This window comes from Onychomys torridus, chromosome 9, assembly GCF_903995425.1.
Source record: "Onychomys torridus chromosome 9, mOncTor1.1, whole genome shotgun sequence".
NCBI classification, from domain to species: domain Eukaryota; kingdom Metazoa; phylum Chordata; class Mammalia; order Rodentia; family Cricetidae; genus Onychomys; species Onychomys torridus.
In genome coordinates, this window is record NC_050451.1 from 57,005,594 (window position 1) to 57,077,682 (window position 72,089).

The following is a 72,089-nucleotide window of genomic DNA, read 5'->3' on the forward strand; positions in this document are numbered from 1 at the left end:
CTCTAGTAATCTTGGAGAACTTTATTTTATCATGAAGTTTAAATTATCATTGATGTCTTATATCCTAAAAAAAAAAAAAAGAGAGAGAGAGAGAGAGAGAGAAGGAGAGAAAATTGAGGCTCAAGTTGACTTGCTTTAAATCACACAAGGCCAGGAGCAAAGGTAGGGTCTAGACTCATACTTTCTGGTTATATAATCAACACTTCTGTGTAGGGTCTTAGATTCAGCAGAAGATAGTTACATATCATTACAGACCGATAATTCAGTACAAGCCATAGATATCATCAGGGGCAGCCAGGTACAGGCCAGAGACACAGCTCCACACTGCCACCTGCAGCTGGAGTTCATTCCGGAGGCCCCCCACCCAGTGGAAGCCAGGGGTCCCAGATTTGCCACAGAGAGGAATTTCAGGAAAAGCCAGTATATAGCAGCATTGGAATTTATCAAAAGGAGTTTATACTTGTAGAAGGGGACAAATAAACACATGAACTATGAACCAATATCTGAGGAGCCCCCAACTGGATCAGGCCCTCTGGATAAGTGAGACAGTTGATTAGCTTGAACTGTTTGGGAGGCACCCAGGCAGTGGGACCTGGACCTGTCCTTAGTGCATGAGCTGGCTGTTTGGAACCTGGGGCTTTTGCAGGGACACTTCGCTCAGCCTGGGAGGAGGGGACTGGACTGGCCTGGACTGAATCTACCAGGTTGAGCTGAATCTCCAGGGGAGTCTTTGCCCTGGAGGAGATGGGAATGGGGGGAGGAGATGGGGGGAAGGCATGGGTGGGAGTGGAAGGGGGGAGGACAAAGGAACCATGGCTGATATGTAAAATTAAATTAAATTATAAAAGAAAAGAAAAGAAAAGAAGGGGACCAATAAAAATATAGGTAGTCAGAAAGGATGAGACCAATCAAAGTGTGCACATGGACTTCTCTAAGAAGTGTAACCCTTGATTGTCCGGACAATAGCCACTTATATGACTTGGGTGATTGTGAGGTTATATCTTCAAAGAGTTGCTAAGAAACCTAAATGACCTCATAGGCTGGGTTTTGAAGTGCACTAGACAGGATAATTGCAGCTGATGAGCTAAAAACCCCCAATCCTAAGAATAGCACAGGAAGTTAAGATTCTCACTGTAAACAAAAAATTAATAGTCCTTTTTGTGAAATTTCTAGAAAATATCTGAGAAAGGAGGAATGTCATACTCAAGGTCTTATTGCTCAGCCCACAAGCACTCATTGTACCTGAACATTCCTTAGAAGATATTTCTACATTAAATGAGTATTGTTTCTGCATCAGCAATCTTCACAGCAAATACTAATTGTGCTACAATTTTTGACTCTTAGCAGGCAAGTTTGGAGTGAGGAGCCCCTGTAGCAGGAATCTTAAAGAGTCTTATTAATAAAATCAAACCTAAGGCCAGTTATTGGGGTGAATACTGGAAGATCAGAGAAGCAGAACAAGCCACAGCTTCCCCACCTTGCCAATTCCCCAGCTGATCTTGTTTCCTCAGACTGGAAGCTTCTGTGTCCTCATCCCAATGGCTCTCAGCTGAACTGCTTAAATTTACTTCTACTTTCTGGTCTTCACGCCTATGTATCTTTCTGCATTCTGCCATCACTCCCTGGGATTAAAGGCTCAATTTCTGGGATTATAGGTGTGAGTCACCATGCTTGACTGTATCCTTAAACTGTAGGATTTCTGCCTCTGGAATGCTAGGATTAAAGGCCTGTGCTACCACTGTCTATCCTCATGGATAATATTGTGGCTGTTCTGTCTCTGAACCCAGATAAGTTTATTAGGCTGCACAATATTTTGGGGAACACAATACCACTACAAGCCCCCCTTCTCTTTCCCTGTTCCTTCACTTTCCCCCATCCTTCTATTCTGCCTCCACAGTGGTAAATGAAGCAATGAAGGAGAGAGACATTATATCAGGGAGGTGTGAGGAAAATAATTCATGAAAAAGGTGGCATTTTAATTGGAAACTGTAGAATAAACGTAATTAAGACTCTGGAGTTAAATATGTCTTTAGAAGAGGAAAGATTATAATTACATGAAACAAGAGTATTTGATAGTAAGATGATGCAGAGAGAATTGACAAAGCCAGTCAAGTATGAGACCAAGAATAGTGAAAGAAGGTTGGGTAGGTAGCAAAGGGGATAGTTAGGATGCTATAAAAGGTAGGTCCAATGGCTTTGATTGTTCTTAGCAAGCCCCTGAGTGATGTCAACAACTTTAATGATGGAGTGGCATCACTGAATGTGGTGACTTAACCAAATTGTATTTATACTGTATATACAATGTAGTTGCTACAGAGACAGTTTATATAGCTACTGTCATTGTCCAGGAAAAGGCATGATGTGTCAAGGAGAAGGAAGGCTGTTGGGAAAAAGGACTCAAGATGTTAGAGGCAGAAAGCATAGAATCGTGGAATGGGACTGTCCAACGTGATCATCATGTGCAGGAGGCCAGATGAAGTAGGGTGAAGACACCAGGGATGTAGCCATGGGTTTTGACATCATCTATCCACAAGAGAACATTTCTTGAGTGGAGGTAGATTAATGTTCAAGATAAATAATGTCTTCTTTATGAACCTATAGCACCCAAATGAAGTAGCAGGGTTCTGAATTATAGGGGACTATGATTTTAATCATGTTTTAATTAGAATGTAATATACATTCAGGAAGGTACACCGACCTCAAATCAGAAAGTATCCTCTTAGAGAAAGATGACATTATAGCATGATATTATCTTATGTTATATTTCATGTACTGCTCAACTATTTGAAATATATATATATAGTTTTTTGAGACAGGGTTTCTCTGTGTAGCTTTGCGCCTTTCCTGGATCTCGCTTTGTAGACCAGGCTGGCCTCGAACTCACAGAGATCTGCCTGGCTCTGCCTCCCGAGTGCTGGGGTTAAAGGCATTTGACACCACCGCCCGGCATGGTTTGAAATTTAAAGCAACACTGCTATGACCTTCTTGTATCTTTAGTGGCACAAAGGTAGGCATTTACATCTGTAATAGCACTGAGAGTCTACAAACATGCATATAAATGTGTGCTTCTAAAGTGAAGGAGGTACAACAGCCTCTGGTGTGAAGTGTGATGGGTCACAGTGAACCACTTATAGCTGCTCACAGAGGAGCTGAACAAGCAGATGCAGGTCAGGCTAGAACACAGACACAAAGTAGAAAGATAACGTCTGAGGCCATGAGCTGGAGTGTAGCTCAGAGGCAGAGTGCTCACCTAGCTTCTGAGACTGTAAACAAATATTAATGGGAGTATCTATAAGTAACATTAGTTAATTATTGATCTTGGCTGTCATTTCCATATAAGGACACTTGATGTAATAGTGGTTCAAAATCAATAGGGACTTCTGTCATGTGGAGATGCCTTATCCAGGGAAATCCATGGTCCAGATGTTACATTTTGCTTAAAGCAAAATATAAATCAATGCAGGTGGTAGAAAAAATAGGTCCACTCACCAAGACATATGCCAATGGAGTTACATTGAAATTGATGAGATTGCTCATATCTGTTTCTTCTTGATTTCAGCTTCAAGCCCCTATGCCATCAGGAAACTTCAGTAAACACCAACCAAAGCCAAAGACTGTGGTCTAGGAACTCATGATCAAAACTAATGCCAGACTGCAGCTCAGCCTTCAATCTAGTGACCTTGATTGGCCGCAGAACAAATTCAGGACTGGTTGAAGCAAGATCAGTCACTGACACCATCCAAGCATGCAAGTCAGTTTCCTTGCTGTCTTCTTTGGTTCAATATAAAATGGTTCAGCCCTAAGTTGGGGAGTTGATTTTTCTTAAGGGTTTGGCTTCTGGTAGGTGGAACACACTCCAGTGGATCACTGCACATCTGAGGGTATATAGACAGCACTAATTAAAGGAGACAGGTTTAAAGATAATGAGGGCATAAAGCTGGTTGGTACAGAATGGCAGGATAGATCTGGAGGGGTTGATTGATGTGGGAAGGCCCACTTGACTGTGGATACGATTATTCCACAGAGGGGTGGGTAAATTGAACTGAGTACTAGCCTTCATGACTCTCTGCTTCCTGATTGCAGATGCGATGTGACCAGCTCTCCTAAGCACCCGTTGCCATGACATCCCACCATGCTGACTCTATATCTTCAACTTTGGGTTGAAGTCATCTCTTTAGCCTTTGAGTTCCTTTTGTCAGGATATTTTATCTCTGCAATAGCGAAAGTAACTAAGTTGGTTTCACAGTTGCCAAAACACGCCTTTGTTCTCCAACTTCTGAGTAAACAATACCTTGTGTCTTAAGGTGTAGCCTCCTGAAAATGCTTTGATTTGTTTGCTCTAGACATGACAGCATCTTGGAGGAGCTGAGAATGTGATTTTTTTTGCCTCTTTGATTATGCATTTTTGCCTTCAATGTCTCCTGCTCTGCACTAGACATTTTCAGGATTCATAGAATTCTTTAACAAAATGTCACCAGAGAGTAAAAATTGGAAAGTATGGAGTTAGAGTGATAATATTTACTAAACTGTTGTGCCGGGCTCTAGCATAACTGCTAAGAGATTGTCCAGTGGCTAAGGGTGCTTGTTGCCAAGCCTCACAACCTGAGTTCAATCCCCAAGGTCCTACTGGTTAGAAGGAGAGAATTGACTCTTGCAAGATGTCCTCTGACCTCCACACACACATCATGGCGTCCAGAGACTCATATACCTGTGCATGTGCTTGGACACATATGTACATATGCTCAAAAATAAATAAATACCTTAATAAAAAATGGTAATTGTCAGCAATTTAGGACATGTGTCCTAGTATTACAATTTAATTCCGAGGAAACAGAAGCACTGAGAACTTACTGAGCTTGATATTAAAATATTTAAAGAGTGTGGCTGAAAGTCATTGATGGGCTTTCTCAGCCCAAGCTACCCACTGAGCTATCTCACTACTGCCTCCAATGACCTATAAATAATATAGATAATAAAATATCCCAGTTTCTTCATTAAACCTCAACTTTGGCAACTTCTATAAATTATATGTTCCTCTGCACTAGTTGTGATACAACTAAGTGGAAGTAAGTATCCAAGCATAAATATCCAAGAATACAGAGTTGGTGTGGAAGGAGGAGCGTGCTCACATTCCCCTACCACGCAGCCCAGAGGGGCTGCACTGTTCTGCACATACATTATTACTGCAACTTTCCCCAACTTGTTTCAGGGCCTTTGTTGCTACTCCGTGTCTCATTTTATTCTGCTCATAGTCTAAGGAGATCCCACAACCTATCTGTTTCTGTAGCTGGAGGTGGATGAGAAGACTGACTCCCACATTCTAGATGAACCTGCCGAATCTCATTTTGCTTTCATATACCATCCCCCCAAATTCAGTCCAGGGAGGTCTGAAGCTGGAGTAGCTGGAAAATAGATGGTGCTAACCCAGAGTCCATCAGTACAAACTAGAAGGATAGCACACAGTGTTCATGCCAATGCAGGCACACAATCAATAAAACCAAAGGAAATAAAAGAGAAGCAGGCATTGTGTTAAAGTACAGGAAAATCGCCTGCTTCCCACCCAAGGGGATTTTTACTACACTAAGTAATACCAGGTGGCTTGGGGCGGAAGGTCCATTAGCCTATGTGAATACATTTCATCATAGTGATGCAAATGGTACTTCACAATTCACAAGCATTAGTTTCTAGGACTCCCAGGCCTGCCACTGTAATTGTTTTCATTTTGATTTCTAGCATGTAGAATAGTTCTCCACGACAATGGCAATTCTGGAGTCAGGTAGCTGTTTACCAATCTAGGACATTAATATTGCTCAGAAAAACTTTAATATTTGGTGTCTATCCCTGCTTCTGAAGCTAGAGAGTAGTCCTTCCTCCCTGATACACATTTAAAAAACGACAATGACTTGCAAAATCACTTAGTGATTTCCTCCATGAGCAAGAAATAACACGGAATTCAAACCATCTGACCAACGCAGGGCACGATGGCAACTCAGACAGGGATCTGCTAATTGGAAGCCACAAAATATGCACATTTTATTTTCCTGTACAGAAACAAGTTTTGTTTGATTTAGTAACAGAGTTGGTGCATGTGATGAGTGGCCTTGTGTGGGATCGAGTTTGGATTCTGACACCGGGGATTATTTTCAGCTTTGTCACTTATTAGGTAAGTGACCTAGAGTGATGACCTCTCCTCTTGGAGCCTCAGTTTCCTATGTTATACAATGAAGATACTTCCCCCTCCCCCTACACACGGTCTCTTCTCCTTTTCTCCTCTTGTGGATGGGCTTGTGAGGGCTGAATAAGATCATCGAAGTGTCCAGTGAAATGTCTATCCGACTGTTTTCCTAAGTTTCTTAGGTAAATTGCTCGGAGAGCCTTGTTTGATGTAAGAAACAGATAACTGGTCCATAAAAGTTCCACACAGGGGAAGCAAATTGTTGTCTTTGGTGCTGGTCTTCTCATCTGGCTCCTGGGTTTAGAATGGAATGCACCTAGAACAGTCTTGAGTGCATCAGTGAGACTCTGAAACTTGATTCAAAACGGGTCATTGTACACTCACAGTAAGGGAGATACAACCGGAGCAAGCATGATGAGAAACATGTTGTAATGGAGGCAACACAGGGCAATTATCAGCTATTTGGGGGCTGAGCTCTGTTTGCTCTCTAGCAAATCATGGGACTTCTCCCAGTATTTGTTTCCTTGTCTGCAAAATGAGGTAGATGGCTCAATGACTTTCCCAGCTGCATCCACTGTTTGGCTAGGAAGCCATATTCCTGCACAGAAGAGGGATTTCTGTAGCTCTGTAGATGAGCCTGCTGCTCTGGGAAGAGTTATAAGCTTTTACAAGAGGTGGCCACTCACGCTACCATTTCTAAGTGAGTATTTAGCTTAGGCAGTTTCTTGGGATCCCATGCCAGTGGTGACATGGTAGAGGAAAGCTCAGTTGGTCATTTACAAATAGAGAGTATTCCACATAGCCAGCTCTGTTTTTCTTACAGTATTGTTAATGTTCAAGTCCTTGTGGCTTTTAGAATAGTCATGATTTGAAGCGGTTTACTCAGTACATTTGCACACTGATAATCTATTTCACAATACATTTTAAAATCTCTCTTTTCAACCTGTGAATCCAAATGTGTTAACAAATGAGTGGGGGTTTCTTTTCATCCAGTGGCATATTCATGGTGTTCCTTTAGGATCCAGGTTGAGTGGTTCCTAGAAGGCTCCAGCTATTGGTCAATATGATAACAAAGACCGTTTGCAGCATGGATGTGTGCATTAGCAGACAATCTGTCAAGGGAATCTACAAGGTACAGAGGAGCTCTGCAAGGCCTAGTTATATCAGGGAAGTGAGTTTCCTCCCTCTGCATTTCAGCAATCTCCTCTTCAAGAGAGGCAAGTGAGAGGGTGAGAATAGGTAATTTAAAAGACAATTTTCAGCTCTAAATTCTGTATTTTTAGCCAGTTTGTATATTGGTATTATACATAACCTCAAAGATGTGCCTGAGAACTACACAGATTTAAGAGACATTAAACTGCTTCTCTGTTCAAATATAGAAAATGAATTCCTAATCGCTAGATACATCTCAGTCTCCTTAAATCTTATGTTTAAATCCTTCACAACATGTAACTTAACACTTTCAAAATGACACATTCTGTGGTCCCTTTTGAAATATGATATTAAATACATGGTGCAGAACTTCAAAAGATTATTAAAATTTTCTTGTCACAAGTATCTATGGTTAGCCTGGGCCCATTGTCTGTAGTCTCAACACTCTAGAAATGGAGACAAGAAAACTGTCCTGAGTTCAAGGCCAGCCTAGGTGTGATGGCTAGCTGTTCTTGGTTGTCAACTCGACTACATCTGGAATTCATTAAAACCCAAGCAAAATATCTTTGAGGAATTTTTCTTGATTGAGCTATTTGAAGCAGGAAGATCCATCCTAAGTCCAGATATTTTGAGGTGGGAAGAGCCACCTTCAGTCTGGGTTACACCTTCTGGGGGAAGCATAGATAAAGGATGTAGAAGAAGGAAATGTTTATTCTTTTTTTGGTTGCCTTCTTTCTTGCGCCACTGGTATTAGAGCCCACATCCTCAGGATTCCAATATGTACTGAAGACTAGCTAAGTCATCTAGCCTCGTGAATTGAACATATTGTATTCTTAGACTTTTCTTTGGTAGACAGCCATTGTTTGGACTAGTTGGATCACAGCTTTTAAGCCACTCTAATAAATATCCTTTCTATATGTATATATCGTATCATTTTTATTACTCTGGAGTATCCTGACCAATATAGCAGGCTACATAGTAAGAACTAGTGTGGGGATATACTGTGTCCCCCAATATATTGTGCACCCTAATAAACTTATCTGGGGTCAGAGGACAGAACAGTCACTATATAGACATAGAGGCCAGAAAATGGTGGCACACACGCCTTTAATCCTATCACTTGGGAGGCAGAGATCCATTTGGATCTCTGTGAGTTTAAAGTCACACTGGAAACAGCCAGGCATGGTGACTCACACCTTTAATCCCAGGAAGTGATGACAGAAAGCAGAAAGGTACATGAGGACCAGGAACTAGAGTTGGTTAAGCATTTAGGCTTTTGAGCAGCACAGTTCAGATGAGAGGCATCCAGTCTGAGAAAACAGGATCAGCTGAGGAATTGGCAAGGTGAGGTAGCTGTTGCTTGTTCTGCTTTTCTGATCTTCAAGCATTCACCCTAATACCTGGCTCCAGGTTTGTTTTTATTAATAAAGACCTTTTAAGATTCGTGCAGCAACCTAGTCCTGAAAATACACACAATTGTCTATTTTGACACTTTATTTTATGTGTGTGTCTTTTTCAATTGGTTTACTCTTTTATTTTTAAGAATTTCATGCAGATACACAACCAAGTATGAGCATATCTACTTGCCATTCCCTGCCTTCAGTTCTCCCTGTATGTATCCCAGGATGCCCTCCTCCCATCTAGATGTCTGCTTTGGTGGTGGAGAGAACTGACTCAGTCCAACAGCTTGACCTGTCAGGCATCTTCCCATTAGCTGCTACTCCCAGTAAGGTAAAGCTTCTCTGCACAAGGATGAGAGCAGCCCAGGCCCATGGGTATAAACATAAACATTCAGAAGGCAAGTTGACAGTATGATCATTTAGCAAAACAACCATGGCAGCTCTACCCTATGACATATGGCATCTTGGGCCATGGGCTTTTGGTCAGGATTACAGTACCAGGAATCCTGTGAAATACAGTCCTGTGAAGCAGACCTCAGAGTCACTTAGAAAGTAGTTATTTACCCCCGTAGCCTTCATGTCACTGTTGCACCAGTAAGCACATCCTGCCGGGCAGGTTGGTGTTGTAACATGCAGGGTCCATCACTGGGAAGACAATTGATGTGTTTTTTCCCCCAGAATCCTGTGCAGCACTATAAAAGCTAGCCAGCATGGAGGAAGTTTCTGACTTTGTTTGGGATCACTTCTCTACACCCTGCAGCCGAAGTGTTCTCACCTTATTTCAGGCACCATACATAAAATACCATAGCTTTTCTTTCAGTTTGCATCAATGTGTTAAATAGAACAGATGCCAAACTACATGAAAATTTAAGTGGAAAATTATACAAAATCCTATTTTCTTTGAAATACACACACCAAAAGAGTTTTCAAAACCAATGAAAGAGTTAGGAAGGGACATGAGGTGGGGTCCTTTCACTCAGGACTAAATTTAGAGCAGAGAGCTAGAACACTGATTGCATGTGAGCAGAAGTTTAGCTTCAAAAAGTCTTAGATGAAAGCTCAGGTGTTTTAGGTCAGACGTTCTTAGACTGTGTCCCCAGAGGCTTATGTGCTAAAGCACAGCCCTTAGTGTGTCAGTGTTGAGACTGTAGAACTCCTAAGAGGTAGGGATTAGTAGAAATGGATGAGGTCATTGGAGTGTATGCACAAAGATGAGATGGATGTGATCTGCTTGGACCCTGGTTAATATTCTTGAAAGCAAGTTTATGTGAAAAGAACAAGCTTGTCCCTTTTTAAACTAAGGATTTCTACCTCTCCTATCTGTGTTTCACCCATGAAACACACCATCTGACATATATATATATATATATATATATATATATATATATATATATATTATCTAGATGGACCTCTCCAAAGCTGAGATGATGCTGGCTCCCTGTTCTTTAATGTGTAAAACTGTGATTTAAACAATCCTTGTTTCCTCTGTTCAGACTGCCATATTTTGTTACATTCATAGAAAACAGATTAATAGTGATAAAGTTGTACAGAATGTAGAAGACATAAATTATGAAAGAGTGAGTGTCCTGATTTAAAACTTATTTATGTAACCCTAAGCACTTATGGTCTTAACAGTTATTGTTAAATGAGGAAATGTATTATGGGATATTTGATTACACTGTGAACCCCAAGTTTGTGTTAATTAAATAAAACTTTGGGTCAGGAGGCAGAGCCAGCAGGAAGTAGCCATAGGGAGTTGGAGGTAGTCCAGAAAATGGATAGAGAAATGCACAGGAAGTGGTAGGGAGGGACTTGGAGTTTGGCAGTCTTTTTTGGTTGGAGATGGAGGAATTCAGGTGATTGCTTCTCTGCTTTTCTGAGCTAGCAGGTTTTCACCCCAGCATCTGACTCCCGAGGCTTTATTGGTAAAATAGAATGATGGAGACTTAGTAAAAAACTACATTGGCTGCAGAGGCAGAGACGGTTCTGGTAGGACATAGAGTCAGCAGGAAAGTGATTTTAGAGCCACAGTCAGTAGCTGAAACAGAAGTGGATTCAGGTGCAGCTACTGTGCTGATGATAAAAAACGCACAGAAAATAGCATAGACCTTGTCCCTTTATAGAACTCGCAACCTGTTAAGTTTCTTTTCCTCTAAATATTTGATAATTTGTGCCCTCCTCTATGTGGAGATAAAAGTATTACCTGCATTCAGTTTAATATTTAGAAGGCAGCTTAGAAAACCACTCTGCAACCTCTAATCTTATTGGAGCCCATGTCAGGTAGAATTTCTGTGCAGCCATTTCTGATGATTTTCATCTCTTTATCCCCCTTTATGTGCTTCTTTTAGACTAAAAATCAAATAATGCATCATTACCAAGAATTATTATCCTCTCAATTTTCAAGAAACAAAAATTAGGAAACTATTTTTCAAGGCAGCCTCTTTGGGTTGAGTTTCTGAACACATTGGTAGATTTGTGGTTTCCAAGTGCAGGATATGTTCAAGGCCTACTCATCAGTCATCTCTCCTCTACCCAGCAAAATGCCATAAAAACATCATAATTCTTGTAGGGCTCCTTTAAATAAAGATTTAAAGATCTCCACATGTGTTATTGTGGAAGAGTTGGCCTGGGTCCTGTTGACTCTACATCATCCTGAAAGTTCAATTTTGGCCTTCTGAGAGAGAACTTGCAAGGTACCAAGGTCATGCTAAATTAACCAAAATTGCCAGAGCAGAATTTCTGGCAGAGGCTTATCACTAGTCTTCTCTGGTTGATTTTAGAACTCAGTGTTTTCTAACTGTGAACTACACAGAATCTAGATATTTCTGAGTGACATTTAAGACCTTGAAAGAAGTGGCTCCCTCTCCTCGTTCAGCCTTATCTCTCCATGTCCCCCATATCTGTTCTTCATAATAATCATGACCTCTCTGGCTGTCTTTACACAAATATGAGTCTTTCCTATGATAGCCCCAAACTCTCTCATCTTTCTAATCTGCCAAGGTTCTAGCATTCTCATCTTATCCATGATCTCTTTTCTGATTTTTCCAACCTTTGTAAATTACAGGTTTCTTGTTCTCTTTCACATTGATTACCAGAACTGGCAATATGCTGCTTGGATGTGCAAATGCCTTCAAGTAGGATATTATACTCCCCTGTCACAACAGCTGCCAATCCTGAGATATGCTGGGCATATATGAGAATCCATGCAGGCCTACCAGAAACAAAAAGGGTGGAATTTAGACAAAGCATAATGTCCCTAAGTGCCATATATGAGAAGACCCCAAAAGAATACATAATGATCAAAAATATTTCAGCAGTTCATCTCAGAGTCAGAAGTCTCACTTGCTTGGTTGAGGGGGCAGGCACATGATTCTCCTGAGGAGTCTGGAGTTCTAACAGTTCCACGATCCTTCCTACCTCTAATCTGAAGTTGCAGTAAGTGGGTACTTGGAGCATCTGGATTATATGACTTTTGTTCTGTAGGTTTTCCTCTGGATTGAAACTCTCTTTCCTGGAGGGAGAAAAGAGCTTCATAAGATGCCAGAAGTAAATGAAATTCACACAGCTCAGGAAGACCTGAAAATCACAAAATTCACAGGGCATCTCCACAAAATTATAAAAGGAGTAAAACGTTGTTGAGGGAGGCAACCCTTTGATCCGTTGAGCTGCCTGCAAGATACACAGGGATCACCAGAGACCCAGCCTTTGTCAGTTGTCACCAATGCCTGGTAAACATTTTGGTAATGCAGGTGCCTTGGAGTTACCCATGTTCCTGTTATAATCCTTCACTATATCATTGTAAATAACCCCAATATATCCACTGATTCACCAATCTAGATATGAGTGGATTTAATTATTTGGAATGCTATTGGAGCCCTACCTGAAGTGAATAGATGTTTATTCATGTCCCACCAAGAAAAAAATCATGCAATAGCACTTTACATTTCGTGACCTCCTATCCAGTCTTGAATGGCATAGTTCTTGTGTACATCTTGTTTTCATGGTCTAAATAGAAGGCTAAGAACTGCTTTTTCTTTTTATAGACATGAGGTGAGTTTTAGAGGTTAACATCTTGGCAAAAATAGGTATCAATTAAATATTTATTGACAACTTTCAAAACTGGAATTTGAGGGTTAGAGAGGTAACTCAGCGGTTAAGTTCATACTGCACCTGCAGAGGATCCAAGTATGGCTCCCAGCACCCATGTTTGGCAGCATACAACTGCCTGTAACTCCAGTGCTAGAGGATCTGAAATCCCCTTTAGGCCTCTTAGGTACCTACACACATACACCCATACATACATACCTACAATAAAATTTAAAAATAAACTAGATTTTTATAAAACTGGCTTGGGCTGTTTACCCATGCATATCTTCTAATGACTGACATGCAAAGATGACAGTGGACATGGCTGCTGGGAGCTGATTACTATGTGATTACTTCAGTTTCTAAGTAGCCACATATTCAACATTGGTCAGCACAGCCCTAACTTCACACATTCTGTGTCTGGAGAACATTCTCACTGGTGGGGATGCTAGCATTCTGCCAACACAAGTGGGATTATTTTGATAGTTTTGTGCAAAATGATTCTCGATCATCCTTACAAATGCACATGTCTACCTATGAACGGATGCACTGGTAGCCTCTATAAATGAGCATCTACAGATAGTCTAGTAGCAGTAATTAGGCTGCTATCATTCAGAGTTGGATGATAAGGACCAGAGAAAATATATCAGCTTCAAACTGCACCCCAACAAGGTGTGGAAACCACTCTAGTACACTTGGTGCTCCCTCACACTTCCCTTCAGACTAGGTTTTCTGTCTCACATGGTTCTGACTGCAGGGCCATATTTCTAAAACCAGAGTCAGATGTATTCTTCTGTGAACCTCCTTTCCAGTAACCCAGGTGTGTTGGGAACCTTGCAGCTTTCTATATAAAAGAGCATTGTTCTGTGGGGCTGAAACACATCTGATGCACCCGCCTTGGCATCAAATGGGGTGAGTAGGTGAAGCTCATTTGCTGCACTTCTGACCATTTGAGGTCCTCCAATAACAGTCTCAAAATGGTCAAATATCACTGATTTTTCTGTCTTGGAAAATTTCACACTTACTTTAAGTTGCAAAAAAGAGTTCAACTAAATTATTGTCAACTTATAAAATGAAAATTTAAAACATCTTTAAAAATTACATTTGCTTATGTGTGTTGGGGGTCGGGGGCGGAAGTCAGAGGACCACTCACAAGAGTCAAGTCTCTGCTCCCACCATGTGGGTCCTGGGGAGTCAGGCTTGGTGGCAAGTACCTTTACTCACTGAACCATCTCGCCACCCCAAGATGGAATTTAAATAATCCTCATGTTTTGTTGATTTTTCTCTTCCTTGTTGGAAGCAGTATCAAACAGTCATGAGGCTCATCCTGTTTAGATTCAAGTGCAGGAGAAACATAGATCGCTCTGCATTCCTAGTCTACATCAGTAGAGCATGTACATGCATCGCCTGGGCTACTTGTTTTTCTCTTTTCCTGGTAAGTCTTTAACCCCTAGTTGGTAGGAGTGCTGTGAGGACAAGGATGGACTTGAACATCTTCTCTGTTTCCCTTCACAAGCCAAACAGAACTCAGGCAGCACCAAGGTCATCTGTCATCTCCAACCACACTTTGGTAACCCGCAGGAAATACTGAAATATCATTTGATATCATTTGCTTTATATATGAAAAAAAAAAAAAAAAGAAACAGTACTCAGCATGGTGGCACATACTTGTAATTCTAGCACTTGAGAGGCCTGAGGACAGTGGAGTTAGAGGTCAGCTAGGGTTACAGGGCAGGAATCCATTTCAAAACAAAACAAATCTCCCTCCCCCCTCCCTCCCTACCTCCCTTACTCCTTCCCTCCTCCTGTCTCTCTTTCTCTCTCCCTCCCTCTCCTCCTTTCTCTCCATGTCCCTCCCCCTCCCTCCCCCTCCCCTCTCTCTGTCTCCCTTACACACTTTCTTTTTCCCCAACACACAGACACACAGACATAGACATACAGACACACAGACACACACACAGACACACACACACACACACACACACACACACACACACACACACACACACACACACACCAAAACAAAAGCTTTCATTACTTCTATTTCTAATAGCTTGCCAAATGCAGCTGCTTTAAGGAATAATTTTATACCTCTTGTAACTGAGGATAAAAAGTAACACATGAGCTGGCTGTTTGGAACCTTGGGCTTACACAGGGACACTTGGCTCAGCCTGGAAGGAGGGGACTGGACCTGCCTGTACTGAATCCACCAGGCTGAATTGAATCCCCAGGGGAGTCTTGGCCCTGGAGGAGATGGGAATAGAGGGGAGGGGCAGGGGGGAAGGTGGGGGTGGGGGCAGGAGAGGGGAGGACAGGGGAACCCATGGCTGATGTGTAAAATTAAAACACAAATATAATAAATAAAAAAGGGAGAAAAAAGTAACACATGTAGCATATGTATCCTTGAGAAGTTATATTATAAATAAAGATTTTTAAGCAAACGGAAGTGTTAGATGATTAGCTTAGAATGTTTTTAGTTTTCATTTTAACATAATCATTCTAAAAAAAAGTCTGACTTCTCTTATACATGATGACATCCTTGGAATACACTAAAAATATTAAGATATCAGTGAATAAAGCAAAACTGCAAGTCATTATCTAGTACTATGATGTAGTCCAAGATAAAATCCTAAGAATCGTGTCTAATTAAAAGAGTAAATCATTTTAGAGAATCCTGGTGTTATTGTGGAAGCCTTGGCTCTAACAGCCTACTGTTAGCAGATAAATGCCCCCTGATAGATTAGAGCTCTCTTACACCCCATTTCCTAAAGCTGGATGGACTTACACATGCAAATAAATATACATGAAAAAGCCACACAAGCAAGCGGGTTCAGTGGACATTGGCTCCCACCTCGGTAACAGCTCACGACTGCTTCCTAGTCATTCCACATGCTTTAGTCAATTCGTTTCAAATTGCCTAGCTGCGCATTTCCAACTGATTTTCAGCTTTCGGGTCTTGGGTCTTGATGTTCCCTACATCACAGTTTTAAGGCCTCACGCTGCCCTGGCTTCTCTCACTCAGGCTCTGCTTTGTTTCAGTAGGATCTTCCATGGGCCTCTGGCACCACACAGTGTTGAGAATGTCTAAAGGCCTGCCATGGCATCAAGGACACAGCCTCTCAGCCTGTTCTCCTGCATTCTCCGCTAGAAAAAGCCAACTATGAATAATAGGAAAATTGTTTTTAACGAGGGATGGAAATACTGCCTCTTCTGTTGTTTCAATCAGAAAATAAAGACAGCAAGGTTATATCCAATTGATTATTAATTACTCATTTGTATGAACTAGAACTGCAATTTCTCAAATGACTTACTGGGTCTCATTACTTACCACACTAAAAAATGTTTTATATAAATTATACATAATTTAAAATATCAAATAATAGCAAAGCATTTCTAACAAAACACATGAACCTCTGCCCTATATGTTCCTAGTCTTGGTCCCCCTTGTTATCTGATGCACATTCAAAATTTTAAAGTTTTCTTTTTTTTTCCATTTTCAGCTGAACCCATATTCCTAAACAAGCTGCTAATGTGTCCACCTCTACTCCTGACAATTTTAGGAATTATTTATTAACTTTCAGCTAAGAAAAAGATTCTCCCTTTCGTATCCTTGCACCCTCTTTCCAAAACTGTTTAACATATCTGGAAAGTTGATAGCAAAGATTATCAATGAAGAAAAAGTAAGTAGAAAAAAAAGTCCTAAAAAACCAAAACAAAACAACAAAAAGTTGGGCGGTGGTGGCACATGCCTTTAATCCCAGAACTTGAGTGGCAGAACTAGGTGAATCTCTGTGAGTTCGAGGCCAGCCTGGTCTACAGAGCAAGATACAGGACAGGCACCAAAACTATACAGAGAGACCTTTCTCAAAAAAAAAAAAAAAAAACAGGAAAAAAAGGCCTGTAAGCACATATGCACATACACAATGCAATGAAAACATGAGCAACCTACAAACACTTTATTCTGTGTGTGGACATGTGTCTGTGTGTGCACATGTGTGCAGGTACCCACAGAGGCCAAAAGAGGGCATCAGATCCTCTAAAGCTGGAGTTATTGGTGGTTGTGAACCACCATGTGCATGTTGGGAACTCCCTTGGGTCCTCTGGAAGAACAGCAAGTGCTCTTAACTGCTGAGCCATCTCTCTGGCTCCATGAGCAATATTTAAAATTCATGTTATAATTTATATCCAAATATATCACTATATATCTCTATCTCTACATCTGTCTGTCTGTCTGTCTGTCTATCTATAATGTCTATAAAAAAAAAACCTCAAAAGAAAATCTAGTCAAAATCAACTCAAAATGACTACAATGTTTGAATGTGCAGGTTGGTATTTATCATCAGACATTATAGCAATATAAGATAGATTGAAGTATTTCTGTAGAGACACAGAAGAGTTAAGTGCAATTCAGGGTTTGCACTAGATCAGTGGCTCCAGACAGGGAGAAATGGAAGACTTTGTTAGATAGAATTAGATGAGAATATTCTTGCCTTCTACAACAAAATGTCCTTATCCCTTTAGTGACCCCTTATGCGGCTCAGAATAAGAGTCATAGTGGGGCCTAATGGAAGAGAGACTGCGGCTTGGGACATTTCTGGAACAACATTGTTAATCTGCTTTGTCCTGGTCATTCTTTGAGGATGAGCAGAGAATGTGCACTGTTTGAGGAGTCAAGGGAACTGCACCCTGTTTCCGAGATTATGAATATTTAGTTATTTTCTACTTATTTATTGTCATGTTTTGTTTTCATTGCTTATCAAAGAAACACATTTCATTGACATCTAAACCAATATTAATACATCTATGCTAAGTTCCTGGTATGAGGTTTTGGATAGTCAGCTATTAGCAGAGCATCTGAGTAAGGACTGTATATATATTCACATACACACATACATATATAATGTATATTCATATATGTTAGAATTTTTAAAATCTAACATATACTTGTATTTTTTAACAAATATACATATGTATATATACTAAAACTTATTTGCTTTTATTTTTAATTATGTTTATCTGTGTGTCTGGGAGTAGGGAGAGTGCCCAAAGAGACCAAAACAGAAGAGTGTTAGATTTCCTGGAGCTGAAGGCCCAGCCTCCTGCTGGGACTTGAAGGAGAGTCCTCTGTCATAGAAGTAGAACTGCCACGCCAATTTTTAAATCATGTAATGTTTGCTGATCTCTATTTATTATCAGTCATCATAATAGTTCCCTACTGTGTTAAATACCTCAGACTTAATCTACTTATCACCTCTGGTCCAACTTTGTCCTTCAACATTTCTTTCCTCAGTGAAGTGACCCATGAAGCCACAGGGATGCATGTCCGGAGTCTAGAAGGCCGATGACCCCTCACTCTCCCTACCCCGCTCTCCACCCTCTTCTGTTTCTGCCATTTTTGTCTCTGTGAGGCTTGGTACCATTGTACTACAGTGGACATTCCCCTCAAAATTGTCCCCCTTTCCTACAATACAAATTAAACCATGTTATCATTTAAGTCATTTAATAATCCCTTTGCCTGAAGACAACCATAGCAACAATGTGCCTCTGTACCCACTCTCCTATATGCAGAGCTTCATACAACAGTACATCTCCATGTCCTATGAATAAAGTCAAATGCAACCCTTAGTACAACAGGAACACGGGTGCAAACACACAAGTTTACAATAAGTGTGGGCTGAAAGGCATGAGTTAATATAAATGAAAACTAACTGGAGATAATTCATTTGATCACCTGTTTTAATTACTTTTAATCTCATATTTCCCCACACAAATCTACAGTCACTCTGGAACTACATCTCTCTTTTGGTTTGGTGGTTTTAGAAGAGAACCAACCTTAGGTATCCTGGTAAAGAAGATGGCAGTTTTGGCTCTTGAGATGCAGAATGTGGTACCTTGTAATTTTACCACATTACCATCTTTCCTTCTGAACCCACATGTTCTCCCACTTGTTGGGTTAATGTTCAATTTAGGTAACTTCTGGAACAGAGCATTCTTCTTACCATTTGGTTTGGGATTTGTGTTGGTGGTAGCATTAGGGTCAGGGTTAAGGACAAGAATAATGTTAGGGTTCATTTTAGGGTTAGGGCTAGAGTTAAGGTTGAGGTTAGGTTATTTCCACAACTTGTCAATGTCTCCTTCATAGTGACATTTCAGAAGATTGAATTAATCTCCAGGAACTTTTTCTGGTGAACCTGATGTTCTACAGACCTGAGTCAGGACTTCCAAGGGAAAGCAACCCCAGGCTCAGGATGTGACCTGTGTGTTTCCTTCCCATCCTTAGCTTTGACATCAAGATGCTAGGGCTGATGACATGAGGAAAGTTCTTTAAATATAGAGGACAATAGGACTCACCTCAATTCATTCACATTTTTCCAGAAGGTGAGCAATGACATTTTTTTTTCTGCATCCTTGCCAGAATGACAGTTGACCTTTGAAATTTATCTCCCCTAGAGGCTCGACTAGTGGAAATTTGAAGATGAACTTAATATCTTGCTGCTTTGTGGAGAAATCAAGTGGAGGAAGGGAAAGCTGCTGTCTGCTTTCCTCCCAACAGTCCTTTTCAGGATCAAGCTTCTTTCCAAGATGCCACTCCCAGGGCATTCAATTGCCCAGATGAACCAATGGTCACATCAATCAGCTCAGGACTGGGGCAGGTAATGGTTGCAATCATGACTTTGGTTTGAGTTCTGTTCAGATTTCTGTTTTTCTGTTTGCCAGCTGTGAGCTGGCATTTCACATCCGGGATCCCAGAGGTGTTAAAGCATCTCACAGATGCTCTTTTGTATCAAAGTGACCACTCATCTGGCACGATTTTGTTTTATTGAAATAAGGAGGACTCGGTGAGAAGCCTCTGTCTCTTTGTTGAGCTATGCCACCCTGAGCCCACACACTCTACTGCAGCGTCAATTCTATCGCCTTCCTTCTTTGCATAGTGATAGTGGCAGCCATGGAGGACTTCCCAGGCACAGGAAGCTAAATGAAGACACCACACAGGAAGAGTCCATTCTGCAGGGAAAGTATACTCCAGAATATGAGGTCTTTGAAACAGAAGGGTTTTTAGAATCACAAAAGACCTGCTAAGGAGTGGCCTAGAAAACAGTAAAAGCTATCAAGATCACAAATGGGGCAGTACCTTGAACATCCACATCAGCTATGGTCTGCTGCTTATCTCTGCTTTTTCCTTCTCCAGACATGAACCCACATATCCCCACTGATGTGGCTATGAGGACTGAGAAGTTTGGTGGCTGGAAAATGAAATTGAGAATGACACATATTAATTTCACTTGCACAAGTCTGAGTGTGTGAGTGTATACATGTGCATATGCACTGTGTTTTTGCTTCATCAAAAATGTATTTCACCATCATAGGCAAAGCATGCTCTTTAGAGTTAGACCTCTTAGTTGGAGAAGTCAATTGCACTACTGATTAGTAATCTCTTGGCACACCATTTGACTTGTTTTGATGTCAGTTTTCTTAAGGTATCAATTGAAAAAAATGGCTAACTCATAGAGTTGCTTTATGTTACACAAAATTGTAGTTGGAATCTTAAAAGGTCTTATTAATGAAATCAAGCCCGAGGCCAGTTATTGGGGTGAATGCTGGAAGATCAGAGAAGCAGAACAAGCCACAGCTATCTCACCTTGCTAGTTCCTCAGGTGATCCTGTTTCCTCAGGCTGGAAGCTTCTGAGTCCTCCTCCACATGAATCTCAGCTGAACTGTGCTGCTTCAAAGCCTGAATGCTAAACCAGCCAAATGCTTAACTAACTTAGTTCCTTGTCCTCAAGCCTTATATACCTTTCTGCTTTCTGCTATCACTCCCTGGGATTAAAGGCGTGTGTCACCATGCCTAGCTGTTTCTAAAGTGGCCTTGAACACACAGAGATCCACCTGGCTCTGCCTCCCAAGTGCTGGGATTAAAGGCGTCCATCTAGCTTCTGCTATTGCTTGCTCTGACCCATTTTCTAGCCACCATTTTTGGTTCTGTATCTAGTGGCTGTTCTGTTCTCTGACCCCAGATAAATTTATTAGGGTGCACAATATTTTGGGGAACACAATACCATCACACAAAATAATGTAGGTCAGGTGTTTAGAATAATGTTCTACACATAGCATGTGCTCAGTGGATGTGTTTGTTCTCAAGGCAAATATCTGATATCCTTAAGTAAGCAGCTCTGGCTTCTGAATTCACGGTGTAAGATTCTCTAAGATTGTTCTTCCACAGTCTCTTCCTAGCTAGCATCCCTGTGTTCCTCTTCTATACCATTTGTCCCTGAAGACCCCTGAAGCCTAAATGTTATCTCTATCTGCTTTTCTTAGCAATCAATATCCATTACACACAGTTTAGGATTACAGATGTCCCGGTGAAAAGCATTAATGCAGCCTGTCAAGCCACACAGTACAGCCATTTCCTCATAGAGCAGGGTTTGAGTCTTCTAAAAGCCTGACCTTCAGTTAGAAAGTGATCAGGAAGCTTCAAATAAGACCAAGAATCTGATCAATATTTTTCACTCTTCGACTGTGATTAGCAAAGGGACATCAGTTGTCACCAATAGCCTACCACAAAGTCAGATACATCACCCAAGTGTCCAGCTTTTCTTCACATGGACCATTCATTATCTATCCTTGGGATGAAGGTCGAAGGGCTCTTCAGGTTTCCATGGCAGCAGGGGGCTATGCGAACTTGCTGACCTTTGTAAAAACAAGTGAGTGGATAAAACCTAGTAAAAACAAATAAACAAATTTCATCTCCCTTTAGCTTTCAGAAGTCTGGGTTACTGGTGTCTGCTGTGTTCGTGTCAAGAACTTCAGAGCTGAAAGAGCCCTTTGCCTTTCTGGTTAGAAGTCTCCATTCAAAGGTCCAGACTGCCATCTACTTCTCCTTTTGTTTGATTCCCGTGTATGTCTTCCCTTGGGCCCATGATCTTGGCAATGCAGAAAATGAGAGAGGGGAATTGTGCACCAATTTCCATTTCTGAGAACTGAGAGTGAAGTTAGCAAATTTCTTAGTAAGCTTATTTCAACCCATCACTTTGCATGTCTGACGACGTCTGTCTGGATAGACTCATTCACCTGAAATTTAGCTAGCTATGTCGCCACCTTGTGTTCCTTCTGTGAACTTCATTGCCGGAAACAGTTTTCTCTCTTGAGAAGGTAGCTCTCCAATCTCAGTACATCTAAAGTGAGTTTTGAATTCTGTAGTCATTGCCGGGGTAGATCGCTTGAGAATATGGGAGAGAGGTACACTTAATATATTTTTGGGATCCCAGTGGGGACCGCAAAAAGTGGGATTTTGTTGTGCTTTGAGTCATCAAGAGTATCTTCATGTATCACTTCTATTGTTCATTTTATAGCACCATAGCTTCATTTCCTGACAAAGCTGACATAAAAATGGATTTGAGATCCCTTGACACCACAGCCTTTGGAATACATCACAAGGTAGATTCTGCTTTATATGTCGAGTGTTTGAGAGGTGATTAGCCACTCTTCACAGACCCCTCTGATGTTTCTGGTCATGTTTCAACTATTAGATACCATCCAGATTTTCGGTGAGTTGCACATGCCTGGGTAGTTTATTGTAGGTCAGTGATTTGGGCAGTAGTTTTACCTAAACCCTAGGAACCAATGATCTGCATGTAAGCTGCAGATCGTGGTCACTCTTCAGCTGGTTTTCAGTCCTCACTCTATGTTCTAGCTCTGGTTTCAAACCCCACACTGAGGGGTATATGGATGGATGAAGGATGGACACTTGGATTCACTCTCAGAGATCCTCTCCAGCCAATGATCTCAGGCTGCTCCATTCCCGGCCTCAATGGCAACCTACAAGCTCAGTTTCACTGAAGTACATCTCTGTTCTGTTTTCCTGCTACAGGTTTTGACATGCCTGCAATGTAAAGATCTTGCTTTCATCCTACAACTCATCAAAGGCCAATTAAAAGTTGTAGGGCAAGAGGTGAAGATTGACAGTAGAAAGTGTGTGTTTTTCATACACCAAGACCGAGTTCGATGCCCAGTTGAGAGGGAAAACACAGAAAAAAACACAGAGACAAGATTAGCTGAAAGATAATACTGGGACACTGCAAGATGTCAAGCTCATGGTAGAACCAGAAGTTGTAGCTTCCTCTACTGTCTGATACACGTGCCTTTTCTAGGGACAAATGGGCTATGATTCAGCAGCAGACTAGCTTGGGCAAGCTTGGAGAGCTATCGGTAAAATCTAAAGGGGTTTTTCTAGGAGAAGGCTCCGGGATTATCTGAAGAAAGCATAACAGGTCAGAACTCTGAAGAGATTGCCTAGTGGGAAATCGTGAGGCTGGAGCTTGGGGAAAGGTCAGACATAGTTATAATTACAGAAAGAAGAAATTTGGGAAACAAATAACCAGAAGTTAGTAGTCAATTGAATGTGGAGACCGAGGCAGAAGAAGAAACAATTGTGCTAAACATTTTAGAAGAGATGTTGGATAGACACCAAAGAAAAACAGAAATATCAAGAGGGTGATCCTTTTGTAAGGGATTTAGATGATACCAAAATGTGTGTGCTCTTCACCAACACTGGACATGTCCAGGAGAATCTGAAAGTATGGTTTTCCCTTAATGTTGCATGTTAAGTTATTGTCTGGTGTAGTGGGACTGAGGTGACTAGGCTCAGCCTATCCTGAGTTACTGTGTGCTCTAGGCAATATCAGCTGGGGTTGTGCCCAGTCTGATTGACTCCATTTTATGAATTCACAGGCTTTACCAGTGTTACCCCATTTTGAGTGTAAGAAAGAGTCAAGAAGAAGTGAGTCTACATTCTGCTTACAGATATAATGACCAGCCATACCAGCACGCCTGGGGGCACAGACTGGACATTTGTGCCAGGCATGAAGGACACCTGAAAATGTAGAAGATATTATGATGAACACTGGACCATGCACAGGACATGAAGGGAGCACCCCAAGACCAAAGCATGGCAAGCAAGCTGACTGGTTACTCGGTCACTTGTCATCAACCTCATTCAGGAAAAAATGAGATAGAAAAGGACTCTGGCCTCTGCCCCTAAGCTTGAGCTCAGTTTCTTCTGCCCATGACATTTGGCCCACTTCAAGCTGACCCTTGTGGCCATCGGTCAGCGCCTACATTTGACATCTGATCAAACAGCTCTGTACTCGTGCTTGGATGAGATCTCCATGGGTAAACTGGGGATGAGGGTGGGCAGTGGAGGGTAGGGGATAGGGGATGGGAATTGTTAAGCTGGAACAGGGATGGAGGGGAAAAGCAATGAAAGAGATATCATCTGGATAGAGAGATACCCAGTGCGAGGAAAGTTGCCAGGAATCCTCAAGGATGACCCCAGCTTAGACTACTAGAAATAGTGGAGAGGGTGCCTGAACTTACCCCAGTGATCAGACTGGTGAATACCCTAACTGTCATCACAGAGCTTCTTTCCAATGACTGATGGAGGCAGATGCAGAGATCCACAGTCAATCACCAAACAGAGCTCCAGGAGTCCAGTTGGAGGGGGAGGGATTCTATGAGCAAGTGCATCAGGATCATAATGGGGAAACCTGCAGAGACGACCAAACTAAACTAGTGGGAACTCATGGAAGTTGGATCAATGGCTGTGGAATCTGCATGGGACTGGACTAGATCCTCTGCATGGTGAGACAGTTGTGTAGTTTGATCTGCTTGGGGGGCCCCCTTGTGTAGGATCAAAATCCATCTCTGGTGCATGAGGGAGCTTTTTGGAGCCCATTACCTATGACAGAACACCTCATGTAGCCTTGGACTTGCCTCTACTAGATGTGCCTCCCCATGGGAAGCCTTGCCTTCTTGTGGTGGGGGGTAGGGGTGGCTGTGGGGGAGGGAGGAGGGAAGAGGGGGATCTTTGGTATGTAAAATGAATGAAAAATCTGGCCTCTATGGACTGTTCCTGGACACCTGCATCAGCTCTCTGTCTCTGTGAGGACAGCACCTCTGTTCTCTGCAGGCTCATTATCCCCTTCTTAGTCATTCTGTAAGATACATAGCAGTATATTATTGAGTATGATCTACAAGTTAATATTAGTAATTATAATAAAATGATAGAATCTGTGACTGTCAATAGCCAGGCCAGCTATCCAGCAAAATCACAGCTGATGAAACTAAAGTAGCCCTTGAAGTGGCTGCTATTCGATACAATCTGACATTATAGAAAGATACAAATACGTTTCTACTTTTCCCACAGCACACTTGAAGCAGGATTTCTCACTGAATAATGGAGTATCCCTTTTATCCCTCATAGATTTACATATATTTTAGTGTCTTCAGGTGTAAAAACATTACCCGCGTACCATTTTTTTTTCTCACAGTGCAGAGATGGACCTCAGAGGTTTCAGTGGTGAGCTCTACCACTGATCTACATCAACAGCCCACACTTTTTCAAGACTGAGGGTCCCTATGTACTTGAAACAGCCTTGAGCTTACTAGGCTGGCTTCAAACTTTTTAGCTCCTTGCCTCTTTCTCCCAAGTGCCAGAATCGCCTTTCTCCTCCCCTCTTTCTCCTCCTTTCTGTCTCCTCCCCTTCCACTTCCTCCCTTCTTCCTCTTCTCCCTCCCATCCCTCTTCTCCCTGACCTGACCTATACTCTCCCTCCTCTAGTCCCTCCCTTCTCTCCCCACTCCCATATAAGCTACATCCCCAGCCCAATATTCTTTCTTAAAACAGCAACTTTGGTTAAATCCATTGATGAGATGCTCTGGAGAGCTGATGTGTGATGTGCTGAGTCACGAAGGTTCTCAGGGGCTCCTCCAGGAGAATAAACTGCAGCAGCGCAGCAGCACAAACATCACCAAGGACAGGACACTCTGTTCTTTTCCAGCTTTTATTTCATTGAATCACAAAAATTTCATTTAGCATCTGAGATCTTTATTTCAGGATAGGGGAAAAATAGCAACATCTTCAGTAGGCTTAACAGTTTCCAACAAGTAAAGAGAGACTGTGAGAGAGTGCTCCCACCCACAGGTATCTGTATAAAGAAACAACCCCCCACAAAACATGAACCCATGGGCCGTCAGAGATCTGCAGGATGGAAACCGCACATTAAGCACTCATCCGTGTATTCTGGGCCCTCAGAGACCCAGCATGCACACAAGGAGGGGGAGGGAACTTTTTAAAATCCCTAACATCTACAGAGCTTCTTATAACACTAGAAAGGCAGAGCTAGGAAACCAGAGTTTCTAGGAGCCACTGTACCCCAGGTTGTAGATTGTGTGCTATATGACTATTCTATAGTCAATGAGGCCAATCTTTAGTTCCCTCCTCTTTTAGCCAACTAGTATAACTCACTACCCTGACCTGATCTCCCTGGTACTTCTATAGGAGACAATTTTATTTAAACCAGATTTCAATGATATAGCTTGAAAATCAAAATATGAACTCTTTTTGTTAGTTTTGATCTTTCTGTTTTTTGTTTGTTTGGTTTTTTATTTTTATTTTTATTTTTTTAGTTTTAGTTCTAGGCGTTGAACCTAGGGTGTCCTCCACTCTGCTGTACCACTGAGCTCATTCCTAATGTCCCTAGTCCATTTTAAATCTTATGCTTTTGTTAAGAAATTCTCTTCAAGTCACCCAGTCTTGACTTGAGCTCTCTTTGCAGGCCACATAGACCCTGAACCTGAGATCATCCTGCCTCAGCCTCCAGGGATCCCAGGCCTGGGCCACCACACCTGACCTGAAAGTAAGTGTTGTTATGACCTTAACAAAGTAACCATTCAATCACCAGCCTTGTTTGTTCCCTATACATGAGACTCTAAATGATCCAAGTTTTAATTCTTATAAAAGCAACAAGATTAATATTGTGTAGGCAATTACTAGAGTAGAGAGACTTCCTATTTGGACATTCAGTTAAAGCCCATTGGAAAATTCATACACAAATTTTCTGGAGCTTATAGTCTGTGCTATTGGCTGTGAGTTCTATGACTAAATATTAACAGAAACAAGTTGTTTCTCTTGAAAATTTTCTATCCAGATAAAGAAAATTTGGGGAAACCATCAAAATCTGTTCAGCAGACATCATGGCTGGGGTGATCTGCAGGGAGGCTCTTCACCCCAGTCTTGCACAGCCATTTTGGATATCCAGTTTCAAGTTCTAAAAAGAAGCAGATGGTGAAAATGAGTTGTTTTCTGTAAAATCTGTAAACATGTGTTTCAGTCCCTCTTTTACATCTACAAATTGGGATGAGTTTCATGGATTCTGTTTTACTAATTTAAAATAATTTGAAATTATTATTATTATTATTATTTGTGTGTGTGTGTGTGTGTGTGTGTGTGAGAGAGAGAGAGAGAGAGAGAGAGAGAGAGAGAGAGGAGAGACAGAGACAGAGAGAGACAGAGAGAGACAGAGAGAGACAGAGAGAGACAGAGAGAGAGAGAACATAGTACAGCTGTGGAGACCAGAGGACAACTTTAGGGAGCTGGCTCTCTCCTCCACGATAGCGTCCTGAGATGGAACTCAGGAGGCTAGGTCAGCAAGCATCTCTCCTGATGAACTTCTCACTGGCCTATTATTCTGCTTTTATGCACACCCCTTAGAAAGTTGTCATGGTTACTTATGCTCTAAAATGAATGGGCCAATCACAAGAGAGACGGTAAAAGAGAAAGGCAGAAGTTCAGAAATACAGGAAAGAAATGCTTGTTCTGTTTCTTTGATTAAAAAAAATACTTAATTTTTTCCAATACAGATATAGATATAGACATTCAAATGTGCCCAACACTCACAGTCATCAGTTGACTTGGTAAGAAAAGTCTTTGATAATGGAGCAAATTAATAAATAGTGTTCCCTTGCCACAGTAACCAGCCCATCATACCCTTTAAAGTATATCAGGGAACTCCAAGTCATGAGTATGGCCAGTGAAATCTGAGCGAAAACTCATGTTTGTTATTTCTAGAACATCTTGTTAGTCTGACCCTGTTTATTTCTAGCTCGGTCCTTCCGTGTATCTTAAAAGTAAACATGCATTGTAGTGCGAGTGTCTGTGAACACAATTTCAACCGTCTTGTCATCTGGTAAGTGCAGACAATAGCTCTAGTCAGTGAATGGGTAGGTAAGGGACACCTACCAGAATGCTGAAGAATGCCAGCATTTGAATTTTAAATAGGGATGTACTTCCCGTCACAGGAACCTACCATGTTATCACCTTGCTTGGCATCTGCAATTCCTCTTGAGTCATTGCTGATGGATTTCTATAACATATAACATATGCTTTGTCAGGAAATGAATCAGCTATTGCAAGCATCACACACATACACATGCATGCTCATGGCACTCACACAGGGTAGACTTCTTCTTGTTAGCAGCACACACATGCATATGCATGCACATGAGCACACACACAGGGCAGTCCGCTTCTTGCTCCATGAAAACAACAACAACAACAACAACACACCTAAGGTAGTTCATAAATCATTAATGGAAGGGGAGGCTGAGGAATTTCTGCTTAGGGAAGGTCTCATGAGAAGGCACGTAGTTCTAGTAAAGTGTGTGAATCTCTAAGAATATGTATTATAAGAGGCTTTTCAAGCATGTCTACTAAAACCCACTAGAGCCATCTTTGATATGGACCACATAGGTTCTGCAGGGAATGCAGTTGGAAATTTTTGCTCACAGCTTCCGTTAGGCACAATACGAGATCCTTTCTGTGATACTGAATGCTCCCAGACAGAACTACTCTGATCACAGCCTCTTGGTCATCCACTTAGAAAATAGCTGGTTTTAAACTGCAGATTTGAGAATCTTGATGTACATACATCTCCTAGCTCCAAGTGTGAGGAACCTTCCTGTGAGACTTTGAAGATGCAGGGTTTGGGTCATTACTGGAAAATCTGTAATGATTTTTTGTTTTCAACATCTTGGTTAACTGAGAATTTAGAGCCCTAGAGCTAATGAAGGCCTCAGTGAAAACCACCACTGTGTTTCTGTCCCTCAAAACTGGGACCAGGATGGGGGTGATTAATAAGATATTCATTTAAAAGCAGAACTTAAATAGCAAAAACAAACTCAATATTTACAGTGACTAATACCAGCTAGACCACTTCTGCACACACACACCCCCAAGGGACTCTAAACTCTAGCAGGGAGGTTCTCTGACATCCATTGTAATGCTGCACTATTTACAATAAGAAAGCAGAACCAGTCTACGTGTCCTTCAACGGATAAATGAGGGAAGAGAAACAGTCATGTACACAATGGAATTGTATTCAGTCACAGAGAAAAATAAAATCATGAAACTGGAAAGAAGGTGGATGGATCTGGGAATTACTCCAGTAAGTGAATCAACCCACACTCAGAAGGATAAATATGTCTCACGTGTCTCTCCAAACTTGCCCTTGGCTTTTAATTTTGCATTTGGGTGTGGCTATAGATCACACAACTAGAAAGAGGACTTGAGATGGGGAAAGTGGATTTTAAGGAAAGAGGTGGGAGGAAATGGTAATGAGTACATATGACACAAAGTAGAAAGGGATTAGGAGGAGTGAAGGGGTACAGGCTGGGAGTGTGGGTGAGAAGTGGAGGAGGAAGACAAACAAAAACAAAGTGTGTATGAAGAAGGTCACACAGAAACCCACAACTATGCATTTTAACTAAACACAGATTTTTAAATCACAGTTAATAAACAAGAGACCAGTTATGATCATTGTAAACAAAGTGTGTCCTGGGAGTGCAGGCTCATTTTATTCTCTTCTGCTCAGCCCCACCCTGCTAAGCGTATGTTCATACTAGAGTGAGTTAGTCATATTCCAGGCCAATATCTGGGTGGTGTTACTGGATCTTTTCAGGAAACTAATAGTAGTTAAGTGACAAGCAAATGGTCAATGAGATGTACACAAATGAGCACAACCAACCAAGAGAAGGTACACACCAGTGTGATGTAGTGAGGACTTGAAAAGCTGGATGGAAGGCTTTCCAATGACTCCACAGTACTCTGTTGATGAAAAGATGTTATTAACCTGCAATTAGTACTCAAAGAAGGACCACACTTTCCAAGACCACAGAATGTATTTTCTACCCTGGGCATAGACCCAGGAGATGTACAGGTAAGAAAAGGTGTAGAAACAGTAATCTTCCCTAGATTGCTGTCTTACAAATGAGTATATCTAAGATCTGTTCTATAAAGAACACCCATGGGAGAAGATGGGATCTTCTTAGTATGCTATGGCGTGAGTAGCACCAGATAGGTCTGCTAGTCTCCAAATCTCAAAAGTTCTGTCGGCATTCTGAAAGGCCACAGCCACTCACACTGTTATGGACCTGGAAGTTCTTTGAGTGCTCCCAAACTGCCTGTGAATATACAGATGTCTTGACTGAGGTGCCCCTTTTTAATTTACTTTCTGTTAACTCCCCAGGAGACAATGAAACAACTAGAAGGCATGGCCCAGCAGAAGCAAGACCTTGACAGGCACTCCTTTCCAAAGAGAAAAATCCAGGCATCATTCACACACACACACACACACACACACACACACACACACACACACACACACACATTATATATGTATGACTAGAGATGTCTTCTCTAAACCACTATTTTGATGAGGATTGGCCTTCCATGTAGAGTTAATATGTCAAAAACAATTATTCAAACCATTATTATTTATATAATTCTATGATAAATAATATTAAACTCTCAAGATGAGATTTCAGATCCCGCAGGTTCCTATAAAGTCCATAAAACTCTATCATTGTGCTTGCATCATCAATGTTAAGGTGAATCATTCTGACACTCAACAAATTTCTCTTTGAGTATTCTACTTAACCAAAAATGACAAAAAGCCATTAAGGAGCTTGTAATCTTGTTTTGTTATTGAGACAGGGTCTCTTATAGCTGAGGCTAGCTTTGAACTCTAGATTCTCCTGCCTGCATTTCTCAAGAGATGAGATCACAGGCATGTACAACTGGACCCAACTTAAATTTGCAGCCTTGACAAGTAACAAATGTGTCCGAGCTCTACTTAAACCCTGGGCTGGCTTCTGAGACTGACAGTTACCCCACACCCTGCGGTTTAGAGAACTTCAACTTGACTCTTGGTTCATGAAATGCACCTAATTTACACACATTAATTTAAGGAAACTCTAATTAGGAAAGCAGCTGCAAAGCTTGTAAGACATAATAGATAATTCACAAATAGTGAGCACTAAATGCACACCAGACATTTTACAAAGTATATCGACATTTTTGTTTAAACCCTGGGGGCAACTATGTAAGATTGATACTAGCATCATATATTTTCACGTCAGAAAATTCTCCATGTGCAATTAAGATTTGTATTTAACCATCTCAGCATTAACAATGCCATAGTAAAAAGCAGAAATTGTTAAGGAGATGATAAACTATCATCTAGTATGAGTAAGATGAATTATTCATGCCTAAATATTCCAATAGAGTTCAGAAATTTGTTTTGTTTGTTTTGTTTTGTTTTCACAGTGCCCTGTGAGCATCATGATGGTGGGGAGCAGATATTCTGCAAATATTAGACAAAACCCAGAATTTTTAGAAAGAAAGCATCTGGCCAAATGCTTCAAAATGTCTTTAATTGTACCATCAGACTTGCATCAAAACCCTCAGACTTCTGAATTTTAAAATACTGGTGTCATAGGCTGAAGCAATGGTTTAGTGCTTAGAAGCACTTGCTGCTATTGCAGAGGGCTTGGGTTTGGTTTCTAGAACCCACATGGTCACCCACAACTGTACATAACTCCAGTTTCAGGGGCTTTAATGCCTTCTTCTGGCCTGTAAGGCACCAGCACACACATGGTGCATATACATATCTGCAGGCAAAACACACTAAGAAAATAAAAACACAACTTTAAAAAAATTATCATTCTATTTTTATTGACAGTGTATCTAGAATCAGTTGACTGATAACAACAATACAAAAAAAAATTTTTTTTCTCTCTCTATCCTTTCCTCAAGATTTGGGTCCTAACAGGCATTTTGTCATTTTGTTATGGCTGTTTTGTCAAGAATGGCATCAGTTACTTATATTAAAACACAAAATGCCTGGCAAGATATAACGGTGGCACATGGTTATAATTCCAGCACTCAGGAGGCTGAGGAAGGAGGGCAGCCTTCAGTTTGAAGCTAGCCTAGGCTGTTTTTGATTTAATGTGGGAGTTCCTTAGAGTTTCTTAATGAAGTTTCAATTGAGAATTTTTTCTAGTCTCTGCTTTTTATTTGTAATACAATATTATTTTGAGAACATAGTTTATATGTTGTCTAAATTCTTCTGAATTTAATTCCATTTGTTTTATACCTTAGAATATGATTTACAATTGTAAAATTTTCCATTAGTACACAAGGTAATATTTTATGTGGTAAGTGCTTTCTGTTCTGAAACAAGTCTTGGTTATTGTACAATATCTGTTTGATTCTGCCTTCCTCCCTGCCCTCATTTACTTACACAGTGAAAGCTTCACTTGTATAGCACACCTCATTAGATGACTTCCAAGTCTCTCCCAATTCATTTAGCTTATGGTGAATTCCACACTGAAAACACATACTTGTCAGAGAGACAGGGTCCCTGAGATGGCTCAGCTTGCTAATATGCTTAGGCTTACACAACCCTAAGTACTTAAATTTGATCCCCAAAACCTACTTAAAAGTGAAAGGAAAGAACTGGCTCCAGAAAGTTTTCTTCTGATCTCTCTTTACACAGATGGATGGCAAGCAAGTAGGCCGGCAGACACACATACACACACATACACACATATATAGTCAGGCACACAGGCAGACATATATACACAGACCATACACATATGTGTATAAATTAATAATAATAAATTAATCACCTCAATAATAAAAAACATATGAACATACATGTGACAGTTCATAGGCTGTCACAAGTGAAAGTATCTCACATGTAGGGGATGGATGTCTGTCAGAATTGGTTCACTCCTTGTATGGTGCTCATCAGGAAAGTATCCTTTATTCTCTACTCCCTGCATTTCTCTAGGAGAGCTGAAAAGGGGGAAATGGAACATTGACACAAGCTATTAGAATAGACAAGTGATTATAATTAAATCACTCACGATACATTAAGTGATGTGTAGCTTGTACCTTGTAACAATTCAATTACAACAGCTCAGAGAGAAACCAACATTTGTATTTTATGAAAGAGCTGAACAGATTTTCAATACATAATGAAGTCTGAGAACCATAGGGATAAGTATTTGGACATGAACAGGCATGTAAAAGTTTGATTTGGTATTCTCACCTGGTCTCCAGTACTAGATTCAGACCACCCCACACTGATATGTTATGTGGCCACAAAACTAGTATGTATTTAGTGATGACCTCCATTGACACAAAATATGTAGACCTACTTTTGAACTTGCTTTATCTTGATGCATTTGTGGTGACGAACTAATAATATGACAAGTCCAACACCAATAACAACCATGACAAGCACAATGACCATGATAGAGACACCTACAACATAAACACAAATAACACATTTTCAGCTGGACTTTAGGACAGTAGAACTTACAAGCTCACTTCTTCCCAAAAGGGCTTTAGCTCTCTGTCTTCCCATATGACACAAATTACAATCTCTATTAACAATTAACAATTCACTCCAAGATTCCAGGATGCTTAAGGAAAGCCACAGTCAGCAAGAAAACTTCTGCTTGTTAGTTGTGAACCACCTAAAGAAAAGGCATTGTGTTTTGGGTTTCAGAAGTCATAAGTGACAGTTGGCTAGAAGATGCATTAATTTTCAAAGGCCAGTGTAATAAATTTAGTTTGGGTCTCCAAACATGCAAAAGGGTAAGACAGGACCATAAAAACCTGTGGAGAAACACAACAAATACATGGCAGATGAGACACAGCTTTCTTGGAGGGAGACTCTGAACATATGTGAGAATTATATTCCTTACTAGTAAGGTTTAAGGTTTCTCCCCAGTCAGCAATTATTGGTCCCTCCTCACACTGGCACTCATGTTCGTGGTCCTCCACCTGGAAGAGCAGACAATCATGTATTATTATTGTTATGGAGTGGCTGAGAAAAGCTTTGTTTTGCACCTCATTTACATTAATGGTAGTTTTACATCAGGACCACACATACATATATACATACCTATAGGTATTTAGTACTTGAAAGGATATCTCTTACATATCTTAATAAGTTTTAATCTATAACTGGGTGTAGGGATGATGTTTCACCCAGATATAAACCAACAGCATTGAGCAGTGTTGAGCTGAAAACAAATTTAGAATTTGTGTGTTTTTACAAAAGCTTTGGGCTGATGTTGATACTGCTGTAATTTAACTCTAAGTGATATTAGGAAAAATTAAAATTTAAACTTCATGTTTAAGCTTTATATGTATGTACATAAATAAGTTTTTAAATTACCAATATAGATAATAAATTATTTGCCTGTAACATTGGCAATGTCTATATTTAATAATATCTGGGTTGACTCTTTGTACTGATTTTATTGATCATACATAAAATATAAATAAACGATATAGCTCTTTAAAAGAATAGATATAACTCTAACACAGGCTCAAGAGTGAAGACTAAGGGAAGAAAAGAAAGTTTGCTATGACACTGCTTTAAGAGGCAATGAAATCTTACAGCATTATCATCACACTGGGAGGGGCAGCTGGTCGAGTTGTAGGCCTTTTCCATTTGGACACATTCGCCATCGATACAAACCTAGAGAGGAAGTAACTGGCATGAATTAGAGTGATGGAACTTATGAGACATGTCATTTTACATAATGACAAATCGAATTATACATTCCCTCTTATGTGGCTTAATTGCATGTTGGAAGCAGCACTAGGCAGGTTGCTTTCGCATCTATGGCACCCATGTCAACCCCCCCCCCCCCCCCCCCCCCCCCCCCCCCGTGAAGATCATAAGCTCAACTAAGTTTTAATACTGAGAAATGTCTTGCTTTGGTTTGGCCATCTTTGGGTGTTTAGTCAAGGATAATTGCAAAGGCAGTTTTACAGTGCTCCTATGCCAATGGACAGAACAACCGATCTCCTTTCCTATTCTTTTATTCTTCCGGTCTTCCACTGTTCCTCTCTGCCCTCCTCTTCTCTTGTGCCTCATTTTCTTTTCCTGTTAGCACTGTACTCTCACCAAGCAGATGAGAACCAAGGAGCCCTGTGTTGTGTTTATGTGGGAATTTCTTTCTACAAAAGACTTTTCTGTACTCTCATGTTTTTAAAGAATTATTCATACTAATGAAGATAGTGACTCAACCTGAGTACCTACCAATAGATGGATGGACAAAAAGTGTGACAAACTTATACAGTTGCAAAATGAATAACAGTTCATCATTTGTGGCATCTTGAGTAAGTGTGAGAGGCAGATTATGTGAGATAAGCCAGGCACAGGTTGGGAATTTCTCATGTGAGACAGATTGGGAATTCTCAATCACACACAAAAGGTACAAACATTGATCTTAAGGAAGCAGAGAACTGTATTGTGGCTTCCAGAGACTGGTGGGGTGGCCAGGAGAAGGAAAAAGGAGATTCCAGTTAATAGGTTTAAATTTTCAATTAACCAGGAAGAACAATTTCTAGTGGTTCACATAGCAGAGTGATCGTAATCAATAATACTTTACTGTATATTTTAACATAATTAGAAGAAAGGAATTTGGATGTTTTCAACATAAAGAAATGGTCAGCTATTAATGTAGTTCTATCCTAATTTACTCAAATTTGGTTATTACTCATTCTACATATGTACTGAAACATTATACTGTACCTAAGAAATATTCATAATAATTAACTATGGGTCATAATAATTGCTAAAATCAAGTCTATAGAGTAAAAAGCCTTTCTTTTTTTCTCTCTGAAAAAAAAAAAAAGAGTATAACAAATCAAATCAAGCTGAACTCTGAGTAGGTACAATACCCTGCAGGTAGCCAGTGCTCTTCCTTTGGATCAAGTATGCATGCACTGGTTTCCACACCACCAGGAAATCATTTCCATGGCCATACTCTGTGTAGGACATTCTCAAGAACACTGGCCTATAGGCCATGGGAATCCAGCCTAATTACCAAAAGCCTAGTACTTAGCCAGTAAATATGACTGAATGAATAAAATAAATGAAGAGAGCTTGCTGACATAAGTAACACTAATTGGAATAGAAGTCATGTGCGATTTCATTAAGTGCCTATTTTAAGACACCAATTAAACATATTTATAACAATTGCATATAATTTAGTATAACTACAAATAAGCAAGAATAACATTACCATATTATTGCCACCATCTCCCTTAATAATTTACAGGGAAAGTGGCCATTCCCCCCCCCCTCCCCCCCACCGCCCCCGTTTCCCCATCTAGAAACTCCTTGGGAGCCAGTCCCAGCACCCTGTGATGTTTGGGAGCGGCTGTTCTCTTACCATTCCCTCTCCACATTTTGCTCCAGAATTAACCAGGCCAATGTCTCTAGAATCGTGGTATAAAAACATGGTTTTGCATTTGATGGTCACATTCTGCTTCTGATTCTTAAGGTTATATGTTTTATCCTCTCCCAGGAGTGATGAGCGCTGACCTCCAGTACAGAATATCTTTCCACATTTGAGATCTCTGAAGGAAAAGCAGGATGTTCTCAGATTTAGGACCAGGAGCCAAAGCAAAGTGTCAGAGACCAGACAACCAGCCCAGCGGCTTTTCTCTAAACCACATTTGTCGGCAGGTTCAAGGGCCATGGTAGGCTGAGAACACTCTCAGACCTCTAGAGCTCCAACTATAAGAACTAACATAAATAAATAAGTATGTGAGACAATCACTGAAAGATTTCTCAGTTCTCAAAACTCAGTATTCATTAAAGCTCACAAAGATTATTTATTAACAATTTGGATTAGCATAACTTTGATGGGAACACTAAGAATTGTTCTTCCTCTCTTGATATTAACTAATTCTAGCAAGCAGGGGAGGGTCTAGCAAGAGGGTGTGGGTGGGTGGGTGGAGGGAGGTGGAGAGGGGGATGCCACTGCTTTTGCAGCACCCACTGTAAAGTGAGGCAGCCACTGAAAGAAAGTAAGGAGAGGGAAGTAAAGGGCACTCCGTTTTCACATAGCATACATGGAAACGAAGGTGAACTTGACTGGAGGATTTTGTGACTGTTGCTTTCAGTCCAGTCCCTATGTTGTCACATGTGAAAGGCCACGCAGACCTGGAAGGGAGCTTAACTCATGTAGATCAATCTCACTTCCAACGTCTTCAGATGCCTTCACTGCTTTCCTTCAATTTTTCGTTTTCCCCCTTTAAAACATATTTTCCACTGCCCTGGTTTGGTGGCATTCTCTTCCTCCCTCTTTTCCACCCATCTTACCCCTCTTTGTTCGTTCTATTCCAGGACCCCAGCTAATAAACACAGAGAGAAAATTCAGCCAATGGAGCCAGGGGCTTGTGCTCGCCACTCTCCTCCTAATTCTCAGCAAAATCAGATTAACAGATATCAGACCAGAAGCCCTTATGAGTTCTCAGTACACTTTATAGAGACCTGTTTCCATTGGGCACTTACTTCTCTTCACAGGCAACAAATGTGTTTCCCTTTTTTTTGCAATATCCAAATCTGTTTCCTTTTTTATTCATTTTGTAGCAAAGACTGTGACTCTCTTGTGCTCCTGGAGTTCAAAATCACATGATTAAAAAAAACCATGAATACTGAGAATCATAAAATACTTCATTTCCTAATACAGTTAAGCTTGCCAAATTATACCACAGAATGGTGTAGTAAAAAGAGCCAAAAATCATTGAGAAATATGCTATTGAGTCAGGAAATGTTTTTTAAGTAGGAATAGCGATATGTAAGAGGCACAGATGCATGCTAGCTCTTATACAGAGTCGATTAATTACATTGTAAGTAAAATCATCAATAGGGGTTGCAGACAAAGAGATGCTAGATGAGACCTTGAAAGTATGTCACAAATTATATTATCTCCAATTAAATCCCAAGTTCTTAATAGTAATAGACATAGCGACTATTGTCTTGATCATTCATCCCTATGACTCTCACCATCATTGAACAATTCTGAACATTGATCATCCAGAGTGGGACACTGCCCCATAAAGCAGTAGCCTTGTCCATTCTTGCAAGGAAACCCGTTGGCCTGGAACTTGTCCTTAGGACACTCAGGGGAGTGGCCAGTACACAGTTCAGAAAAATCACATTCATTTTTTGCTACTCTGCATATGGCCCCTTCTTTCTTAATCTGTTGAAGAGAAACAAATATTGGAATCTTTGATGTGTGAGTTGGTGAAACTGGGTATATAGTCAGAAAGCTAACTTACTTAATTTATCTGTGAGAGACAGGCTCACAGCTTCCTTCTTCTCGATGCTAAGGATTATTGTTATTTGTAGAATGAGAAACTAGTGAGGTATTTTTAAAAGCTTTATTATATATACATACATACATATATATGTGGTTTACCTCCATGCATCCATACCTGGTGCCCACAGAGGCCAGAAGAGAGCACCAGATCCCTGGGGCGAGAGTTACATCTGCCTTGTGGGTATTGGGAACCTAACCTGCATCCTCTGCAAGAGCAGCCAGTGTACTTTTAACTCGTGAGCTCATTCCCCAGCCCAAGACTTTGGTTTTGAAATTTGGTATTTAAAAATCCTTAGGTAGAGTTGACATGGGCAAAAGTGGTAAAATGGGCAGATGTTTCCATTTACCTTGTATTTTCTTCATTCTTTGCTCTAATATATCACTCCAACAAATCTCTACCCATCTAATGCTTAACACAGAATCTCTGTCACCAACAGATAAGATTTTATCACATAAACTGTGACAATATCCTGCCTCTCTTGCTCAGGGGTGTGCACAAAGGTATTCTCTTAAATGTGTGGGGTTCCTAGGAAGAGTTGAAGATATGTAACATGATTCTTTTATTTGTAAGCATGCAATTCAGTGGAGTGAAATAAGTGTAAATAAATTCTTTGGCACTATCTGAATTTCTGGTCATTTTTTTTTTCTAGCTCCTATCCCTAGGCATCAAGTATCTATGTATACTCTGTTTTCCTTTGGATAAACTGTTGCTGGGATATCAATTTCCCTCCCACTTGAGGTTAAATAGATTGGAACTGATTTACATATGGGTAAGAAAAGTGTTGGTCATGTGATTTCACTCCTAAAAATGCCAAATGATGCTCACCATCTTCTCTATTACCCAGACTATAGCACCATCTGTTCAGACATCAGAACATTTCAGATTAAATACTCCTGGATATTAACAAGGGACACTCCATTCTGGAATCAACAATGCAGGGCCAGCCATGACCGATAGTGTTTTGTTGACCACACACCTAAACTGAGAAGGCGGAAATCCTTGGGAGCCAAGGGTCTCACCTGACATGCTTCGCAGCACTCTCCTTCCACACAAGTGGATCCTGGCTTCAGGACACATTTGTATGCATCGCAGCAAGGATTTGTGCATTCCTGGCAAGATGAAAATGTAAACATCACAAATGGCTTGGTATATTGGCTCCTATTTAATGATCTAATTACTTGTGTCCATTCAAGAGCTCCAGAGAAATGCAGGATCCTTGGCTTAGGTATGTGAATCAGATTATTGGTGCAGCTTGTGTTGGGGGCTTCTACATTGTTGCCTTCTCATGATTCTTCAGTGCTTCCCAGGTTATGAACTCTCATTGGTGGGAAGAGTCCAAAAAAACAGTGACCTTACAGCCCCTGTTGTCTGAATCCCAACCCCTTGGTGCTGAAGTATGATGTGAGATACTACAATGTCTAAAGATCTGATCTTACCTCTGCCATTAATTACAACCTGAACTTTCTCTCCCCTCCTTCTCAGTGCATAATTATATCATAACAATAAAACAGTCACACTTAGTGGGTGCCCTGCCTTCTTGGACAAAATTAAAACTTCAGAGGCAGTTATCTGTCTGCATCTCATCAGTGAAGGCCTCCATCCAAAGCCAGCAGCTTTCTTTCATTTCATCTGAGACATTGAAGATCAGTTCTCAAGTTCTCTCTGGGCAGGTCGGCCACACCCTCATGACAGTGTCTCTTGATTGCTGCCCAATTGCAGCACTTCGAACTGCACAGTGTCTAGAGCTAATGCGGCAAATGTTGTCTGCAGCATGCAGGCTCAGAAGGTTTGTGGGAATGTAAATTGAAGCCGCACCAGAGAACTACTTACTTCATATTTTTAACACCTCCCCAGAGGTTTACACACCTTTCTTCATTTGAGGCGACAGCGGTGGAGGATGAATATTTATTTGATGAGCTTCTAAAATCGGACTAAGAATTACTTGAAAATTTGCCTCCAAGGCTTTTTCTAAATGCTCTAAAATTCAATAAGTATGTGTAAAATTTGAAGGCCTTTTGTCCCTCTATCAAAAGAGAATTATCTATAATTACAACTGCACAGCCATGAAATTGACAAGCTTCCCAAGGCTCTCAGTAAAACTTGACTGACTAGGTGATGTTTTGTAGAACGGCCACCTCCTACTGTCAGACTTAAGGGTATTTCTCACAAAACAAGGCAGTTAACATATAAGCTAGGCAAATGGAATGCTGCTGGTCTCCAGCAAGATCATCACATGTGACTTGAGATTTCCTAAGAAGGCTTGAAAGGAGGTTGCCTCAACAGTCAGTCTCCAAATGGATAATAAAAACAGCTTCCTAAGGCTTCACTGAGAACATGATCGTCTGCTATGATTCCAACGGAGCACCAACCCTGTTAAAGATGATATCATTTGCAAATACCTGAACTGGTCCACAGTCACACTCTTCTCCTTCATCTACCTTCTTGTTCCCACAAAATGGGTAATCAATTAAGTTAGTAGGAAGTGGATTGTTGAGTATGCATGCTGGTTTCTGGTCCTTCAGATATTGCTGATATTGAGCTTGGCTGCATTTACTGAATTTTATTCCAGGGATGCTAGAGATGAGATGGGGTAAAAATAAAGGTTCATCACATGAAGGAAGCTATAAAAATTTAACAGGGAGTTGGAAAATAAATGCAAATGCTAACTGCGAGAGCAGAGCCATGGCCTGGCTCCTTCTTGCTTATTAGTTGTGTTCTAGACAAAACACAACTAAGAAATGCCATTTCAGTGAAAAACTCGGGCTTTGCTTCTTCTGACCAATCCTTCCTGAAACCAACAGTTGGTTGTCTGTGCTTCCTGCTTCCCCTCTAATGTGTCCCTCTTATTTAAAAAAATATTATTTTTATTTTATGTTATGGGTGTTTTGCCTGTCTTTCTGTATATCTGTGTACCATGTGTGCTGTGCCCGCAGAGGCTAGGAGGGGTGTCGGATGCCCTGGAGCTAGAGCTAAAGATGATTGTAAGTCTTCATGTAGATGCTGGCAGTTGAACCCCAATTCTCTGTAATAGCAACAAGTGCTCTTTAACAACTGAGCTGTCTCTCCAGCCCCCACTGTGCCCTCTGTACTATAACCACCTAGTAATATAAATCTGATTTACCATCTCTGAAAGATCACAAACTTCTTGACAAGTCAAGGAGGGAATTATGTTCAGTTCTTTAAACGTAACCATGAGTTAACACAGTGCCTGATATGGAGTAGGTCTCTATTATACATGTGGAAATCAACTCCTTAACAATAGCAGAAACATCCTTATGGCTTCTCAATACCTCTATTTAAGCTCACACTTCATTCCCTCTTTTTTCATTTGGTTTGATCCCCTTCAACAATTGAATACAAAGGACTTCTAGAGAGTTGAGTCCATTAAATGAGGTTGGTATGACCTTGAGAATATTGTTAGTTTGATATAAGTTACTGAGTTCTACTCTGTGACCATCACTGCATTTCAAACTTTAGCTATTTTTCATCATTTTAAAAATATTTGTTTTAAAATCATGTATAATTGTGTGTGTTGATGTGCGGGTATGTGTACAGGTACCCACTGAGGCCAGAAGAGGCAATCAGATTCCCTGGAGCTGTAGTTACAAGTGGTCTTGAGCTTCCCAGTGTGGCTGCTACTAAACATAGGTCCTCTGCAAATGCAGTATGTGCTCTGAGCCACTGAACCATCTCTCCAGCCCAACACTGCATCATTTAATCAATTAACATCCATAAGAAAGCCCTGGCATTAACAGACAATTTTCTTACTTTTCCTGCCACAAAGGAGTCCACAGATGCACGGGACTGAGGCCTGACCACATAATAAGCCACTCACTGTATATTGTTGAGCAATCTGTCATTGGCATCTACTTGCAAAGAAAAACGAGTTTTCTCCAAAGTAGTCTCATTGGGTACATTAACTACACTTGAAGGTTGACCCTATGCCCAGCAGAAAATGGACAACAGAAAACAAACTCAATGGTAGATTTGTAGATTCTTGTCTTACTGACTTTGAGCACTTTTTGTTTTACTGGTCTTTTGTTGGTATATTTTGGTTTCTAATTTTGTGTTTTTAATGGTTTTGGGTATTTTGTTTTGTTTGTGTTTATGTTTCCTGTGTTTTTACTTTGTTTTGTTTGTTTGTTTTATTCTGTTTATTTATTTTTTGCCTGTTTATCTTCTAAAGAGAGAGAGAAAGAAAGGGGGTAGATTTTGGTGGGTGGGGAGAAAGAGGGAGAAGATGGGGAAAGGGAAAGTGTGATCAGAATATACTATATGAATTTTTTTCAAAATATGAATATATATAAAATAAATTTATTATGTATATTATCAGAGCCTCACCTTCCACTACCACCCATCACACATTTTCCCACAGGACAGGTGCATGGAAACTCATCATGTTGCATGCCCAGGCTATGTCCCAACTGATGTGCCATTCGGTTCCCAATTATATTTACATCTGGTAGAAGATCCTGATTGGAAAAAAGCAGTCATATAAGATGTTTATAATGAACCCCCAAAGTAGTACATAGGTATCACTTTAAATTAGTGGTTGAAAGGCTCAATTTCTAAATCTTAGTTAGTTACTATGGATTTGGGACGGGATAGACTTCATTATACCTCATCTGTACTTCAGTCCATGACTATAATTTATACTGAAATTGGGCAAATGACTTTTTATATATTTCTAACTTTGTAACTTTTTGGTGTATAGCATACTCCTGTTTGTTGTATTGGCAGAGACTCATTTTTCCAAATAGCTAAAATCTACTAATTAACGTTACTATGTCTGACTGCTGTGTCTTTCCAAAACTTGTGTTTTGAAACCTTAAGCCACAAGGACTGCAATGTTTAGACTAAGAGGGCAAGTTTCCCATCAGTGATAATAATGTCCTATCCAAATAGACTCTGGAGAAACTTCTCTCTACTCTACCATGGGAGTCACAATGAGAATGTGTCGATCTTAAGCCATGAAGCAGACCCTTGACAGTTACAGATGTCTGTCAGGTCCTTGTACTTCTCAGCTTTTAGAATTGTGAGAAATACATTTCCATGGCTTACAACCTACTCAGTTTCTGGTATTTTGTTACTGAAGCCCATGAGGACTTAAGACAAATGCCCTACCCAATTTTATGAATGGTGTTGGTGTCTTCTCTGCACTAGATATTCCAGGGTCTCAAGTGAGGGGTTTGGTGTTCTTGATTTTGATCTGTCCTGTCATATTGAGCAACAATGCTAGATAATCTTGTGGAGGGAGTTCCTGTCATGAGAAACCTCTGGAAATCAGAAACATAAAATCCATGGCAGAATTAGTTGTTGTCTTGTCTCATAGACCTTATTCATGCTTTAACCTATATATTCACAGAAAATCGAACCCAAAGAGGGATAGGCCATCCAGTATGATAAAGCTAATAGTTCACCTTTAATTTATTCATTTCATTTTGCTTCAAAGGTTTCTTGGTTTGGCTAAAGTAATTTGGGGGTAAATTGACTTTGTAGGCAGATCTTATTTCATTTAGATACTAACGGCAAATCTACAGTCATAAAAGTGATTATAAAATAACCAGTTGGTGAGGGTATTTGAATAAATACTAGCTATTTTAAGGTTGGCTCCCAATAACACTAAGCTGGGAAAATAAATAACAAGGAAATAAATACAAACCTCCATGTTTTCAACTATATCTCCAACAAAGTTACATGGACAGCATTTCCTGGAAGCTGTGAGCCTTGGAGACAGGTCATACAAGCAAGGAGAGACAACAGCTCAAAGGTCCTCTACTCACTGAACATAATTTTCAAGGCTATCTTAATATGACACATTAAGTGACTTTTATACTTATTTTAGTTTAAAAACAGTTACAATGATTAAATCCACCTAAATGTAATGGACTTTACTTGTCTTTATAAATAGTTTTATTTAATATATTAAAAATGTTTACAGGTATGGAATATGCTGTGGGAGTTTCATACCCGTCCTTCTGAGCTTTGAACTGTGTTTTACCTTCATTGTTTACTTACAGTTTTTCACAAGAACCATTTGTGATTTTCATTTACTGAAGGGAATATAGGTCCCTTCATGACATACCTTGGAAAATATAGGTCCAACACAGCTCACACATGGCTTTTCAATGTGTTTCAGATAGATATAGAAAATTAACTTAAATATTTGGGCAAATAGTACACTTTTAGGAATGTTTTAGTCCTACCTTTACAATGCTACATGACCGAAGGGTCTGGCACATTCCTCCTGGGTAAGCAATTCCTTGCATTGGTGTGTAGAGCCACTTCCCACTGTAAACAAGATACAAAAATACTTGTTTTTAATCTGGGTGGACAGGTTCATTAACACCAAATTCAAACTGCAGTGAACCACTGTAGTGGTCACCCTTTGTTCTTGAAGCAACCTTCTCATCTCTGAAGTTGTGGACACCATGGATGACCTGAGTTGATGCTGAGCTCAGTTAAACCTAGAGGCACTGAAAAAGCCAAATGTGGTCTTAGGATGAATTGTGAAACAAAAAATGTAATGCATTCTAAGAAAAACAAAATGAAAGAAGAATCTCCCTTTTCTTCATTCTATTTTACCTTTTATTCAACTCTGGATAAAACAATTTAAATGACACAAATAAACAGAACTACAGCAAGCTAACCAATTAATCTTTAAAGTGTTTGAGAGGGAAATATACTATAGTGAATGTACTCAGAATCAGGATTATTTGATTATGGTTGAGAACACTTAAAATTGTTTATCAATTTATAGAAACTCAGAATGGCAATGATAGTTCTAATCCAACATTTAAATGAATCCTTGTATAAAAATAAGGCTATTCCCATAATCCCTAAAAGGATAAATTTTAGGGGATCTAATTTTCACTTGATTTGAGAGTAGTGGTTAGATTTGGGTCTTTGTAAACAGAGCTATCATGTTCTATAACACAACACATAGAAATCAGGAAATTCAAATACAAGAACAGAGGTGAGCTGAAGGGATCCTTTTTAGCCTTTTATTATTTTAGTTAACAAGATGAACTCTGTTTCTATCCCTATGTTCAATGTCTCAAAGCTTTGCCTTGCTCCTTAGAGGATCTTGGTATTCTGGGCTTGCCAGTCTTTGGAGATCTTGGAAGAACATGAGATATGTGAAGAACTAGGGAAGGACAGGCCAGAGGCTGACTTCTCTCAAAGTCATCTGAATGTAAACATAACACAATTGTAATGTCATATGCAATGTCTTTCCTTCTAAATATATGTTACTATAGATGGAAGATTTCAATAACTCAAATCATAAGAATTCCTAGTAGAACTGCCCAGGTGGATAGTGAGCAGCCATCCACTTTAAGCCCCTGTTTCAAACAGCTCATTGATCTGAAAAGTTACTTGTGAAATGAGAAAAATTATTTTATTAAAATAAAATTTTTGTTCTTCATTATACCTATTTAGATAATACTAGGTGTCCTAAAATTCACATGGGGCTATGTGAGATAAGTCAGTAGGTAAAGACACTAGCTGCCAAGACTGACAACCTGAGTTCTATCCCCAGGATCCACTTGGTGGGAGGAGAGAACTTATTCTTGCAACTTGTCCTATGATCTCCACAAATGCACCATGACTCTCTGCCTCTGTCTCTCTCTTTCTCTCTTTTTCACACACACACACATCATACATAATAAATAAATATTTAAATGTTAATGTACAAATAGGGAACTCTGTCTTTCCCACCATGAAGTTTATGGTGATATTTTATTGTGCTTCATCCACTATCATTTTTGGTCATGACAGTGTATGAGTGTCTGCACCCAGATAGGCACAGTTACACTCCTGAAGAGAAATGCTGTGGACCTTTCAGATGAAAACTGACAGTCTGGCTCACTCTTATCAGTCTACTAAATGACTAGGCTGGACCTCTCATGACAGGCTTTAGACTGCTTGCTTCTGAGCTCAGCCTGAAAGCTCAGCTTTAGTTAACCCTGGAAAGAGGCTGCACAGACTAGATTTGCAGAACTCTGGAGAAGCATTGGCATTATAGGCAGAGAAGCAGGTAGGTAGAGTGGGTGCTTCCCTAAGATATGACTTTAGCAGCATCAGAGGACATCTGAAAGCTACTACTCTTCCCATGTAGCTCTCCCACAGTGTGATATCACTTAAGATAACAACGGTGCTTATTATCACAGAGCCTATATAATCCATTCCTATATGTATCACCTGTATACTGCTAGGTATTTTGAATAGGGGAATTAATAATTAGGTAGATCCTCTCAAACTTTTATGTAGGGATATTAAAGCTAGAGCAGGATAAACTTACCAGATCAGATTTTCCAGAAAGCCAGGTTTTAGTGAAATATTAGAGAGGCTGACCTTAGATTGTGATAGGAAATACCCATGGTTCCCCAACTTAACTTTGCTCTGGCGCATTTTCAACTCTGCATAAGGCTGTATTTTTTTCTTTACAGTCTTAATTAGTATTAGCAAAAAATATTATTAAATATTCTACTTGGGAATTTTTCTATACTCACAATTAACATTTTTCCTATATAATAAAAAAATCCCTGCCGGGCAGTGGTGGCACACACCTTTAATCCCAGCACTTAGAAGGCAGAGGCAGACAGATCTCTGTGAGTTCCAGGCCAGCCTGGCCTACAAAGTGAGTTCCAGGAGAGGCGCGAATCTACATAGAGAAACTTTGTCTTGAAAAACAACAACAACAACAAAACCCTCCCAATAAATAATTTTCAATGTTATTGTGTTGTTTATTTGTTCTACTTTCTTTTTTCTTTTTCCTTTGTGTGTTTGAGTGTGTATGTTTTATTTGCACATGTGTGTACACATATGAATGCCCATGTGTGTGCATGAGAGGCCAGAAAAGGGCATCAGGTGTCCAGTTCTGTCATGCTATGGCCTTATTCCCTCAAGACAGGGCCTTCCACAGAGCCTGGTGTTAGGACTGGTGGACAGCAAGCCCCCATGATTCTCCTGTCTCTACCTGACTCATGGTGTTGGGGTCATGAGAACTAAAAGAGTGCATGTCCATACCTAACTTTTTACATCGGTGCTTGGGTTCAAACTTAGGTCCTCATATTTTCATAGCAAGTGCTCTCACCCACCAACCCATCTCTTGATCCCTATTTTCTTTTTAAATAGGAATAATCGCCCCAATATGTGAAGGAAAATAGAATAACCACATACCTCAGTAAAATCACATGATCAAAATCCTTCCTTTTTTTGAGAACTGTTTCTTGCCAAGTGGAAAAACGCATTAAGGTAGTTTCTAGATTTGACACTATTTCTATCTTGTCTCCAGTTGACCATATTTCAAGGCCAGCCAATGTCACATGGATGTTCAAGGTTTTATAAATCTGTTCAAAGAGGGAATAATTTTCACAAAGTCAAATTGTTCGAAGTTTCTTTCATTATTACTGTATTCCCCTGTGATTAAAAAAAAATTCAACTTGTTATGTGAATGATTTAAACTAATCTAGATGGGCTTCTCCTTCTAGTGTCTTCTTTTGCATCTCTTTAAGTGACTACTAGGTCTAGGATGTGTTCGAATGCTTCAGCAAAGGAAGATGAGTACAACTCACAATTTGTTTCAATTTGTTTTAGTAGCAGTTCTCATTAATGTTTAGATCCACTAATAATCTTAATATATTATAGTGATCCCAATGATAAGCCATAGACAATAAATTACAGCATGACGTTTTTTTTGGTATATACAGACACAGAACACTAAGTTTAATGTACTGTGGTCTAATATTTACATTAATACTTTAGTTCTCAAACTGTTGATATTGCTTCATAATTTTTATGTGAGCAGAGATTTAAATTTTCTATTACTTATTATTATTACAGTGTGTGTGTGTGTGTGTGTGTGTGTGTGTGTGTGTGTGTGAGAGAGAGAGAGAGAGAGAGAGAGAGAGAGAGAGAGAGAGAGAGAGAGAGAGCAGGTACATATGGCAGATACCTTTGTGGAATCCAAGGACAATTTAGTGGCATCTGTCCTTTCCTTCTACATTCCTGAAGATTCCAAGGATTGAACTCAGGTTCCACCTTTGTGTTGTGCATCGAACACTTTTCTTTATCCACTGAGGAATCCTACCAGCCCCCACCGGTGAGCAAATTTTGTAATTTATTTAGATATTAAGTGTAATTTACTTAGTAAATCAAAACTCTAGTGCTCTGGTGTGTTGCTGACTGAGAAGAATTGTATTAACTGGTTGACCTGATGGATCTGTGGTTTATGTTAACTCAATGCCAAGGTGATTTACTACAGTCCTTTCAGAGACCTGCCCTAAAAAGTCTATTGCATCTATATTTTCATATGGATTCAAATCATATCAAAACTTACCATGTTGACAAAATTGACCATTCCCCAAATTCGTTTCCTTAGCTTGTTTTGGGGTCTACTGTTCCTGTGGTACTGGAAACACAAATATAGCATTTGTTACTTATCAATATTGAGAAAAAGCCCAACAAAATACTTCACTTACTAAGAGATACTATTTTTTTTTGTTTTTTGTTTTTTAAAGAAGCAGCCTCTAGAGCAATAGAACACAATTCTCTTGCCAATGAGCTAAACACTGAATGAATTATGAAGACGGGATAGTTTTTTGAAAGAAAATAACTAGACATAGCGGTCCCTGAAGATGTTCTTTGGTGTAGCACTACTTTAAGGTCTTCTTTTGAATTTGGTCATCCCATTTTTCAATTATATTACATCTGTTGATTTTTTTTTTTATAAACACATCTGCTTAGTCTTATTTAGAGCTCATTTTTATTCCCAAGCCACAATTGTGAAAGTTATGTGACAGCCATTACTTTGCAAGCATTAGCAAGTTTACTCCCCTGACTCCTGAGTACATGAGGGTAACAAATCACAAAATCACATGGTCAAACAGACTCTACATTGAGCCATAGAGGGGAAGGCAGGACAAAGTTTAGAAGGCCACATCAACTTAATGGCTCTGAGTTTGAGTCTGTTCTTATAACTGCATTTCTTTACGAGTCTTTAATGAAATATATTGAACAGTAGAGGAAGATTTTCCGTATGAACTTTCATGCTAAAAATCAGAGCCAAGTATGACTTTCCTGAATCCCGCTAGAAGTCTCTGAAATTCTTCTCTGTAGTTTACAAGTGTCTTCTTCCTAACTAAACTGAGCAGTTGTTCTTCACCTTTCTGGGCATCTTGTACATATTTACAGTTTCTCTTTCAAGATGTTTCTTTACATCTTGGTTTCTACTACCATTTACCACTGTTTCCTTTGCTCCCACACCATCCTTAAATTCTAGAAGGTGAACATGACTTCTAATAGTTGTTGGGAGGGATTGCCTAGAATACACTGTAGAGAAAGTGTCTGAGGCTGTCTGGGAGACCACAGGGTTAACCCAAGCACAGTAGAGGGGAGTAGAAGGGATCCTTGTACCTTTACTTCTAACCCTTTATCCAGTTTTTGGTGCTACCTGGCACTCAGACAAGTGTGTTCTTCTTTCTCCTTGAAGTTGTTAGGTCAGTGGTACCAACCATATTAAGTATGTTTTCTTTCCCCCAATCCTTTGTCACTGCCAGATATTTTGTGCCAAATTTGAGAATAATAATATTTTCAATGATGTTTTAAATATATTATTCTTGAAATATACACAATCTCCTATTGCTTATAACACATGCTATATAAATTGTAGAGTTAATGTAGCTCTTTGCTTCAAGTGATCTGAAAAATGTGTTGCCTCCCCCACTTGTCTTCACTGTTGGAATTTTTCATATATCACTATCTGATTTAATATTTATTTTTTGAAGACTTTTAAGGATTGACTCTCAGATACCGTCTGCCATCAGGTTACCTGCAGGCACTCACCACGGCCTTTTCATCCAGCTTTTCAAGTTCATTTCTCTTTCACAGTTGGTGCTCTTTCCTTCCCTGTGCTCTGTAAGTTATTTCCTTGCTATGTCCTCTGCCTCATGTAGTCTCTCTTCATGTGTGTCTAATCTCTGTTTAATTCACTTGGAGATATGCACTTTTTGCTTTCACAGATGCTAAGGCAGCTTTGTCCAGAAAGCCCATCATTTTATGTAGCCTCTCTTACTGTTCCATTTACTTCGCTCCATTCATTTTTCATATTTTCAATGACTTTATATATTCCCCTAGTATACAGTATAACTGAAGGATCATTGGCTTGTTGACAGGTCTTGGACAACTAACCTATCTCCTGTTACATTGGTTGGCTGCCTCATGAGGTTCATTTTATCTAGGGCCATTGAAATGGCTTTGTTGGGAAATTTCTACTCATGCTCTAGTTGTTTACCAGATCTCCAAACAGTTTATATGTTGAAAATTTTGCTTAGTATATCAGCAATTGAACACTAGATGCTGACATGCCTGATGTGGAGCATCTGTACATAGTACAGACCTGGAGTCTGTCTTCTGGTGGTTGCCATTTTCCCTGCCATGGTTACAGGCATACAGGAAGTTCTTTCTATCTTCTGAGGTCCTTGGGAAGATCTTTGGTAATAGGGTTGACTTCATGGCTAGAGGTGCGACTGGGAGAAATGATCCCTTCCTTCATTAGAATGTTTAAGTTCTTAATTCTGTCTTCCTATATGCTCTAAATACAGATATATAACCTTTGAATTTTACTTCCCATTCTGATGAAGATTTTCTCCCTTAATTTTTAGTGTTTGAAAGTTTTCAGTGTCTTCTGTTGAGTTCAAATCTAGATTATTGACCTGTTTTCAAGTATAAATTGCTCAAAATTCCTATAAGTCACAGTAAGAAGGGAGTGTTCTATTTTAGATTAATCTGTAAGATAGTGAAGAGACTTAAGAGTTTCTTATAATATGTATGTTTTGAGGAGCTGAAAGCAGATGTGTCAATCAAGAATGGAACTTAGTGGAATTTCCTTCTCTCTAAGTGAGAACCAGAGGTGTAGTTTTACAGAGGAATAAGGTGTCTAATGTCCGTCTGAGAACTCACCACATATTCATCAGCAACAATGAACAGTTCAATAAAGTTTTCTTTGTGGAAGCCCTGAAAATGGACAGAAAGTTCAATGAAACCTATTATCAATTTAATAGAAAAAAAACAACTTTCCATGATAAGGAATCTTAATACTATCATATTTGAAGGTGAAACAAATGGGTGTATCTAATACATCTATGAACTTTTCTCATTAAAACATCTGGACCTACACATTAGATTTTAATAATCCTTGGGTAACATTCTGTATTTGACTATTTTGACTTTTTTGTTTAGTTTTCCAGCACAAATAAGAATTACCAATAAAGTATTTTTATATTTTGGGTTTCCTTTTTTCATCTATAACCAAAATAGCTTGTAACTAAGGTCATGTGCTACTAGCCCATACAGTTGTGTATTTATATCTATATACACAACTGTATGTATTTGCATACATACATGTTTGTATAACTGAGAAATAATTGCTAAGAATGCCCATATTTCTCCAACTTCTCCACAATGCCCCCCACCCTTTTTTACTGTGTGGTATTCTCAATCCCAGGGACACTTATAAGCACTGCTAATAATTATCAGCCTTTCCTTTATAGGAAACACGAATACTAGGAAATTCTGAGCTTCTAGCCCTATGGAGCAAGTACATTTTCTGAACAGTGCCCGGGGCTACTCTTCAAAGATTTGACTAAGTCATTCTTTGCTGATTTATGTAATTATTTATCCATTGAGATACTCAACCAAGAAATACCTGTGAGGTATATAATGTTTTAGACACCCACTGCCTAGACCATGAACATGAGACGTAAAAACAAACCTGCGGCCTACCAGCTAACATCTAGGGGAGAGTTGGGGACACAGCACCTGACTGTGAGGAAGCCTACAAACACTAAGCATGTTGCAGCCAGCCCACCAGAAAGTGACCCTCTTTGCATCCTTTGTTGTCTTTTGTCATACCATTGAGTCTGATGTAAGAGGTGAGTTTGTCATCAACAACTTCTCCAAAGCAGTAAGGAAGAGTAAGATAGGATACCACACACACACACAAAAATCCTTTTCCAGTTGCTTAAGGCCTTAATGCTGGCATTCCATATAGAGGGTGGGGAGCTTTCCCTTTATTGAAACTTATGGAACAAACTGACATTTGCTGAAGAGAATAAATACTTTCTACATCGACATAAAGAAGTTTGATGTTCAGCCTTTGGACCATGAGTTTCCAGTTCAGAATAGGACCTGCATTTCACTAGTTGTGTGCACAGACTTTTTCTTGGGCGATCGTAAAGGAGATCAGAAGAAGGGTAGGTTTTTTGTTTGTTTGTTTGTTTGTTTGTTTTTGTTTGTTTTGTTTGGTTTGGTTTGGTTTTGGTTGTTGTTTTTTAAATAAAGAGGATTTAGAATACTTACTTCCACTTTGTGCTCTTTTATATATTTAGCATCTATTGGAGCAAACTTCTTGGTAAAATTGAGCCCTGAACAGGAATAATTAGTAGCATAGGGTGCCTTAACATTGTATTTGAACACCAAATGTTCTCCCTCATCTGAGTATTTTACTGGTTCGATGAGATACCGTTGGTCATTCACTCTGAAGAAGCCCCTATGGAAATAGCAACACAACATTATTCAAATCTGTAGCCACCCCACTCTATTTTAGTAACATTAGCCTTCTGAAAAAAGGGAAATTCTGGGATCAAACCTTCTGAGCTGGCTGATTTAGGTAGCAAACAAGTGACACAGCATGTAGCCTTTGAATTAGTGACCATTTCTAAGAAAGAGTCAACCTTTGTCCTCAGAAGCTAGTCAGCATGATTTTTGCTTGGAGCATAGGCAGAGAAGCAACTTTCACCCATGGTTGCCTCAAAGTTTTTGCATACATATGATAAATATATCATGTGCTAACTGTAGAGTAGGTGTCTAAAGGTACAGACACTTAGGTCGTTTTGTCATAAAAGAGATTCTCATTCATGAGAATTCCAGAGCCACTCAAGGACAGTCAGGACAAATGAAAACAGAACTTGTTTTTCCTTCTGCCTTCCGTCTCTCCTCACATCTTTCATTTTTACCTTTAAGTCTAAGACTTACATAAAAAGTATAAGCTTTATTTCTGACTTTTTACTTTCTAAACCAGAATGGGCTTGGCCTAGTGTAAAAAAAAAAAGTGACTGGAACATTGTAATGTCAGAGGAACCCACAAACCTCAGAGTCAGAAAACCTGCACTGCAGAATCTGTCCAATACTTGCAAGATCTGTGTTCTTAAGCAATTGTGTACTTTCAGCACCTTGACTTCTAATATGAGAGTACGTGCTAGATGGTGTCATGGAATCTACCAGCTCTGAATCCTTCCCATCTATGCTGAAATTTACCTTGTTGGGGTTTATGGGTTAGGCATCTTGTAGTTGAACCCGAGCATAAACCACAAGCTAGAGTTCACATTTGCTACTGAGAGCACACAGCACCCCCTTCCCACTAACTTTTATATTTACTAGATTGGGGAAAAGAAATCAGTCAAGCGGTCGTCATGAACATCAATAGAAAAATGAATTAGGAAGCTACTCTGCCTTACCTCAGACCATTACAAGTGCTGATACTAGCAGCAGAATCAAATTCATGTATGATGGACCCTTGGTAAAAACAGTGATCCTAAAACAGAAGAGTCAATTAAAGCAGATATAAATGCTGAGACTAAAAATATTGGTAGCTGATTAATTTCTGTTGAAAATAAATCAATATTCCATATGTGACATTTGCATTGAATTTACTCATGGAATTCATTTAAGACATTTGAACCTGATTTAGGGACCTTTCATCCTAAATGAATGACTACTTTGTGTAAAGCCATATATAAATTATTTCCTCATAAATTTGTCTACTAGGCAATGAGACTAGTTTTAAATCTGACCTTTTCCCTATAAATATGACTCCTTCTCTTCTTATAAATATGACTCCTTCTGTCCATCCTCAAATCCTCGACAAAGTTCTGTCATTTCCTTTGCTGCCTACTAAATCAAGCCAAGCTTTTGATGTTTCTGAAATTGGGCCTTGCTTTCCAGCCACCCCACCCCAACATCCGTCCCTCCTGTTTCACCGCTTCAATCCAGCTGCAATCTTCCTTACTCCTGTTTAGTGCATTGCTCATGATAATTCCATTGGACGATGACCCTTCTCATCTCCTCTGTCTGCGCACTAGCCCATAAGTGACACTTCCTGTGGCCCTCCAAATACCTCACACTTGCTATTCTGTGTTCCTTTTGTCCTGTGTTTTAAGGCTGCGTGGTGATGTAGCTCTTAAAGAAGTTTACAGTTGATTTATATAGAGGAAATAGAGTTTTTAAAGGATACTTTTGGGTGGAGGAAGTCATTCTCTTGTTTAAGGACTCTTGATAGAAAGTTCTGCAAAGGTGATGAAGAAAAAGATTCTCTACCTCTAGAATAATAGTAATGAATTATGCAAAGCTTCCTCTGGAGAATGAAGAGAAGATTCTAATGCTCTTGTATCAGAAGGGCTGGATGGGTGTCACAGACCGCATCAGAGCAGATCTTGAAAGTTGTTTCATGTGTTTAGATTTTACCCCTTTTCCTTATTACAACCTCATCAAGATATGCTATATTTATTTTGGCTCCTGCTTCAACCTTCTTCCACTTCCACCATAGTGAATATGGAGAAACTTTAGCAAAGAAAGATATAATACAATTTTTGTTCTGCTTGTTAGGAAGTGATCAGCCCCTGTAGGGCTCAATGGGTCCTGTTTTCCATTCTATCATCTTCTAGTAAAAGCAGCCAACTCAGGGCTAGCTCCTTCAGAGAAGCTTTGAAATAATCTGGAAATCTAGCATTTTTTTTTTTTTAACCAATAATAGTTTCAGAGAGGAGGAAGAGGAAGGTTTTATAAGATACCAAGATCGGTGGATGCCTGGTGAATATATCTCCCTTTACATTGTAGTATGTCTCACTGTAATTTGAGGCAAGGAATTCCCTGAAAGAGAGAAGAAGTAAAGAGATTTATTCATTTTAAAAACATTACATACCAGCTGGGTGGCAATGGCGCATACCTTTAATCCCAGTACTCAGGAGGCAGAGCCAGGTGGATCTCTGTGAGTTAAAGGCCAGGCTGGTCTACAGAGTGAGATCCAGGATAGGCACCAAAACTACACAGAGAAACCCTCTCAACAAAACCAAAACAACAAAACAACAACAAAAAATGATATACAAAAATGGTCACAGGGTTGTGAAGCCTCAAAGATGCCTTTGAATCTCAAGAAGTCCTTTCCTGCATATACATACTTATGCATACATATATACATACATATATTTAAATACTATTAAGCATGCTGATAAAAATACCTTTCAAAAACTGAATATCATACTATTATATGTGCTCCAGAAAATTCAGGAAAAATTGTGGCAGTTTTACCAAAGCAGTATTTTAAAAACTTCTGAAAATTAATTTATAAAGAGTTTTATCCTAGTCATGTGAAGATGGTTCAACATTTAAAACCAACAAGTGTAAATCACACTATGACTATTTCAAAGAATAGCCGCATCAGATATAGCCCTATTGTCTATAAATGTGACTCCTTAAATTTGTCTTCAGATCTTTGATACGCTGATCCACTTGTACTAAGACAATGCAATCCCCAAACATTTCTCAGTGAACTTTCCTAATCTGATAAAGTAACTCAATGGCATATCTTTGGGTATTAAATAAATGGAGTTATAATAAGAAACCTATTGACATGTCAGCCATATCTTTCCAAACTGAGTTATAAATTAAACAATGGTAGTGGATACCTATGATCCTAGCACTAGAGTAGAGGAAGGAGGATAAGGAGTTCAAAGTCATCCTCAGCCACACAGTGGACTTGAGAACAGCCTGGGTGATAAGAGACACTGTTGAACCAAAACAAAACATCTTACCTTGATTTCAGAAGGTGAAGGATTAAAGTTTTTCTGCCCAATTTTATTTCATACAACAGTTCTTCTTCATATGCTTCCTGCAAAACAAGATCTTCCCTGTGATTTCCACATCTGCTTATGGTAAGAGGGTGTGTAGAGTGTGGCTCAGGGACCATTACCCACCTAGAGATCCTCACAGTAACTTCAGGGAAGAAACACTGACAAAGATGAATTTAAAGAGAGACAGAATTGTAAAGATGATTTTATCAATTATATTTTAGTTCAAAAGACTTTTTAGTAAAGAAATAAAATAGATAATGTATATTCATCTCTCATTGAAGATTGAACATATCACTTTATATTCACTTATATACATATATTAGCTTGTTCTTATGAAAGACCTTTCCTTTTGTGTTTTAAAAACAGTTTTGTGTATATACTCTATATTCTTCATTTCTTCTTCACAAATCATTATTAATACTTCCTATTGTAAATAGTCTCATATAGAAGTTTTATAGTATATATATACTGTATATATGAAAAGAACTTAGTTTACTTACTCTGTATTGATTATCAGAAATTTAGTTTGGGATGTTCATTGTAGCTAGAGTTGCGTTTTCTACAACATGGGTAAAATAAGTAGGGCTTTTGATATGTACTGTCAAGTTGCTCTGAAGAAAAGGAACATAGATTTAGAAAATCTGCCAGCACAATCCATTGCAGCTCTGGTTGGATATGCTGACAGGAGTATCTAGTCCTGACAGATTGGCTTATTAGTTCTAGATGCTGTCAGTAATGAAGGATGAAATTCTAACTTTCCCTTTTCTTTGATGACTCTTGGCACAGCTGCTTTCTTCCAGTGTAGTTATTAGGAGTTTGCCGAACTTTTGATTCATTGTGTTTGTTTTTTTTATACTTTGTGAGAATTCTTTCTAATGCTGGTCCATAGTTGTTGCTCATATGTGTTACCCATTTTTAAAGTTAATTATTCATCTGTTTGAGAAAACTGTTCCTTCAGGCACAGCACTTAATAAGATCAACAGAGTAGATTTTAAAACTATTTGAGAAGATAGTGTTGAGTTCCCATCCAAGCTTCCTACTATTAACATGTTACATAGTTAAAATTTTCACAACTCATGAACCAAGATTGTATTATCATTAAAGTCTGTAATTATTTTTATTCTCTCAGTTTTACTGGCTATCTTCTTAGTTTTGCACAGTCCTAACTCCAAAGACACATTATGTTTGTTTTTCATAGCCCCTTGGTCTCCTCAAGCCCAATAATTTCATGGATTGTCCCTGTTTTTCATGGCTTTGACATTTTTGCCTTGAACTCATTAGATGTCTTATGGGATGTCTCTTGGGTTTCTAATGCTCTTCTTAATGCTTGATTGAAGTTTATGGTTTTTCAATGAAAACCACTAAAGACAGTACCACAGTGTCACCTCAAGAGTCCATATTGTCAATATGATTTCTTATGAGTGATGCTGACCTTCGTCACCTAGCAGACATCTTATTTATCCATAATTTTCTCTCTGTAAAGTGACTCTTTCTTCTGCCCTATACTTAGCTCTTTGGAATGAAATCATAGGGGAAACCCATGGTTAAGGGGTGAGGACCTACACTACACTTCCTGAAGAGGAGATGATAGATAGAAATAATCAGTTCATTTGTATGGAACACTGATCTATTTTCCCATGTGTGTCTATTTATTCTCTAATTTATTAGTATCAGTAAAGCCTCATGGATCCTACTGAATTTTTTTTATATTGTAGCAAAAAAGCCCATCATTTATCTTATTACTCATATTATTCTCTTGGGGAAGCTATAAGTTGGCTCCTGGTCTTTTTTGATATGTCCTCACCAATATGGATTTGGAGTTGGGAGGCAGGTTGTTTCAGTGAGGGATACTTTTCGGCTCCAAGGCTCACCTCATCTATTTCTTCCCTGGCCCAGGCTAATTTCACACAGTCATGATAGAGTTTCTGATACAAAGCTTGACTGTCATAAGACAACAGCTCTTGCCTAGTGGGTGGTAGGAAGCAGGTTCCCCACTTGGCTAGGTATCAACCTTTTAACTACATAAAGGTTTGAGAAGATGAAGAAAGAGTTGAAGATTAAAATAATACTTGCAGAGAACCTTATTAGAGAAAAATAGTACAGTATTACCTCCAAAAGCAAGAGAGCAGAGAGCTGCCTCTTCTTGTGTCAAGCTATGAGATCACGTGACAAGCTGAAATATGGCTTTCTAGTGTCTGAGAACTCTAAGAAGTGAGGGTATGAAAATACTACCTGTCACTGTGGGAAAGGAAAGAAAAGTCATGGCGCCAGGAGAGGTTTGCACTCCTGTCATAGTTGGGGCAGAAGACCTGTCAGTGTCTTCTGTGAGCCCAAGTTAAAACCTAGGCTGAAAAATCCAAGTATCTAACTACAACTCCCTAACAACACACATCTACGATCTTTATAATCCTGGATAGTGAGTAAGTTATAATGCCTGCTCCATCTCATGTATATTATCTATCTTATGCAGTAAATCTTCTTTTGAAAATAATACTTTAGGTATTTTGAATTGTTAACACTCAAATGAACACCTTTGTAAGGCCAGGCAGTTTTGTTCCCATGAAAGCTGTCCTATTGGGCTGCAGAACCTAAAGCAAGCAAGTCTGCACACTAAAAATCTGCATAAGCAAATTGAAGACTGGAAATTGCACTCCAAGGTCACCAGCTCAGAAGAATTGAGGGTGCATTACACAAGTCTGTAAACACTCAGGAGAATGCCTCGCTGAAACTGAAAAATAGAAAATAGCTCCCCCAAAGCTTGAGCAGTCCTCCTTTTGTTTGTTTGTTTGTTTGCTAGTCCACTGAGGGTTAGTTACCTCCAAGAATATGGTGTAAACCAAGTGGAGATCCTCTACAAAACTGAAACCCACATTTGCTTCATACTTATTCCGCATGGAAGCAGAGATGGCTTTCTGCACTCTCAGAACATGGACAAAAAAAATGACACATGGTGAACAGTGCCTTGGGGAACTCTGAGAGAGGCTCCAGAAAAAAATGCAGAGGACCTTTTACCTCAGTTGCATTTTGTTCCCTGAATTGTTCTTGGATGTGATTTCATGCCTTCTGTGTTAAGCATTTACATTTAGTTCATAAGACATGTTTATTCTTGGTGGATGTCTATAGAACACAGCTATAGAACCCAATCTGGTCAGTATACCCTGAATCTGGATATGGCCTTCTGCCTTGCTTCCATACTTTCCCAGATACAACCTATAGTATATGCCAGACAACTGTGTTTAAACTGGTCTGTCCTGGGAAGTTCTGGGAAAAGGCTACTCTGTCAATATTTAGAATGTGCTTACCGGCATCATAACTTTCTTTGTTACATTCTTGTATAAAGTGCAGTGAGACTGAAGTTAGATTGTCTACAGCATTAGAGTGTCGTCCGCCCTATTCTTCAAGGTCCTCAAATCCCAGGTCTCAAAGACAGATCTGCATAGGTTGGTGAAAAGTCACTACTGCACAACTGTGAAAGCCATTAAGTACTATTTACTAAGTCAGAATACATACCCTCATATCAGTGTCATGGGTGTGTTCAAGATCCCGTTTCCGTATCAGGGGAAGCTTTTTAGGATGGACCCGTTGTTGACCCTCTACTCCAATAATCACCTTTTCTAGAAGAAAACGTAAAAAGGAAATCCATGCATTATTACAACCCACCCTCCAGTGAGTGACAAATGGATTTATGTACATCTAGTTCATGTGTTTCCAACTACCAGCCATGCACTCATACCTTGGTTGGGGATGGGAGGAAGTTGAGATGGGTATTTACAGATGAGGAAAACATAAGCAACACCAGAAGAAGGAGGAGGACAAAGACACAGTGTTATTTGGCTATTTTCACCTTGGTGATTTTTATTCTGCACATTTCTTCCCAGATGCTGCCACCTGCCAAAGCCTGTGCCTGAATGACCTATTTCAAAATTAAATAACTCCTGTTTTTGTTTTCTCTCCTTGGTGAAATTTGCATTTGAAGTCTTAGGTAAAGTTCAAAGCTTCCACTGCTTAGATAATCTTAGGGAGCTCTCATGCTCATGTTTAATGTTATCTTTTATCATGTCCTATCACTTTGGCAGTCAGCTGTGAGTTTATCCTGGACCATGTAGAGCTTTAAAGAAAGAGAGTGGATTTTTGGAATGTTCTCAGATTTGAATCAAGGATTCACCAGTTTATGAACTGTGTGACACTAGCATTCTATCTAATCTCTCTGATCTGCTAACACCATTTTCATATTCTTTATCGCTAAAAGTGACAATAGTATAGGATTTTAAACCTTCCGACATACAAGGTAGCCAAGGGCTAACAGAGTGTCTATTCTCCTACAGGTATTTTGTAAATACTCATTTCCCTCTCTCATGATTTTCAATGTTTAAGAGTGATCTGGGTTTTCACAGACTCATTAAATCTCATTATCAGCTGTAACCCACTCTAAGCCCTACACAATATCCTCAGAAAAGTCACCAATGCAGTTAGAGTTTCTATAACTTACAGTTTAAATATTGTGGCTAAAGAGATCATGGATCAGGTGTAATGAATAAACCTTATAGAAAAGAATAACACATACCTTCAATCTGAGAAATCAGTAGAGTCATCCAAAATATACCTATGGGCAACATTCTGAATGGTTAGTTGAGAGAAGCTGCAGCTTACTCCTTGTTCTGGCTTCCACTGCAAGGATGACCAGCCTAGAAGGTAGATGGGCAGTTTTGATCCAACACAGGAAATACTCCTAGACCCAGCTCTACAACTCATGCAGGGCTTGAGGCTAAAACTCAGGAGTGGACATAGTGTACTAATTAAAGGCAACATTTGAGATTCTGGGGGTGGAAGTGGACTTGGCACAGGTTCTGCTTGGTGTCTAATGTGATTATAGATGTCTTAAAAACTTCTGAGGTGAAAAGAGTCAAGAATGTTTTAGGAACAGAAATCACTGAAGTCTATTTATATACACTTTGGTTGAAGTAGGTGAAGGAGAGGACCATACATAAAAACCATTTGAGAACACCAAACAACAACAAAATCAACAACAAAACCCAAAGAAACCGAATTGTTAAAAATGTATAGGTTACAAATCACATATTAGTTAAAAATAAAAGACATATTGGAAGGGAGAAGTAAGTAGCATTATAATATAATACTGTTTCCTAGCACACAAAAGAAAAACTGACAGAGGGATGTACGAGTGGTCATCAAGAAGCCTTTTCCCATGTGTGCATTGTCTTATAATATCAATGCACCATCTTTGTTTCCATCTGGGATCCATCCTGCCTCCTCCTCCAGTTCACACCATCTCTCTAATATTCTCCAGATATTTACCTTCTTTTGTTTTAAACACTCACAGATCCCTAAAAAATTTTACTCTGTCTCATTGATAGCCTAGTCACTCTCAGTTGCTTTGCCATCCTCTCTTCAGCTCAACCCCCTCCCAGACCTACCTCAATGTCCTGTGGTAGTTTTCCTCTGTCTCATTTATCTGTCTAAACTGACATCTGCATTTGAGACCCTTAGGAGAAATTGTCTTCATTTACATGTCTGACATCTCAAATGTTAGTATGAAGCTGGACATCTACTATTGTCCTTCCAACCTGGAGCCTCCATAGTCTCCTCATAGACTCTTATTTTGAATACTACAACTGCATCTTTTCACCCTCTCAGGACTCCTCATTCAGTCTTCTCTGATAGCATGTATCCATCCACCAGTAAACACAATTTGTCCTGAACAGACAGCTGATCATCTCTCTCACATGTCCTTCTCCTGTGATGTTCCAAGACATTAACACCTATACCCTAGTTTATTGAATTAACCTCTTAATTTATCGTAACATTTTTCTCTTGGTCCTTTGCCACACATTATGTATACATACAGAATGATTTTATCAATACTCGTCATATTGTGTGGCTCTTCTAAGCACACCTTTTCAATGACTTTTCATCTCAAAGTCTCTGATAACCTCCAGGCTCTCTGTAATCTCTCCTCAATACTCTTCGTTTTCACATTTTACTATTCATTTCTCTGAGTCAATTGCCATGTTTTTGAGTGGAGCATGTCACGTACATTCTACTTCAAGAGTGTTGCCTGGTGTTTTCTCTGCCTGGAATGTTCTCTTCAAAAATAGTCAGACAACTTGCTCCCTCTTTCGTGTCAGTTCTCTATATAAATATCCTATTTGTGAGGTCTTCTCTAAATGTCTTATGCAAAACTGATGTTTTTGGTCCTGAATTAACGGTCATTTCAAGTGATACATTTTGCTAATCTGTTTTGTTTTCTAATTACTTGACTACTCTTCTTAAAATGAAACTTTCTAAAGAAAAAGATTTTATCTGTTTAGCTTATAGGTTAATTAATCTTCATTGTCTTGAGTAGTATATCATCAAAACATATTTATTAAATGAACACCTTTTTAAACTTGGAATAATACCAGTTTAAGAGTAAGCATTTATTAAAAGTAAACTGTTGGGACCAGGATAAATGGTTCAGCAGTTAAAAGTGCATGTTGGTTTCATAGAGGTTTGGTTCCCAGCACTCAAGTTGGATGGCTCACAGTAGCCTATAACTCCAGCTGCAGGGAATCAGATGCATTCTTCTGGCCTCCACAAGCACTGCACTCACATGCATAGACCTTCTTCTAGACATACACACATGACTTAAAAATTAAAATAGAAAATTTTAAGGTAAGCTATAATTATTTTCGTATTTAATCATTAGGGAGTTAAACAGTGAAGTAAACAAACACATCCTCAGAGCCCTGAACCAGGGATCAATTTTCAGCACTTAAATTTTCACCATCATGTTTTGTCCTCTTCCCTCTGAGCTCCAGGTTCTCTTCCTGCCTTTCTTCACTCCGACACACTATTGAAAGACCTCTGGCTGTATTTGCTTTTCTATCTCTGCCAGGTAATTAGTAAAGTATGTGGTGTCTTTATTGATTAATTTTGTTCTTTAACAGTTCCATACCTGTATATAAAATATTCTGGTTACTTCCTTCCAGCTCCATTCTCTCTTTATCTCCTCCGCTATAAAGCCCACTTCATCTCCACTTGTTTCTTTCCCAGATTCAGGTCTTTATGTTTTGACTTGTGACCCATATAGTTTAGACAGGGCCAACCGTAGTACTCACAACATTTTTAGTTTCAATAAAATTCTATCAAAGTGTCAATGATACTTTTCACAGTAAATAGAAAAGTAATTCTAAAATTCACATAGAACTACAAAATATTAGAAAACAAAAGTAAGCCCAAAGAAGACAGCAAGAGACCTAATACTACTTGATTTAAATATACTCTACAGTTTAATCTAGTTTACTCATAAAAATATAGTATTGGCCTAAAAGCAAATATCCAGACTAACAAAATGAAGCAGGGCATCTACAAACAAATGTAGGCATGCACAGCTAAGATCACAGGAGCACAGACTGGGCAAAAGACATTAATTTCAGTCAATACTGCCAAGGAAATGGGACATCTATGTACAGAAGAATGAAACCATGCTGCTAGCTATCATGATTCAGAAAAATCAGCCTCCAGTGAATTAAGGCTTAGATGTGTGACCTGAAACCGTGAAGTTCGAGAAGAAAACAAAGGGAAAGAATCCAGAGGATTGGGATGAGAAGAACTCTTCATGGGTAAGTACCAACAAGCACTGGAGACAAAGGAGATTGAGAAAACAGGATTCTGTAAAGATAAAGTTATGAAAATGTAACATCTTGATGCTGAAAACCACTTCAAGGTTAAACATTATTATAACCAAAAAGAAAACCAATGCCAGAACAAAGAGATAACCTTCAGAGTTGGAGAAAGCATTTGTAATCTAATAATAGGTTAAAAAGAACTCGTTATCTGACTTGAAAGTAAATAAACTGACCCAAACCTCACTAATGAAGGTCTGCTTGTAATTTTCTTTTCAGACACAGGAGCCAATTTCAGCCCATTAATTATGTTTTCAGTGTACTGAAAAGAACATCACATTCAGAACTGGGAGCCGTGTGTTCTCCAGTAAGTGATTCGCCTACCCTTGGCAAGTTGTTTATTTTTCTGGACTTCAATGTCTGATTTATAAATAGGGGCTGTTATAATAATGTTTAACCTTGAAGTGGTTTTCAGCATCAAGATGTTACATTTCCATAATTTGACTCTGTGTTTCTTTGACTAAGACCTACTTTGAGTAGGAAGTGTCACTTGAAAAGGAAAAGAGAAAAATAGAATACAATCGTGAAAAATTAAAGATTTTAAAAAATTTCCATTTCACAAATGAGACAAAAATATACAGATGTTTCTATTAATACACATAGGAACTGTCTCAGAATAAATATAACAAAATGTATGAATATTAACATATTCTGATGCCTAAGGAAACAAGGGTACAAGGAAGGCTCAGAGCACATAAAATGCAGTGTCATCTTTGATTCTAGTGATCTCATTAGTCATCTGTTGTCACTTCAGATGGTTTCCTTCATCTTTAAACACATTTTAGTTATTCTCTGGGACATATAGCCCCTTTCACAAACTTTACCAATTTTCAAAATGCTCAGACTTTTCAACTACCACTGTCCCAGGTTCTCGAATTTTCTCTTAGAGCCATTCTCTCATGTCTTTGTGCTGACTGTTTTATACAGCTTCCTCACCAAAGTCATCAGTGACCTTCAGACCTTAAAGGCAATGACCTTTCTTAGCATTTATGATTGATGTATTGACCATTTCTATTCCCAAGCTTTCGGGCATAATTTCTTTTCTTGACCAATAGTTAAGGGTTTTCTCCCACACTAGTTCCTTTCTCTTAACCTTCCCACACATTTCTCTTCACAATTCAGATTCTTGAATATTAGAGAGGCTCCTGGATTCACTTATTTCACTTACTGTGTCTTCTGACTACAAAAGCTCAGTTACACATCTCACAAAATATTTTAAAAACAATGACTATGTTATCACTTGCCAAATTCATGTAACTCAAAAATATTCCCATGACTTTGCTTTTATTTGTTTCCTGCATTTTGATGTGTCATGGATAATACATGAACTAAATCATGATAATTATCCCCAAAACTCTTCTTCCAAATATTTTTCTTCTCTCAGAGAAATGAACACTGCCAGTATGACTATGTAAGCCAATGACATTGAAGTTATCTGGAACACTTGGCTTTCTCTCTACCCCTTTCAGTGTGACCACCCTAAGTAAACCCAGAATCAGCTCACATGTGAATTTCTACAACTTCTTTATCTATTCTAGGATTGGCACATGTTGTTGAGTCAGTAAGAGACTGAATCCTATATGAATATAATGAAGCTAAAAATCCCTATCACCAAAAGATATAACAGTGGACTGAACCATGGTAATATCTTAGCACATTCCTCATGTATTTGTTGTATGCTACTCTTATCCTGCTATGCAGCCAGTCTTATAAAAATAATACTCTTGCTATTAAGAGTAAGCATCTGTTATTAGGTTATACAATAAGAGTAAGAAAACACTTTTGAGTATATCATTTTAATAAGACTTGTAGTTTTATCATTATTTTAAAGTGTACTCCTGTTTACAAAAGAAAGATGCTTGCTCTAGAATAGTATTCTATGCTATGCCAGCAGCATGCTTATAGTGTGTGTGTGTGTGTGTGTGTGTGTGTGTGTGTGTGTGTGTGTAATGCTGATGTTTCCACAATGACCGCAATAACAAAAATAACCTTGAGATTCATTTCTTGGGCTTCTCCTCATTAAATGATGTATGAGCATTTGTATTCCATCTAGTTCTCTGGATTATAATGCAATATAGATTTATGTCAGTTGCTATATCTCTAAGATCTGTAATAGTCCCTCATATGCAGTGGACTCTCATTAAATGTTTCTCGTAAATTCCTCATTTGCTTAAGGATTCATTGTTATAGTTCATGTGTTATTGTTAAGAACCTTTGTATCATAAAAGAGTTACTGAGACCCCAGACTCTTTACCTTGTTGCCTAGGATTTCCTAGTCGCCATGGATGGCCTCATATAAGAAAACATAGGGTATCATGGCCAGGCACTACTTGAAAAGTATTTTATAATCATCATCAACAACAACAAATTAAGAGCTTTACCTTTAGCCAACTGATTGTTTCTTTGAGTGGCCTACTCATTTCTTGGCACCTGTCTTTTTTGTTGTCTCGCCTGTATGAGTTCTCCTACATAGCTGTGCTTCCTTTCATCTTCCTACAGCTGAGCCGAAGAGTCTTTCAAGGTTGACTAGACAGAACTGAAAGCACCAGTTAGTCTTTGGTGGTTAAATCCTACTCCTTACTTGGTGCCAACTTTCTTCTTCAGCCTGGCAATGTAGTCACTCTGGGACATAGGGTTCTCCACCACCTACTTCCCAAACCCACACACCTGGCACCACATTCTTCATGATAATGCTGCCTTTCTCTGATTGCTAAAACACTGACCACCTCTGCCTTCCAGCCTATTAGGATGTGAATACCTGTGAGTGTCTCTTTTCTAGTGTGAACTTATGATGGTGTGACTTGTGTTTGGTAAGTTTCCATATTGGTGTAGACTTGAGACCTAAAGAACATGATATATCTGAAAGTAGAGGTCATTCCCCAGTAAGAACACTGGGAATTTCGGGATTAACTTTTATTCTTTCATTTTATTTTGGGAAACAAATAAGCGACAGTACCCCTGACTAATATTCACCTGCTCCTTGAAGATTCTCCCAACCATAGACTGAGAATACTGTTGAGACTCAGTAAACAGTAGTTTAAGAATTTGGTTGGTACGAGGATGCCATGCTGAAATTCACTGATTTGTATGCCCATAAAAATGGTTTCAAAAAGAAATTAATAGTTAAAGAGAGTTCAATAAAGTTATTGTAACCCCTTCATTGTATTTGGTTCATGGACTAGTTAGCATGTATGTTCCTTTGGTTCATCTTAACCAAAGATGCTTCTACAATGTCCAGTTTTCTAGACTTCAGGGTTTGTATAGTGACATAAGCTCTCTTGAAGGCCCAGAGCTGCCTGTGGATAAGTGCTATTCATAAACTATCAAATGCTCCATGAAAGGCTATATTATTTTTAATAACTTGCATCTGCCTCATAGTCCATGGTAGAGCATGGAGATAATGCCACACTAGTAGGTAACAGGTGGATGGTGAAGAGCTCAGGCTCCATGATGAAAACACATCCTGAAAATGTTCTAATAAATATTTTAATCATATAAATAGTCATAAGCAATGGTTTTTTGGTAAAAACACAGAAAAAATGGGATTTGTGGATGTGGATAATCATTTTGCCTGAGCCAAACTGCTGGCCATAAATAATAACTTGATTTTAATTTAGTTTTTCCTCACACCAGTATATTTTACTTTTATTCATAAGTTTATATAATTTTATTCCTGCATCCTTTTCTTATATAGGAAGAATATCCAGACTGTATTTAGTATGGTACAGGATAATATATCATGGTTTCTTGATGGTCTTGGAGGGTTGGCAAATCTCTCTAATTTTGAAGACTTGTGGTTTTTCTGAATTTTAAGAAATAAGGTGAGGATCTGGAAAGATGCCTCAGTGGTTAAGATCACAGTGTTCTTTCAAAGGACTTGGGTTTGATAACCAGTACCCATGCGGCAACTCACAACCACCCATAACTCACAGTTTTAGGAGCACTGATGCCCTCTTGTGGCCTGCAAGGGCACCAGGCATGCACATGGTGCACAGACATACATGAAGACAAAATATTCATATGCATAAAATAAAATAATAAACAGTCATAGATCTTCTGAGTATGGAGAAAGGATACCCTAATGCATAAGCCGCAATCAGGTTTATAAATAAAACTTTATTTAAACATAGCCATGCCCATGTATTTCTCACACATAAAGGAAAACAGCTTACTCAGGCCCCCAGATTAAAACACCTTTGCTCAAGACTACCTCCTCTAACTGCCACATTGGGAAATCAAGCTTCCAACACACTGACTGGGGACAGGCACACTCAAGCCATAGTAATCTTCCAGATGCTCCTGAGCAAGAATTTTTCCATTAACATCTTAAAATATAATCACATCAATTTATTTGCTTAAATCTCCTAACAGGCATCAGCCTGAAACTAAAACTCAAGTCTTTTCTTCACCTGACTCACAAATCCTACTTCCTTAGTTTATTTTCTTCCTTGACTTCTGCGTCTATATGCAGATGATCCCCATTGCTTGCTTCTCAGTGCTTTGTATATTTTCTCTTGTGTAACAGTCAACACTTTTGCTGAATCAATGAAACTTAAAGTTGACCAGGTAGAGCAATGAGATTGATTCTGGGTACACAGGGATCCAGGTGTACATTCTCAGGCAATAATATACCCTGCCTATACCTGACTCCAGAGTGACCAGACAATGTTGATTGTGAGGCAAGAGTATAGTCATTTTGTCTTTCTTTTTTGTTTGAGTATTTAAAAATATTGATTTTTGAATTTCATATATGTACTTAATAAAGTATGGTCACATCTATTCCTTATATTCCTCCTATAACTCATCCCATAATTTGACATCACAGGTCCATTTCAACTTCATGTATGTGTTTTGTTTGTTTTGTGATTTGATAACCTGCTATGTCCAGTTAGCGGGACCACATGTTTCTGAGTGCAGGGCCATCCACAGGAGCATGGGAAATGTACCAGAAGGAACACCCTAAGAGGAATAATTGTTCCTTGTTCAGCAGCTGTTAACTACTAAGAGCTCCTCAGCAAGAGATGGACCTAAAGTTCTAATGTATGTTGGAAACACAGCTGATTTGAGCCTGCACCAGTAATCATGGATACTGTGGATCCATGAGTGCAAGGACCATGTCATGTTCAAAAGACAGCATTTCACAACACTACTTCATGTCCTCTATATTCTTTCCATAACTTCTATAATGTTCCCAGAGTCTTGGTGGTGGAAGCTTGATTTCTATGTCTCATTTTGGGCTGAGCACTCAGTATCTCACTCACTCAGCACTTGGACCAGTTACAGATCTGTGCATTGACTGCTACCCACTGCAAAAAGAAGCTTCTCTGACCAAACTTGGGAGCAGCCTTGGTCTATGACTATAAAAAGAAATAAGTAGAAAGCAGTTTAACAGAATAACCATTTGTAAAGGATAATTCTGGTTTCCAACTCAGCATTTGAAGGAAGAGAGAGCTGAGGCTGAATTGGACTGGCCTGTGGGCACTGCCAGAGCAGATTCTTACTGGTGTCTGAGAAACCTATAAGAAAAAGTTACAAGATACTTTACACTAATTGAAGATTGTAGAAAATTCATCAAAACATCTGCTCTAACTTCTTTCTGTGGACAACGATCCCCCCCCCACACACACACACAAATGAATGCCAGGCAGATTAAATTCTAAGGAAACAAATATCAAGCACAAATAAGTAGTCATAAAAGTCTTGCTTTGGTGTAACCATAACCTCTAAAGCAGTAAACTTTGTGCAGTTACACAGTAGTCATAACCCGGTGCTTTTTTCACATGGAGGCATGGTATTTTCTCAAAGATGTGTCTCCTTCTCAAGGCATTTATCATCCCTAAAAAGTATCTGTAGTATGTATTTTACCTAGAAGAGGTGTAGTGGGAATATGGAGAAGACAAACACATGAGTGGCAATGAATGAAAGGCCTCAAACAGCCAATACAATGGAATATCGCCCCCATGTGCAATACACATGTGCACATGAGATAAAGAAAGACTGATGAACTATTTCCTGCTAACAGCTGTGGGGAAAGGAGTGTCATTGCCTTCAATTGTGCACCCACTAGTGACTCCACCAGGCTCTAACAGACAGTTCAATGGGCACACAGATGGCTCTGGTTAAACCAAGTGGGTCACCAAACCAAACCAAAGTCACGGGGCTCAGAAAGAGACAGTTTGGGAGAAGAGGAGGTTTACAAGAGTGGGTCGAAGGTAAGAAAGGGTTGGGGGACAGCTCCTGTCTGCCCTGGAACTCCCACCTGGACCAGAGGTGAGTGCCTGGGGATATAGCCAGAGAGGCAACTGCCCCTGGGTCCCACCGCTGGATACAGGCCATCCCGGGAGGACCTGCCCAACTTGGCCCCAGTTTCAGCCCAATCAACGGGCCCTGCGGGAAGGCTCCCCTTTTCCAAGACTGCCACACCCTGCCCCCACACCCATCTGCCGGAGACCCCAGCCACTTCCTGAGAATCAGAGACCAACCCCCAGCTTTCATCCTGCCCTGGAACTCCCATCTGGACCAGAGACCAGAGGAACTCCCATCTGGACAACAGGAGTTCCCATCTGGATGAAATAAGGAGACCCCAGGGACTTCCTGAGACTCAGAGTCCAGCCTCCCAGCTCCTATCTGGCCAGCACTCTCATCTGGCCCAGAGCTTCCATCTGGACCAGAGAGAGGCTCCCTAAATCTGTCAGCTCTCTCTGGACCAAGTACACTGATAAGACCAAGAAAGAACCCAAGAGGAGATGGGCAGACGTCAAGGCAGAGGTACATACAACAAAATGAAGAGCAATACAGCATCACCAGAACCTAGCCCTTCTCCAACAGCTAGACCTGAACATCACAGAATGGAAGAAGAAGAAAACAACTTTATAAGTAACATCATGAAGAGGCTAGAGCCTTATATAGAAGAAATCAAAAATAGAGTAGAGGAATAGACAAAAAAAAAAATGGGAAGAACGCTATAAAAAACTAGAGGAAAGGACAATTAAAGCAGAAGAAAACAATAAGTCCTTGAAAGAAAATCATGAAAAAGCAAAGGAGACAGTCCAAGACCTGAAGAGGGAAATAGAAAAAATGAAGAAGACACTAGCAGAAGGAATGCTAGAAATAGAAAATCCGAGTAAACAAACAGGAACTTCAGAGGCAAGTATAACCAACAGAATGCAAGAGATGGAAGAGAGGATCTCTGGTGTTGAAGATATGGTAGAAGAAATAGATTCATCAGTCAAAGAAAACACTAAAACCAACAAAGTCATGACATAAAATGTCCAAGAAATTTGGGACACCATGAAAAGAACAAACCTACGAATAATAGGAATAGAGGAAGGAGAAGAATACCAACTCAAAGGCACAGAAAATATATTTAACAAGATCATAGAAGAAAACTTTCCCAACTTAACGAAGGAAATGCCTATAAAGATACAAGAAGCCTATAGAACACCAAACAGACTAGACCCCCCAAAAAAGTCCCCTCACCACATAATAATTAAACAACTAAACGTACAGAATAAAGAAAGAATATTAAGGGCAGCAAAGGAAAAAGGCCAAGTGATTTATAAAGGCAAACCCATCAGAATAACACCCGATTTCTCAATGGAGTCTTTGAAAGCCAGAAGGACCTGGACAGATATAATGCAGACACTAAGAGACCATGGATGCCAGCCTAGACTAATATACCCAGCAAAACTTTCAATCATCATAGATGGAGTGAACAAGAACTTCCAAGACAAAATCAGATTTAAACAATACTTATCCACAAACCCAGCCCTACAGAAAGCACTAGAAGGAAAATTCCAACCTAAGGAATGAAGATACACCCATGAAAACACAGGCAATAGATAACACCACAGCAGTAAACCCCAAAGAAGAGAAGTACACACACACTACCCCCCCAAAATAAAAATAACAACAGGAACAAACAATCACTTGTCATTAATATCGCATAATATCAATGGACTTAATTCACCTATAAAAAGACACAGACTAACAGAATCTTTCTGCTGCATACAAGAAACACACCTCAAATTCAAAGACAGACACCTCCTAAGAATAAAAGGCTGGGAAAAGACTTTCCAATCAAATGGTCTTAAGAAGCAAGCTGGTATAGCCATCCTAATATCCAGCAAAATAGACTTCAAACTAAAATCAATCAAAAGAGATGATGAAGGGCATTGCATACTCATTGCAGGAAAGATCTATCAAGATGAAGTCTCAATTCTGAACATTTATGCCCCAAACACAAGGGCACCCACATATGTAAAAGAAACATTACTAAAGCTTAAATCACATATAAAACCCCACACATTAATAGTGGGAGACTTCAACACCCCACTTTCAACTCTGGACAGATGGGCCAAATTGGA

General features: G+C 39.4%; 1 protein-coding gene across 1 annotated transcript; it reads right to left on the minus strand.

Moving 5' to 3' along the window:
* Positions 1 to 26,874: 26,874 nt before the first annotated feature.
* Positions 26,875 to 60,654, minus strand: Adam7 (ADAM metallopeptidase domain 7). Its single transcript, XM_036199610.1, has 23 exons — positions 60,603 to 60,654; positions 59,549 to 59,652; positions 56,000 to 56,076; positions 54,980 to 55,058; positions 53,648 to 53,724; positions 52,491 to 52,680; positions 51,093 to 51,146; positions 48,472 to 48,543; positions 47,313 to 47,482; positions 44,336 to 44,420; positions 42,471 to 42,601; positions 40,529 to 40,703; positions 39,149 to 39,238; positions 37,813 to 38,008; positions 37,318 to 37,420; positions 36,191 to 36,377; positions 34,405 to 34,485; positions 33,704 to 33,782; positions 33,152 to 33,257; positions 32,687 to 32,786; positions 29,691 to 29,753; positions 27,958 to 28,014; positions 26,875 to 26,919 (listed from the first exon to the last, which is right to left on the minus strand). The coding sequence occupies exons 1-23, from the start codon at positions 60,652 to 60,654 to the stop codon at positions 26,875 to 26,877; spliced, it is 2,373 nt and encodes a 790-aa protein (XP_036055503.1).
* Between the last annotated feature and the right edge of the window lie 11,435 nt (positions 60,655 to 72,089).

Excerpts from the sequence above, each read along its gene's own strand:
- Adam7 (XM_036199610.1), bottom strand. The coding sequence starts at position 60,654 with ATGTTGCCCATAGGTATATTTTGGATGACTCTACTGATTTCTCAGATT. Across the intron at positions 52,681-53,647 it reads AGCACTTGTAATGGTCTGAG|GGGCTTCTTCAGAGTGAATG; the intron begins GTAAGGCAGAGT and ends CTATTTCCATAG. Across the intron at positions 34,486-36,190 it reads CAAAATGTGGAGAGGGAATG|GTTTGTATCGATGGCGAATG; the intron begins GTAAGAGAACAG and ends CTTCCTCTCTAG.